At 40.1% G+C, this 70,939-nt stretch overlaps 5 protein-coding genes across 14 annotated transcripts; 2 read left to right on the top strand and 3 right to left on the bottom strand.

Annotated features, from left to right (window-relative positions):
- Nucleotides 1-12,045: 12,045 nt before the first annotated feature.
- LOC112566752 (frizzled-4-like) lies at nt 12,046-16,129 on the bottom strand. Its single transcript, XM_025243088.1, is given in 3 exon segments — nt 12,046-14,526; nt 14,529-14,672; nt 14,675-16,129. Coding segments are annotated over 3 exon segments (1,911 nt in total). The 5' UTR covers nt 15,603-16,129; the 3' UTR covers nt 12,046-13,687.
- A 4,377-nt stretch (nt 16,130-20,506) lies between these two features.
- Nucleotides 20,507-37,663, bottom strand: LOC112567261 (testis-expressed protein 11-like). 7 transcript variants are annotated; one of them, XR_003099780.1, is made up of 17 exons: nt 37,631-37,663; nt 37,064-37,166; nt 36,591-36,708; nt 36,183-36,334; nt 35,289-35,317; nt 34,713-34,799; nt 34,113-34,183; nt 33,725-33,841; nt 32,992-33,076; nt 32,056-32,190; nt 31,713-31,821; nt 30,877-30,979; nt 30,403-30,473; nt 28,755-28,848; nt 25,089-25,191; nt 22,379-22,535; nt 20,507-22,010 (listed from the first exon to the last, which is right to left on the bottom strand). XR_003099780.1 is itself a non-coding variant. In XM_025243885.1 (16 exons), the coding sequence occupies exons 3-15, from the start codon at nt 36,687-36,689 to the stop codon at nt 25,117-25,119; spliced, it is 1,227 nt and encodes a 408-aa protein (XP_025099670.1). In that variant the 5' UTR covers nt 36,690-36,708; nt 37,064-37,166; nt 37,631-37,663; the 3' UTR covers nt 20,507-22,010; nt 25,089-25,116. The 7 variants fall into 7 exon arrangements, 6 of the variants coding, with proteins under 6 accessions (XP_025099670.1, XP_025099669.1, XP_025099671.1 ...); XM_025243885.1 differs by lacking the exon at nt 22,379-22,535; XM_025243884.1 differs by lacking the exon at nt 20,507-22,010 and having other exon boundaries at nt 22,050-22,535.
- Nucleotides 37,664-37,667: 4 nt separating this feature from the next.
- Nucleotides 37,668-45,620, bottom strand: LOC112567262 (testis-expressed protein 11-like). 2 transcript variants are annotated; one of them, XM_025243889.1, is made up of 9 exons: nt 45,544-45,620; nt 45,086-45,219; nt 44,744-44,828; nt 44,389-44,468; nt 43,928-43,958; nt 43,622-43,671; nt 42,994-43,133; nt 42,202-42,282; nt 41,766-41,902 (listed from the first exon to the last, which is right to left on the bottom strand). In XM_025243889.1, the coding sequence occupies exons 1-8, from the start codon at nt 45,584-45,586 to the stop codon at nt 42,207-42,209; spliced, it is 639 nt and encodes a 212-aa protein (XP_025099674.1). In that variant the 5' UTR covers nt 45,587-45,620; the 3' UTR covers nt 41,766-41,902; nt 42,202-42,206. The 2 variants fall into 2 exon arrangements, with proteins under 2 accessions (XP_025099675.1, XP_025099674.1); XM_025243890.1 differs by lacking the exons at nt 43,622-43,671; nt 43,928-43,958; nt 44,389-44,468; ... (1 more) ...; nt 45,086-45,219; nt 45,544-45,620 and adding exons at nt 37,668-37,777; nt 38,612-38,763; nt 39,401-39,482; nt 40,044-40,125; nt 41,217-41,312 and having other exon boundaries at nt 41,762-41,902; nt 42,994-43,129.
- A 242-nt stretch (nt 45,621-45,862) lies between these two features.
- On the top strand, nt 45,863-49,221 carry LOC112565984. Of its 3 annotated transcripts, XM_025241896.1 has the most exons (6): nt 45,863-46,466; nt 46,697-46,842; nt 47,234-47,255; nt 47,439-47,481; nt 47,828-47,871; nt 49,200-49,221. In XM_025241896.1, exons 1-5 carry the CDS (start codon nt 46,211-46,213, stop codon nt 47,841-47,843), a joined length of 483 nt encoding a protein of 160 aa, XP_025097681.1. In that variant the 5' UTR covers nt 45,863-46,210; the 3' UTR covers nt 47,844-47,871; nt 49,200-49,221. The 3 variants fall into 3 exon arrangements, with proteins under 3 accessions (XP_025097681.1, XP_025097680.1, XP_025097679.1); XM_025241895.1 differs by lacking the exon at nt 49,200-49,221 and having other exon boundaries at nt 47,445-47,481; nt 47,731-47,865; XM_025241894.1 differs by lacking the exon at nt 49,200-49,221 and having other exon boundaries at nt 47,731-47,865.
- A 105-nt stretch (nt 49,222-49,326) lies between these two features.
- On the top strand, nt 49,327-61,627 carry LOC112565983 (forkhead box protein O-like). Its single transcript, XM_025241893.1, has 2 exons — nt 49,327-49,980; nt 52,940-61,627. Exons 1-2 carry the CDS (start codon nt 49,630-49,632, stop codon nt 54,389-54,391), a joined length of 1,803 nt encoding a protein of 600 aa, XP_025097678.1. The 5' UTR covers nt 49,327-49,629; the 3' UTR covers nt 54,392-61,627.
- Nucleotides 61,628-70,939: the final 9,312 nt, after the last annotated feature.

Genomic DNA, 70,939 nt, shown 5'->3' with positions numbered 1-70,939 from the left:
CATATCTAAAGTAAGTTGACTTGGACTTAGCTTAAACATTTATCTGGCTACAAACACATTTGGAATCTGATATGAACTTTTTGGTAAACCTTATAAGCCATAAAGTCTTTAACCTATCTTTACTGACGCACAAAATACATAACAAATCTTCTTAGGTTCTGTTTTGGGCAATAAAAGCATCAACCAATTGTTCTTTGGTCTTGTTTCTTGTTTCGAGTATCAAACGAGAGGTGCAGTATACGAGCAGCTTGTTTGTGTCTTCAGTGAGCGAACCTTAACCTTCCAGCAGCAAAGGTTGGACGTCATTGCGTTTGGTATTGCTCTAATAGACGACTGACAGTTATTCTGTACCTAAAGTTACAACCCATCAAAGAAAGAGTAAACTCATAATGCATTTTTTGGGTCATATTATTTTACATTATAAGTGGTTATAGAATGCACTAAAAGTAAGAGAGTCATTTTGGGAGAAATAAATCCTAGATGGCATCATTTTTAAAAACAAATCTTTCATCCATTTGAAACACACTCAAAAGAGACGACCAAAAATTCGATACCGCTTTAGAGATATCAGCCACTGAACCTTGCTAGCCTTACCTGACAGACCAGTAATCAAACCTACTTCACATGATCTGAATGTACAATTCAGCACGGGAGTTGCGTGCCATGCGTAGAACTTTCTTTCCTTTCCTCCTTTGGAAACTTCAACTATCTTCTCGGAACTTCACTTAATGACTTGGCTCCGATGGAGTAAATAAAGGAAGAGAAAGTGTACTTGGACTGTGGACTAGACTAGCAAGCTACCCAGCAGGCACGATGCGAACCTGCTAGCCAGGGCAGAGAAACACAGAGGCTGGGCTTGAACTCGAAGTGCCCACTCGGAAAAGGAAACTGTCAGCCAGATGACATTTATTGACGGCCTGCTTATGAATTGATTTACTTTGCTAATCTTGTGATTCTACATTATTTTCCAACACAGATATTTTGGTTCAGTTTGCATGTCCAAAGACTAGACAATGTCATGTGAATAAGGCATGTCCTGTGATCAGCTGTCACTTGATAAACGATTTTGCTGTTTTCCCTCTTTAATGTAATGATGAATTGTTATTACCTTGCCCAACACCTGCTCTTTCTTTGTTTTTGAAGAAGAACTGTTGGGGCGTTCATATTCTTTATTCTGAGGTAAAGCTCATAGAATGTAGTATTTCCCCAAATCTGAATAAATTTCATCATTACGTTCTTAGGATACACGCGTGTTAACATCTCCATGCACAGAAAGAGATCAAAACATTTACTTTGCAAAGACCTAAGCCAATGGGACTGCTTGGACCATATGTTAATTAGACGTTAAAACTTGACGTCACGATTTTGACCTTTGGTTCATTATAGGTGATGTAGTGTATTGTTTGCACTGAATCTTTTATTATTATTAATTGGCATGCAGAAGTTAACGATTTAATATATAATGAGAGAAACTCTTCCATCATTTCTTAGTTGTTTTTTTACCGAGTTACGTCCCTTGTAAACGTAAGCTTCATGCTTGCGGGCATCTTTGTTTTGAACTCAGAAGAAACAGGCTGCTGGATCTCAAACTTTTAAAAGTTTTCGACACTGTTTACAAAAACGATCTGGTCTTCTTCCTTCCACCTTTAATATACATTATTTTAAGATAATTTTTAAATCGGTTCTTTTTCATGCTGTAAGATCGGTATGTAAACTTCATAACCCGAATAAATATGAAATTCAATGTGATGTGAGAAGAATTATGAGGTCATTCTGGCTTGGGTCAAGTAAGACCAGCTGTGATCAAGTCCACTGGATACAGCGGGATAATTTTTTGATGAGAAAAGAGGGAAAGAAGGAACGATGGGAAGGACAATGTACAAGGAGCAGTTGCTGGAGGACTGGTAGTTCTAAGGAAGCGGCTAGAAGACGTTTAGCTTGCCATAGGTTTGTGTAGTATTGAGTTTTTATTATTCCATTGCTTCTCGTTCAAAGCTTCCTCGATGGATTGCTGAACCGAGACCTACGCAGAATTTGCAAAGCAGAAGCAAACCTCGACGATCTACAGGTAATCTAGAGGTAATCTACAGGAACATGCCACGAGTCCGCTTTACGGATCTCTCTATGGTAAAGCAGCATCGGAGACAACGAGAAACAGCAATGGAACAATTGAGAAATAGCGCGTGAAAATAACGACCGACGTTACATCACCATGGTTACAAGAGGATGCTGGAGATGGTGTTGATTGGCAAGTTCAGAGCATACACAGAACGACACGCTTTACTGCTGCAGTTGTGCGACGCCCTACCGTTGAACAGAAGGCTCTCGTCGTCTGCTCTCATCCTCCGCAGCTACAGTCTGTCAGTGACGTCAGCAGTAACCCTGTGCATCCCCGCCATCTTTAAAACGCCGCAGCTGGACGTCTTGCTTGGAAACGTTTTATGCTCTTATCTGGCACCAGGAGCAGACGGTTTGCACAGGCGTGTGAATGGAGGCAATGTGGAAAGCGCCAAACATTAGGCTTTCTGTTTTGTACCTCACCCTCCCTGCTCTACCCGAGAGTCATGTGCTCTGACGTACACAAAGTACCCGAGAATACTCGATTTTATTTTTGCCCTGTGACGAGTGTTTGTAAAGATGTTGACTGTATGTATACTAAAGAAGTGATTAGAAGAAAGAATTAGTTTTATGTTTATTTTGTTCGGTTTCTCGAAGCTGTGTGATGTTGACAGTATGGCTTAGCAATGTCCTCACTTTAAAGAGTCTGGTCATATGTTGTTGCTTCCTCTCACTCATCTCAGCGTTCACCTTGCCAATGCAGGTGGAGTAAGGGGAGGTAATGCCACAGACAAGAGGCAGCGAACATTGTCAAAAGAATGGACTCAAACAAGGGCATCTGCTGAACTGGAATGTTAGCTTTGCTTCCTGAATATTATTTTGAAGACAATAAGTCTCGGATTGCAATAAGTCTCTTCGAAGATGTCCAGCTCCTCTCTTTAACACCTTTCAAAGTGACAGCATACTTCTGTGTTTATTTTTACTTTTCTGGTGTTTTATATATTTGTTCACTTTATCTTTTTCTTCGTTTTTTATTTATTTTTTTTTTTGTTTTTGTTTTTTGCTGCGCAATGAGCATTCTTGCGAATGGATACCTGCGCATTACAAATAAACATCATCATCATCATCCTACAAGCGCAGAGAAAAAGACCTGTTCCAGTAAATCTGGAAAGTTCATTAATAATCAAAGTTACAAAAAATATTTTTGTTTAATATACTGGGCACTGTGAGTTTATCTTCCATCTCAAAATGCGATGTTCCTATAGTCAGCGATGTAAAGCTGTGTAGCAAACTCCATCGCACATTTACTAAAACAAAGGTAGATGGAACCCCATGAATGCGTCTGAGCAAATGATCCATTGCTGAAACCTGCGCAGTTAATCAAAGACCACAGGCCTGCGCTGCCGTTGCCCTCTCCCCACCCATGGCTGCCATGACCTGCTGCACCCTAAGGCCACCACACCACCTTCACTCGCGGGTCCCGGGCGTGTCAGTGTAGTTATTATCCAGGCTCGTAAAAGCCCTTGTTGCTGTCCCAGTCGCAGTTTGAGCCTCAGCCGTCTGTACACCGCTTCTCAGTCACAGGCAGGCCGGCGACACAAGGCACACCAGAAACCCACCCAACCGCATATCATCACACCCCACACCCAACCCTCCTCCCTCGCCCCCTGAAAACTGAATGGAAATCTTCAGCGCGAGGGCGCGAAACTCCAGCTGTTATCAGTATTGCAAATCAAGCGGTCGTTACCAGATTTGCCGGACGTAAAATCTGACAGACTTTTCAACGAATGTGCACGAACTCACCGCACCCCTCCTCTCCTCTCTCTTTCTTACTCTCACACAAACGTAAACATACAAACGGTTAGCCGACGTTCGGGTTAAAGGAACAAACGTTCAACGTTCAGGGGTCAGCTTACTGATGAACCCTGTGATTTTCCTTACAATGTATTCGCTCCTATAACCTTCTTTCTTTTTTCACCTATTGCTTCTCCTTCACCTATTCATCCTGTCGTCGTCATTATTATCATCTTCGATGATGTCAGTAAATTACTAGAGAAAATGTTAATAATTTTTCTTCTGTAAATGCGTAATCAGATGTAGACAATAGTTATCTAACTGCCTATCTTTGTGTCAGAATCTCTCTCTCCAATATTCATGAAATATCTCTGCAATCAGCTATTTAAAATACAAATACTAAAAGAGAAAGGTTTCTAAAAAGATAATAACCATCGACAGCATAATTATCAATAACTCGGGATAAATGGCTTGGATGTCTCATTTGTTAGAAGGCGTTAGGTGGCAAAACCCCACATAAATAACAATAAATTTCTGTTAAAAAAGACAGACATATTGTCCACAGCTTCACCATTGTGTTGTCACGCAGTGGTGTACTTGAATGCAACCACCACACTCGAGAATTCTTGTCTGTCAAACTTTACAGACGAGAGGGAGGGACGGCCCTACTTCAGCATGAGATTGTTCAATAGAGAATAAAGGCTGATTCTGGTATATGCACTTGGTTTGTGGCAGACATCCATCTACATGACCACAAACACAAGGATGTGTGTGGGTGGTGGTGGTGGTGTGGTGGTGGTGGTGGTGGTATTGACGAAAATTACAGCCGCCATCACGATTTCTCAACATATCTAAATTTTATATCTGCTTTTGAACTTATTGTTCTGTACACTATCTGTACATAGCCTTTATAAACCGAAGAAAAAGTTGTTTTGGGTTGAATGCAGGTGAAGCGAACATTTATTTGTACTTTGCGAGTACATACATACTGTATAATGTACCTCGACAACAACGTTTACTGACGTGTTGTTTAGCGTGGGGATGGATGGAGGAGAGGAATACAAAAGACACGATAAGAATGGTAGCGTGATGGCCAGGGCAGAAAAGAAAAAAAAAGAAGTTTGGTGACGGATAGTTTATAGCTGGATCCAAAAATACTTTCCCTGGATACCTGTTTGGTTTGAGCGTGCCGAGCAACAAAGCGTTATCGTTCCGTTCTGTTCCTTTTCTTTTCTCTCTCTCACACACAGTGAATGTGAGAGAGATTTAATGCATGTGTACATGCGTACGAGAATAAGGAGATATGGCGAGGAAAGAGTGAAACAAAGAGAGAGACAATGAATGAAAGGAGGGCGAGGAAGTAGTCAAGTACACTAACTCACCCATAAATTGTGAAGTAGGGCAGCGGTAACAACAGACTAAGAAGCGATATAACCGGGGTAAGTAGAAGATTCGGCGCCGTTTGGGTCTCTCTCTGTCTCCCCCCAACTGACAAACTCTTGAAAGCGTGCAGAGTCCACTGGAGGGAGGACAGGAAATCGCACACACCCCCTCCCACAAACACGCACACACACAGACTTCTTATTCCACCTAAGCTCCGAACAGGTATGCGTGAAATGAGCATGTATCGAATTGCAGGACTGCAAGTCCTTCACACAGACAATGCACGGGTACAGACAGCACGGCGATTAAACTCCCCACACACCTACCTACCTCCCCACACACCTACCCACCTACCTACCCACACCCTCAGCCTCGCTCTCAAAGCCTGATTGTGCACGCGTCCTTTCTCGAGTCTTCTTCTCCGTCTCCTACACTCCTACCATCACTACTCCTCGCTCAGCAAACAACTTTTCCTACAGGTATAGGAGAGAAGGAGTGAGGTCAGTGAAAATATATAAAGAGAACAGGAGTTTAAGCAAATGTAAAGGCCACAAACTATGAATAATTCAGAACTAGAGACACTAAATCGGAATAGCCTGTGCTGTGTGTTCTCTGGCAACGACACAAAACGTATGTAGTAGGCGGAGACGAGTAGAAATGTGCATGTTCAACCTGTCTGCCTCTACTCCGGCAAATACTACACCTAATTACACAATTTTCAAAACACCCTGAGAAGATACGTTTTAAAAATTTCACCTGTGAATTTCTCCGTTTCTTATTGATTGCTATACAATAGGCCAAAGGGTAAATAAAGTGCTGACAACAAAGTCAGTCTGGAAATTCTTTTCTTGTAAAAATTTGAAATCGTGTGGTTGTCTGTCTATTCCCTAATTTGCATGCTTCTGCGGAGGAAAAGCTTTGTAATTCAGTAAGCAACCTATGTAACAGAGGGATCTCGCTCCTACCGGTAAAAATGTATATTTGCTTGCTCTAGTGTTGGAGAGGGATAATGATTCAGGCTCTTCATCCAAGACGTCCTTACTCATCCGTTAATTAATTATCCGTTAGCAAAGTACGCGATTCGTACCTGTGATCAACGAGCGCCGCTAACAGTGTATTACGTCACGTTGGTACACCATTCACAACATCGCCAACCGTCAACACAATGCACAGCGACAGTTCGGATATTCGGACGTTGAAAGTCTTGCATTTCTAAAAATCTTCCTAACCTTGCACTTTGTTTTACTTTTCTTTGATGGCTTTTGTCGTCTGATTGCGGTGTGGCAGGCGCTTTCCTACACAACGATTAACCTCGAACCATGACTACCCCACATTCTGTCTGGGATTCCCATTTCCGAGCAGTCCACAGCTAAATATAAACCACCGAATCAATTCAGCCTCGTGTTCAGAATTCCAGGGCTCACACGGCCCAGTGACACGGAGCTTCCAGGATGTTTTTGCAACAAACGTTACGAAGGAAGCTGCCCCTCTCATCAGTTTCCTGTTTGAGGGAGGAGAGGGATATGGCGGAGGGTATTCCCCCCGAGCAGTTCTGGGAGTTTTTTTATGAGCTGAAGGAGGTAAGCAGTAACATTACAACCGTTTGTTGGGTTTTATTTCCTTCACACACATTTTGTTGAATCTCATATTGCCTACAGCTCAGCACATAGCAGTAGGAGTTTTCATAGTTTTCTGGGAGCTGCCAACACATGCCGGTGTTTCCCTTCTCCTACAGTCACGTGTCACATGTGAATCGCGCTTAAAAAAAAATAGAGGTTTTAGAGGGTTATTTTTACATTCGTGACTGTTAAAATGGGAGACAGCAGATCTTCCATGCGATTTGTAGATATACCAAACAAACAAAAAATCAGTGAAAAACGTTTTAAAGCGCACTATAATGAGTAAACGCTTAATAAACGATGTCCGTTTCCGTTTCCTTTTAAGTTTTTGTCAAACAAATGTAAAAATAGTTTGAAAGAAATAGACAATAGAAAACGGCGACTGACTGTGTAACACATTTCCTATCGCATTCAGTATTGACTCATTATTGATAAAACACTTGTTTCACTTGTAAGCTGGGTTTCTTATCACAAAAATGAAGAGTGACATAAGTTTTGGACCTTCAGTAAATACAACTCACAATCAACATAAACCTAGGAACTGTCGTGGGTATGTATGCTCACACATAGGCAGGCAGACTCGTTCACACCCGCGACAAAAACGACACTTTAGCCTACACGAAATACAGATTTAAACTGCTTTAACGGAAAATCAACACCCGTTTAAAATAAGCCACAAATAAGTGTGCATTGCAAAGAACTGTCCTCATGGTAAACGCACAACCAAATAGGATTTTTCGCCCTCAAAATTTTGTTTCAGTTAAAGTTGTCTTAGGGTTTCTGGAATCCTAGTTTAAGCAATTCCTAGAATTCACACCGATCAATTTAACAACAATGTTTAAATATAGAAGTATATATATTAAGTATGTCTTAAATTATTTCTGGTTTTATTTTGTGATTTTTTTGAAAGCACTAAACAAAAAAAAAAATCTTAAAATTATTACTTCCACCGGAATATAAAGACCTTATCCACCCGATAAATGCGCGTCATCAGCTACCCTCCTTCACACCCGGTCTCACCACCCTTACTCCAAATCCGGCTGAGTTTTTCATTGCTGGCATTCACACATGCGCTAATACAGCTTTCATGCACATGCTCAATCTCTCTCTCGCACACACTCACTTTTTCTGTTCTCTGGCTCATGGTGAGACCTGCGGGTCTTTAAGTGACAGGGCAATGTTAATTAGTAGAGTGCAGTTACGACAGAAAATGATAGGTTTCCGCTTTACAGTATCGCTTACGACGAGGAACGAACTCCGAGGAGCTCTGCCAATAACTCTCTTATTTTCATTGTTTGTGGTGAAACGAGCCACTGCATGCAGTCAACAGGTCAAGTGGCAGTTGAAGGAATAGATCACATAATGACGTAGTTTACGTGGTTACGTTGTCACGTAACTGCACGAACTGGTTACACAATAGTGCCCTGTCTCCTGTTGACAATGTGCGGTCATACCCATTTAGCAACATACCAAGAAACCGGGTACCAAACAATCCTATATTATAACCAATGGATGTGTACAACTTGAAATGCCGTGAGTGAAATAGTTCAGAAATTTTACCTGCCAATTACAAAAAAAATAAATAAATAAAAATAAAATTAAAAAAAAATAGGAATGATTAATAAGTTGTAAGTAAGCTTTGTCTGTTTGGAGTAAATGCACAAAACAGTCCGGTTGTATACCCGACAAGCATTCCGTGGGGGTGCAGACGCACCCGGAGTAATCCTGTTCACCTGGCAGCGCACAAGAGTAATTTGTCATTATTGAGTGATATGAATCACGCCGAGGGTCCGGTGCCATTGTGAGGAGGGGGCCAGGCTAAATCTTAACGTTTTGTTCTCCGTGGTAGAGTCAGTCATGCGTGCTGCACGGTCAGACCCCCCAACCCCCAACCCCACCCTCTCCGCCTCGCCGAACCCAGTGTCCCGCACCAGACAGTCCGGATCGAGAGGCAAAAGGCTTTTCGCAGGTAAATCCATTGCCGCTCTTGACTGACAAGGCTTCGCAAATGTGTTAGGGTCGCACAGGGACAGAACGGGGTGGCAAGCGTAACAAGCGATTCAGTTTACGACAGCCGAAATCAGGTTCAGGTGAGAAACGCACGACTGGACGGATTATGGAGCGTGCCGTTGTTATTGTTTTACGATTTTCCGCTGGATAATCTTAATTTGAATGTTAATAACTAGACATGTTTGCCATTCCAGTACTGTAACACAGAGCATTTGTTTTCTCTTTGATGCAACTTTGTTTCTCAACGGCCATGTAATCCGTTTCTTAGAACCAATAACACCAAACAATAGTTTGTTACTATGAAACTTTCGCCTCATTGCTCCTCGACTAATACTTGTCTTTCTCGGTAACCAACGCCAGAACCGAGCTTTTCACTCGGCATTCCGTTGTAAGGATTGGGTACCTTCATCGGGCAGGGGAAAAATGAGAGTCGCGAGAGAGCAGTACCATAAATCAGTGGAGAGTCGTCGTTGGGTTGAGGGTCGGAAGCCTGCAGGCGGTGCACAGTGGCGACACTCTGGCCCGGCAGAGTTCTCCCTCTCCGTTGCCGAGCTGTCAAGGCGGACTTGATAAATCTCCCCTTTTAACCCTGCAGATGAACACGACACCCCTTCTGCCTCGCTCCACATTACCTGCTTTTTTCGCTGTGCACGAAGAGCATCCACACCGGTTTCCACAGGGCGAACAGACTACTACGTGCTTCACGCTAAACAAACGATCTAAGGGGGGGACAGTCTGGGAGCGAAGAGTGAAGAGAGGGGGGCGCCCCCTCGTCCCGCCCGAGTTTGAATTAAAAAAAAAAAAACACAGTGGCGGTCAGGACGCCGAAATAGGGATACGAGGGCAGACACAAACACACACAGAGAAGGGAATTTGTACGGCTGTGTCGGAAAGGTGGAGAAGCAAACACGCCAGGCCTCCCGAAGGAAGGCAGAAATAAACACAGCAAAGAATAGCTTTTCTAGCCCCGTTCCTCCTTCGCCAATACCCCAGCGAGGTAGGCAGAAGACGCAAACGTACTCGAGAACTCACGTTTGAAAAACGAGAACTTGCTTGTTTCAGCGACCTGGGATAACAATACTAGTAGTAGCACCTGCGGTTCGTATAGGAAGTGGCCGGCTTAGCGGGCACCGAGTTACTTAGGACCCAGCTGAGGTCGGGAGGAAAAAGGGGCTGTGTGACGTGCCGCCACACGCGGCCGTGGGATTTCAGTCAGGTGTCGGGTCAGAGGAGAGTGGCAGGGAGATCCGTCTTGCCCTGTCTCCGACAAACAGCGTGTGGCACAGGTGGCACACTCGGTGCCGAGGCGAGTGGTGAACACCTCTCACCCAGACTAAAAACCGTGCAGCCTCGGTGTGGCAATGCTTTCCTCCCATTGATCATGGTCATCTTAATATTATATTCAATCCACACACACACATTCAATCCACACACACACCCTTGTCACTCCCTATCGACAAGTTTGAGAAAAGAAAGATGCAGTAAAAGCAAAGGTGCGGGGCAGTAAATGGACGAGTGGGGAGGAAGTAAGGTGCGTGCCATACTGTGTGGCCACATTAGCCAACAGAATTCCGTGTTTACACTGTGCTCAGCCTCCATGGCCTGGACTAGATGTGGGCAGGCATGCTGGGGCAGGAATATTTTGTTCCCCGAACCCCATTTGGTATTGTTGCTGTCCCTAGTGCGGCTGCTCCGGTGAAGACGGGAAGAGAAAAGGAGGCGCTCGCTGCACACGGACAACGATACCCATCGAAAGAGAAATACTCAAAATAACAAGCCCCGTTACTTATACTATCAACACTATTCTATCGTCTGTAAAGTAAAACTAAGCTGCAGCTGGCCCAAACCAGGTAAATAAATTATAATTATACCTTTACAATAACCTAATACTGTTGATGAGGCCGCTGATGTGGACTAGGTCATGTTCATGATTTAATTGTCGCCACAGCTGTTAGAGGCAATACAATGCCACAAACTAATTCCCACAGTAACACCTTGTAATACAGATTATACTCTAGTCTCGTATCACAGGGGCCGTGGACTTGCCCGCAACCCTTTTTTTTTTTAGCTGTATCCCGCTCAGCCCCGAGTACAGGCTGACCTTAGCGCCCGACCACAAATGACACGTGCGCAGTTGCTGAACCGTGGTGGCAGGCCATGTGTTACTGCGGAGGCACGCACAACAATGTAGCAGCTAGCTAGCTCACGGCAGCCGCCTACAGTCCTGCTGCAAAGTTGGTGGCTACTAAAGAAAAGAGGGATGTTTGCTGCTGGTACACCGAGAGAGACACAGCCTAAGAAAGACGAGAGAGAGAGACGCCTAGACCACAGCCGAGCACCCTCGTGCGTTTGGCACCATAAATCATTCCACTTTACCGGAGCAGAGCACAACACATCCACATCTGGGCCCTCTTCTCTTTTCTCTCACTGTACTGACTAGTAGTGTGGTGTAGTGCTCTGTTCCCATCTCGCACTGTGTAGAATTCTGACAGCCGCGTCCGGCAATCCTTTACCGTGGGGTGGATGCGTGGGGAGTCCGGGTAACGGGGGGGTTGGGACGAGGCAAGGCTGCGTTTTCTTAGTCTGCCGGAGCTGAAGGGTGGAGGAGATGGGAGGGGCTCGGGGGATATGATTACAGGTAATAAGTAGTCGGCAGAGATGCAGTGGCGGGGTGGCGTGCTGTCAGCTTGTCACTGCTGGAGATGTATGGCTGCCACATTCTACTTCTGCTTGGGGTGGAAAGGAGGAAGTGTGCAGACCCCGCTTTTAAAGGCCGGCATTCTTTTCTCTCCCTCCACACAGAGGCGAGAAGGTTCTTACATATCAAACACTCACAACCTTCGCCAAAACTCAAGTTCCTTCCTATCGGATAATACCAACATTCCATCATTCCTTTTTTTTAAGATTAGTTCGAAAATTCATTTCCAATACCCGTGTTACCGATTATTTTTACACGTGTACCCACAAAGGGATCAGTAACAATACTTCTGAAGTTTATTTATTGGGACTATTGTCGTCGGTTTGATGCTAAATCGTTACAAAGTCCAGTAAGTCTAGTGTCAACAGGTCAGCCGACGGACAGGACACCAAATCAGGTGCTGTGACACCGTTCTATGGTAACCGCAAGCGAATGCCTGCCTACTCACAAACCTTTCAAACAGCAGTACAAAAATTAACAGTCTGAACGCTCACTCAGTTTTGTTCAACATGACAAGAAAATAGTATTAGAGGTGTGAGGGAATACTGCAATCTTTGGGCACAACAGCATAACCTGATATACAAAAACATATCAACTATCAAATGACAACAGACACGCATATAGGTGGCCACAAAGCGCCCATGAAGAAACTACCCCGTACTGACAGTTTGAAACAACTGCACCGTCCACTCTTCTCTCTCTCTCACAGCAACACAACAATGAATTCAAAGAGAGAATGCAAATGAATACGATGCTTAAAGTGAACACTGTTTGAGATCTACATGTTTAGTACCTCAATCATGAAAATTCATTTCTGGATAAAATTTGTTCAAACCCATAACGAGGATAGCTTTTCAACTATGGGACTACCACATCAGTAAGCGTGCTTCTAGAGGTATGTGAAGTCATACATAAAAACCAACCTCAAACATTATTAATTCTGTCTAAATAACTTAAAGCTTCAAGTTCACGCTAACAAGTCTTAGCATTTAAAAAGATTTCACGAGTGTTCAGACTTTTCTAAATACATAGAACATTAAACATTTGTTAAGTTCATTTTCTTTCCAATAACATGTTGGTTTCAATCATTCATCAGACTCCATTCTCCTTCTTTTCTCCTCCCCCCCCCCTCCAACTTTCTCTCTCTCTCTCCACACACACACACAACTGAAATTATCGAACTTTTACCCGTAAGATGGGCTACTCTAATGGCCCCCCAGACATTGGTCCGAACGGCGACAAATGCAGTCATGTAACAACACATAAGCGAGTATTTATTTACCGTGCACAGGTAGACAGGTAAGTAGGTTGGTAGGTAGGCAGGAAGATAATGTTCATCTCTTTGGTCTGGTGGGAGCAAAGCTTTTGGGTTTTTTTTTGTTTTTTTTCGCACACGAACAGATGGCACAATGAATTCATAATCCCATTTCTTTCCCAGGTTCTGACACACAAACTCTAATAATTTGTCTTTGGCAAAGAGTTTGAAGAAAATCCAATTGTCTCAGGTAATTAGTATTGTCACAAGCTGAGAAACTTTGGAGTCCAGACACTGTCTCAAATCACAATTCTCCAAGAATACAAGAGAGATTGAGGGAGGAGAGAGAGAGAGAAGGAGGAAGGAGAGAGGGAGAGAGAGAGTGAAGGAGAGAGACAGGTGTAAAATGTGCAGCACACACCACACGTGGCCGATGGAGACACAAATCAAGGACAGATGGGAGGCCCAAGACACCAGGCGCCGGGGCAGTGCACAGCTCGCTGACAGGACACAAGTGACTCATAAAGCAAATGCCCATCAGGATCGGGCGTGCGCGATCGTGCAGGAGCGCCAGCGCTGTGTATCACATGGGTCGATAGATACTGGCATGGAGCACACAAGGAGAAACGAGTTTTCTAACAGAGGGACTGTCACAGGACTGAACTGTAAATTTTTGGGCACATCAATTCTTGTAGTCACTTGCCAAACAACATTCTATCCATCCACTCACAGCGATCAACATTCCTCAGACCTGTTCGCGTGCAGTGACTGTTACTTTTGTAACCTGCAATGTTTTCATTTTTTAAGACTTATTCAGCAGTTGTGCTGTTCAATGTTTACACAACAATGTAAGTACACACAATGTCGGTGTTACACATAAATTTCAATAATTAAAAAAAAAAACAATGAGAACGTCTCACGACGACCAAGAACTACGATGGTCTGTGTTGCTACAAGGTCTTGACACCGGCATTTCTTGGCTTCACACGATGGTCTCTGAGTCTGATTTTCCACGCTTGAGCTGGTTTTGTCCATGCGTATGGTCCTGCCTGTGTGATGCTGATGAGATTTGACCGGTACCTGCTGGTAATGATGAATGGGAACGCTATATTCAATTCCACTTTTCCTGCCCTCGGCAGGTGCCCGGCGAGTGCAGAGTTTTCGGATAAAGCCTCTCCACGAGGCCAAGGTTTTGGCTGACCAGATCCACATGCCACTGGTGATGCCCACCACCAAGGACATAAACAGTTTCAACATGAACACTTCGATGTTTGGCGTGTTGTGGTCACGCTTCATGTACCACGATTCTCTGTTGACGTACTCGTACAACAGACAGCCGATCAGGCACGTGGCAGGCACTGTGTACAGCACGGAAAATATACCGATCCGCACCATCAGCACTTCTAGTTTGTCTGTCTTCACCCCGTCGTTCCGCACTTGCTTGCGAATTCTGAAAAGTGCCAGGAAGCCTGCAGCCAAAAAGGAAATACCCAGCAAGAGGTAGACGATCAGTGGGGCCACAGCAAAGCCCATGAGGGTGTTTGTGTTTTGGTTGCCCACGTAACACACCCCCGTCAGTTCGTCTGCATCCACGTCTCTCATGACCAAAATGACGATGGTTTTTATCGCCGGCAACGCCCAAGCGGCTAGGTGAAAGTAAGAACTGTGAAGCTGGATTGCTTCGTGACCCCATTTCAGCCCCGCGGCCAAAACCAGGTGAAGGTCAACACTACCCACCACAAGGAGCTCGCAGTACCAAAGAAGTACAGAAGGAGGAACACGATGGCACAGTCCGTGTTTTCCAACCCTTCTTGAATTAAAATACTCTTACCGCTTTGGCTCTCCATGTCGCAGCGATGTCGTCTCGGCCGGCGATAAGCCGTACGATGTAGGCGATGCTGTAGATGTTGTAGCACATGGACAAGAAGATGATGGGACGCTCGGGATAGCGAAAGCGTTGAGAGTCGATAAGGAAGGTAAGAACAGTGAAAAGAGTGGACAGGAAGCACACACCTGCCCAAATGGCCATCCACACGTCTGCGAAACGCTTGTCTTCTTTCGAGAAGGCATCGTCATGCCCGCACAACAGGGCGCATCTCTCGGTGCGATTGATGTACACGTATTTCTCTGCATTTTGATAAGCTATACACTTCCTCAGGTGATGAATAGGGGGTAGTGCCCCTGGTGGTCGTTCCTCCCCAGGGTAAAGCGTAGTGTAGCCTTCCTTCGCAGGACGAGGTTTGTAAGGACGATGGGTATACGTATCCTCAACTCCTTCCCCAGGTCCATCCATGCACATGTGGTTCTGGTCATTGTGTGGCGGAAACTTGGAGCAGTTGAGGGCGGCTGGCCACGGGTATCCGAACTCATTCAGCACTGGTTGACAACGGCGACGAACGCTCTCGCACATGGGCCTGCACGGACCGATGGGGTCCATCACTTTCTCGGTACACATGGGGATGTAGACGGAGCAGAGGAAGAACTTCAGCTGGTTGGAGCAGCCGTACTGGATGAGCGGGGTGAAGGTCTGCAGCTGAAGCGAAGCATCCTGGTGGTCCCGGTGTCCCACGAGGTTGGGCATGCCCGTGACGTTGTAACCCAGACCCTTGCACATTTCGTAACGAATGGGCTCACACGATCGCACAGCCTCCGTGCCCAGGGTCCCCGGCACGTGCACCACCAGAGCCATGCTCAGAATAACCAGACTCCAAGGCTTTTGCCGATGCCGAAGCGCGGAAGCTGCACAGAAGCCGCCGTTATTGTTGTGGTGGGAGTCGAGATCCATGATGGCTCACCGTGCTGCACACTTGGTCTCGGCTACAACAAAGCCAAGTCCGTGTAGCTGAACAAAATAAGAAACTGCTGCAACTCGACCCCCGGCTGCCTGCAGTGTGTGGATGAGGCACACACAGGAAAGGGGCAAGAAGCACACACACACAACACGGCGGCACAGCACTGTACAGTACTCGGAAGGCAACCACCCAGCACACGGCAGGAGAGAAAGGGCTTGCGTGCCGTCCCGTCAGGAGTTGGGTACAATGAGTGCTGCACGACTAGCCATGGCGTTTGCTGCGGGACTGGCCCCACAACCACTCACTCCTCGCTGCTGCAGTCAGTTTCTGTCAGGACAGGACATCACCACAGAACTTCCCACGTTGCTATACACAACTTTACGCCGCACGTTACGCTCTTTGAGTACAGGCTCTGCCGCTGTGAACGGCTCAACTGGCGACTGAAGTACAACTGCCCTCGGCGGCAGAGAAAAACAGCTTAGTGCGCGCGCTGCCTGAAACACCCGGGGCCTCTGGCTGTTTCACACGCCTCTCCGCCAATCAGCGGCCGCGCTGCGTGATAAAGCCCCGCCTGTAGTCCTTCGCGGCAAGGAAGAAAGGCGGCATCAATCAGCCTCGTTAGACTGTCAATCACGGCCCCGAGGAAACGCAGACAGCGGGAGGCTGTCCCTTCGCACAAGACACCGCCTGGTCAAGCACTGCAGACTATGGGTGAGCACTGAGCACTCCCTTGTGCGAACAGTTGCTTCTATTCTGCCCTCCCTTCTCCCACCTCTCCCGGTTGCCTCTAGTACGCACCTAGAGGCTGAAGACAAACGATCCGAGCTCGGCACCAGACCGAAATGTGTCAGGAAATGGTTTAGTGAAGCGGGTGCTCCACGCAAACCCCTGACGAGAAAGTCGGAATGTGAAGTCCTGGTACTGTATCTTTATCTTTGCCATTGGGTTACTGAAAGTAATTAAAGAAATTATACCACCTAAGTCAACGGAAAGCCCACAGTCAGCACAAATACACGTTTGGGTTAAACGTGAGAAGTTGCTGTAATGAAAAACAATGTGAATACAAACCCGCTCATCTCACAAAAAGAACATTTCCCAAACTTAACTTAAATTTTCCTAGCTAATGAGATTTCCGTTTATTAATAATATATGTTATACAATAAAAGCATTGACATGGAAAAATAATGTTTCCACTATGTAATTTTTTTTTCTGTCTGTCCACCTTTCCTACATCACCAACTTCAACATTCACCCTCTTCCCCGACAAACATCCTATCATTCACTCACACTCGGATGCGCACTATTTGTTTCTTTTGTGTGTGTGTGTTTTAAGAGTTTCTTCTACTGTGTAATTATAGCTGGCAGTTTTTTTAAATGTAATAATCTAGTTGGTCAGAAGCTTCTTATGCTGTCTCTGATTTCTTTGTTTTAAAAAGACTAGGCATTACTAATAAAATACTTGCAGTATTTTTTTTTTTTCAAAAGTTTTCTACGTATCTGACGACGCCTTCGTTTTGCAAGCCGGTTAGTGAAGAACATGGCTGAAGACACTGGGCACAGCAAGGCGAAAAATATCAAGACTTAGTTTAGCCGCGTTTTCTCTTTGTCTACTCAAATAACAGCAAATATACATGACGGTTCGCACGGAAAAGAACTAGTGGACAGAAAGAAAAACGCATGCACGGCATACACACAGGCAAGCACGCACACACACCCTAAACCATCTACAATCCACTCAAAGAAAATGAAAGAAAAAGCAAAGTTTTTACACCATCGATCACAACATTATTCTGCTAGAAGAAATCGTTATATCAAATGTGCCATACATAAAAAAATCTAATTCAGTTTTCTAAAATGACATCAAAGGTTGGCTGTGAGTGTCGTATTTTATTTGGACGTGTGCTTGCTCATTGTTTTGAGTTTGACTAGCTTATATACATGTATAATTGTGCATGTGAGGGTATGAGTGCTGATCTCAATCTATGAGCACTCGGAAGAAATAAACAACTGAAGTACTTCAGAGCCACCTTCTCCAAAGACGGCAGCTCCACGACAAATATTCAGGTTGGCGACAGCAACAACGGCAATGCTAGACTGAACAAGACCTGGCGTAGCCATAACATCAAGTTTACTACGAATTACAATGTTTTCCAATCACTCGTAGTAACGGATGTGAAACGTGGACTAGCCAATACGTAGAGAAGAATAGAGGCATTCGAGAACGAATCCGAGGAGGCTGCATGGATCTTGTACAGACCACATAAAACCAATAACTTTGTACATGATCGCCACACTCGTAGAGCACCAGGCACCCCTACTTGTAACTAGTCTGGTTTGGCCATGTGACCCAGCACAACACTTTGTCAAAGACTTCCCTTCAAGGAACCTTGGGGAAGGTGGGGGAAGGCGGTCAACGCCGGTAGTCAGAGGAAGAACTGGCTGACGAACGAGAAGAGTGGACTACTTGTCCTGTACAATACCTGCTTACTAACCTCCAAGACAGGCATGAGTGGTGGGCTCTGTCAGCTGCCGTGTTACCTATGTGCCCACGACCTGTACCAGTCGAGGGACGAATGGAAAATGAACGCGGTGGTATGTGTGCTTGCGCATGTGTACGAAAGAGAAAGAGTATAAGCGCAAATATTTCACGAAATATCCAAGAAACTAAAGATATTTTATTTACCGTTTTAATCTTCTTTCGTTTAGGCATCTTCCCTATTTCATACATTTTACGAGCAACTGTTTATCGTTAAATTTCTGAAATCATTTCAGTGCAGATTGTTAATATGTTTTCTGATGTTTTGTCGTTTGAAGCTTGAACTGCGTACAATAATACTATTTCTAAAAATCTCGCTGATCTTTCGTTCTTGGGATAGAAGCCTACACACGTCACCGCACAGACGAGGCCAAAGCCCTCACAAAAGTATATGGATATGTGTAATCAATAGAGAGCGAGTATGTTAGAATTAGATTTAGAGTGGTTTCAGTGGCAATTGGAAACTGGAAAATACTGGGTTTTGTCTTCCTTTTTTTTTCTTCTTTTATCCAACCGGTCGGTGAAAAGACTTTGTGGAATCATAACGGTGTATTTACAGAAGCATCATCGCATCATTGACATGTAAAGCGCCAGACAGCCTTTGTCACACAACCACTTCCCCCGCCCACCTACAGCACCGGCACCATCCACCCTCACAATGTCGACAGAACTCCACCAGAAGGGAGTTTAACACAGACTGGCAAATGTGGTGAGCGTCCGGCAGCATAAAGATTGCTACTTGGCGAGGCGTGACCACGCATGGAGTGATACGACGCCGACAGCTCCCGAGAAACGGTCGGTTCTGCATGTTGCTAGCCAAACGGTCTCTGCCAGCATCGCGGGCTGATTGATTCTCGGCTGAAGTTGCTCGCCTCGGGAAATGGAGACGAGAATCGTAATTGTTATTAATTTCTGATTGATTTGAATCTTCCTGTTGCAGTGTTCCCGCCTCTTGTTTCTCCGTGGCCGGAGGCAATGGTGGCGTGCCAAGCTTTGCGTGGCATAGAAACAGGCAGTGTAATAACAGAAAGTGTTGCAAGGTGAAGTGAAGTTGCTTGAATTGTAGTAGGAGAGGCCAGCGTTGTTCAATCGACAGTGATTGTACGTCTTCCGCAGTCGGCGCTGCCCTCGTGTACTCCAGCGCGCGGTATCAAGAGGTCGGCTAATTAGCCCAGCAATGGGAGAAATATTGGTTCTCTCCATGATGGGCTTTGGAGCGTGCGCCTGGCACGCGATACAGAAAACTACCCTCGTTTGCAGAGGTCTTTTACTTTACTGATCTTCTCTGCTGATTATTCATCTGGGAGCTACTGTATGGGGTAATTATTTTATCACAGAAATCATACCTGGCGTTCGTTAAACGAGCGCTTGCTTGAGAAAGTGTGTATGTGCGCGTGCAAGCGTGCACTTGTGAACCAGCATGGATGGCGCATATCTGATTGCTCTTCGGTGTTTATAAATGCACTTCACGAGTCATGCAAAAGAAAGCGTGCACGGGCGAGAGATTGAGGGAGGAGAAGGGGAAGAAAGAGAAGAAATAAATAAACCATTTGCAAAATTGACTATTCAAAATGAGAAAATAGCTAGACTTCGGAGAATTTGAATCTCGGGTACATTAAATTTGCTACCCTGTAATTAGTGAAAGATACTCTCAGAAATATGAAGTCCTCCATACGATTAGGTTGCTAGACTTATTATAGTTTCTCATGACTAATACCTACATCAACAGCGGTACAGCAGGTTTATGTTTCGAATGAGATAGGGAAACTGATAAAACAAAAACTGCTCGTGGCACTTAGAGACTTGTTAAAGGCAGCTGCAGAGGCAACCGCAAGCCGCGAGGTGCTTGCATTGATACTCATCTCGATAAGCAAAAGCTTGAGTTTAATTGCTGTACTTAGGCACAAAGTGAGAGCTTTCGTCGTAGAGCAGCCTCGCGCTTTACACGTATATGCTTTCTTGGAAAAAAACTACTTCCGGACAATGGGCCAAGCTATCTGTGTTCATAAATAGTACAGAAGAAAAGTTGGTTGGGATAGGAGTGTTAAAGAAAGTTTAGATAGTGCCGGTGATTATTAATGAAGGTCTTTTAACCTGTGCAGTAGCCACTAGAGAATTCCCGGTGTGCGATTCTTGTGGCTGTTTAACAAATTCTGTGACTAGTGGGCATTAAAGAGAGATACACATACTATGTAAAGAAGGAAAACAAGCAATGCGCGTGCAACTTTATCACAACAAAAGATGTTATATCATCTAATATCGAAATTACTTAGTTCCGAATACAGTTTGAACACAGAGTAAGTGTCACGTTTCGGTTCCGTTATCTTTTCTTATGAAGACATCAAAGTAAAAGCATCTGAACTACAAAGTACTCCTTTCTGCTAAAGGCACACTCAGCTGCACCTGTTTTGCAAAACAGATGAACTACCTCTGCATCTCTGGCGCTAAGTCTATGACTATTATCGTGAAGACTTTTTATTACATTATTTTGTTTTCCATTGTTTCTCGAGGACCAAACATGATAATTGCATTCGTATTTTATGCAGCTGTTCACACGCAAGCACGCAACGAAGACATGACTAATAGTACTTGTTTGATGTTCTTAGCACCGCATTTGTTCAGTGAATGATGTCTATACAAAAAATAAGACCTTCATCAAAATTAGAATATATCCACATGTAAAAATTGAAAATAGATTCGTACACGTAAAAAAAAGAAAATCGATATTTGAGCAAAAACACGTTTTCCTCCGGTTTTGACACGCTTTCCTAAATATGGGTAAAGTACAACAGTGGTTAGCACTAAATATGGGTAAAGTACAATAGTGGTTAGCACTAAATATGGGTAAAGTACAATAGTGGTTAGCACTAAATATGGGTAAAGTACAACAGTGGTTAGCACTCAAGCGGATTCTACAACGTTTGTGGTTCAATTCCTCATATGTAACAAAAATAACATTTCAATATTTCAAGCTCCTTCTTATGATCCGCCATCCACCAAGTGCTTTCTAAAGAGAATTAGCGCATCCAAACGACTTTCCACATCACTTAACTGGAGACAGGCCTACATGCTAAAAATGACTGGTACAGTGTTGGTTCAAAACACAAAACACAGTGCAGTGTAGCAAACTATTTTAAAGGGGAAGCATGTCTTCACCTTTCACACTTATTACAACTACAACTGTCTCATTTGAGCGTATCAAATACCTACATGAAATAGTATTTCGAGAACTGTATATTGTCAAGGATTGGTTGAAAGAAATTTCTGCAGATAAGTTTCAGAGTCCCGTCGACGAAAATTCTTGGTCTTGACAAAATCAGATAGTTCTTCAGACTACTGATAGCAAAGCGAAGTTACTGTCGTTGAGCTCTTTACTGTAGCTTGACGCTGGGTGGTGACAGCTACAATCAGACGCTTAGACTTACCTTCATTCGCCGATGTCTCATTAATTAAACTGACGATGGTACACAGCTTTGATTTAAGAAAAAGTTCAGCGTACGCACGTTGCCACTATAAGCTGCTAGTGTCATAATGATGACTGACGGGACAGGGTCAGATGATCAGCTCTGATAGCAGCGCTTAGGTCCGCTTCACCGACCCCTAACGCCGAAGCTGGGTACTGTGTCTATGGAAGCCATGTCACGCACTGCCGCGTCTGCACACGCCCGCTTCTTTGCACCATGCGCTGACCCACTTGTTCAGGTCTGTTACATCCGGCTGCCGCCAAACAAGCAACGGCAAAGATGAAGAACACGTAGGGCTGAGTGCACGCATAGTGTAGGTCGCTTTTACGAACAGATACAAAACGACTTCACTTTCCAGTTCCTTATGCCTTATCTTTATTTCAAGCTTTTACTCAGCCCACCTGTAAGGGAAGGTAAACGAAAAAATCTACGTGAGCACTTGCATATGTACCCTAAGGTTAACACGTCATCATTTTCCCATGACCGCTAATACATGAGCGGACTTCTGTACACCCGAACTTTGACGTATTCTTTATCCTACCCACCCACATACACACATGCAAATCAATTATGCAACAGAAAAGGAAGAAATGTAATCGCCGCGCAAATGTACGTTATGTTCGTCTTCGAAAGTGGTTTTTTTTTTTTCTTTTGTGCAAAGGTTGGACGGAGATAGTTTGACGTACAGACAGACGAAAGGACGGATAGAGCGTGAGAGAAAAATCTGCACATGGCGGGGGGATATAGGGATACTGATCATTTTACATACTGCAAAAGCTCTGCCTGGAGAGAAAATGAAGTATAGCCATGCTGTGAAAATTCGGAAGGCCGGTCGACTAACCCTGGATGTAAATGTCAACTTTTACCGCTGCCAATCCAGGGGCAAAACCTGCTGAGGTTTGACCTTAACTCTTTTCTCTGCAGACCTAGAGCGTTAAAAAAAATATTAAAAAAAACAAAACAAAACAAAAAAACCTGCAGGCAGAACTTGAATAAAACAAATCCCACAAATCTCTCGTACTGTGTTTAGTTGTCAGTCTGTGGTTTCGTGTTTCGACACTTAAAATGAAACAATCTTTAAAACTGTGTGCATTGTCTGAACAATTCACTGCCTGAATACTATATAGTTCACTCGTCCTTTTTCCACCACCTCCGCCTTACAAAACACGATCTTCAGCACAAACATTAATTTTTAAAAAATGGTTCATGCTTGCACCGTGTTTTCAATTGTTGACAAGAAACATTGTGCATCAAACGTTAAAGACTAGTTGGCTAGAGGTGGTTAAAAGGTGTGAGAGGATGTGAGCTGTAGAGGGACAAGTAAAAAGCCCTGCTTAAACTGGGAAAATATAAGCGCCATATAGCCTCAGTACAAGAAGACGAGAAGGGAACAAGAGAGGAGAGAATAAGAGAGAGAGAATAAGTATGTAATGTAAAACGGTAAAAGAAAGATAGGCGCGCCTAAACGGAGAGGATTATCGGAGACTGCAACCTCCCGCGACGGGCTGAGGTGATAGCGGCATACCAGCACCATCAATCCCGCTTCTATCACCTGTGCCGCCCGCTTATCGTTCGTGCAAAACGTAACAGCAACTGACGCCGCTGGCACCCGCTTTATTCGACTATCGGTTCTGCAGCTGCCAAATGCTCTAGATATTTTATTCTGAAAAATACCTGCTTTTCAATACAAAAGAGTAATGCTGTTTCAGCACATAAGAAATTTTGTGTGCAACGTTTCAAAAATAAAATAAAAAAAATAAAATGATAAAGTGGATGGGAAAAAGTTTAAATGTTTAGTTTTTCAACAACCAATTTTTAAAAATCCCTTTGTTTATGTTAAATGTATACTTTGTTTCTACGGAGTTGGACTCTTACACAAAACGTTTTTTAAGTTTTACATCTGACTATGACCTCGATAACATCATGTTGTGATACTAAATATCTGCTCCATAATTCTGCTGTTCATTACACGATAAACTTTGACTGTCCAAAGCGATGCCAGATCTGGTATCCTTCATCATGCTCAAACCTTGTTTCATCACGTCTCTGTAATATTTCCAAATTGATGCTATAGCTGGAGACACAAAAGGATTAACTTAAACCTATCTTCGTAGACCATGGCTCAAATATTGCATTGCATATACAGTTCTCTTTTTACACCTGGACTGTCCTGTAATAAGGTAAGTCGATATCAAAGAGAACCCAGAAGTATGAAATTGATTTTTGTGAGCTGATTTCCAGCATAAGCAACATGCGCTGGCAGGAAGAAGTAATATAATTTCCGAAGTTCTGACGTGCGAAAGAAAATCATTATTGGCGACCGCAATCCAGTGCCACGTCTGTGGCCTTAATTTCATCAAACCATATCAATTTTAAAATAATGGCAACACCGAGACGAACAAGGCGGGTAGCGGAACAACAGCTAGTCAAAGGAGGATTTTACACAAGTTGCTCCCATTCACTTCAGACCGGAAGCTCATTATTTAACGGCTTACAATTGGCTGATGCATGGTTTTTCTGTTGTCCTTTGGGATGTGGAATCTGTGAATGAGTACGTTTCTGATTGCCTTGATCGGATAATTGGAAGGGAATGTGCTTCCACGGGGAAGAATATTGGTGAAAGGCAAAGAAGTATGAACGGGGATTTATGTGCACGGACAGCCGACAAGGAAGGAGATTCGGTGAAGTTATTCGTTTCTGTTGCACCATCTTTCTTCTTGACAGGCAAAAGCCCTCCTGGACATTTATCTTCATAATTAAGCCTGCTTCATTTTGTCATAGTGTTGCTAATCTTGTATAGTTTGTTTACCTAGACGTTTGTTGACTCCTATCTGCTGCTCTAGGTGTTTGCATCTATAAGCCGATGTGTGTGTGTGTTCCAGTAACGTTTCTTTGTAATGGATAGCAGTGTACAGGGGCTTAAGGGTTCCTGTCTTTGCTTGAGGTGTTTAGCCCCTTGTTTTCCAACTGCTTAGTTTACACAAGTAATAGATGTATACTTTGAATTAAATTTACGTTTAATGTCCAGCTGTTGCGGACACTAAGAATAACTAGCCATTTATTTTAAGGATCAGATGAGAATGTATATCACTTGAATCAATGTATATCTAAATGTATTTTAGTAGTATTGATAGTATTTAGTGCAATTTATACTTGTTTGGTTTGTCGATAATTATTACCTTTTTTTTCTGAAACACGTATTGCACGTTACCAAACTGGGCTCCGGGTGCATCCCACTACTTTTCGGCGACGATTACTTTTCTGATACAGGACAAGGGAGAGCACTCCCTCCTATTCAAGGAAGTATTTTGTACTTATAGCCTCCCCTAAAACTGATCGGCAAGAACGTTCTCTTTTAGATGAAGACATTTCATTTTCTTATTTTTAATTTGCTAATTATTTAATCAGTTTCAAACAATGGCAACAGACAACGCACAGAAATATATCTAATGAATGCGAACGACAACTTGGTAGCCTACGTTTAACCAAAAACCTAACGAGGCCGCTTCACTTCATGGTAACATCCATTGCAGATTTTTGTTTGTCCAGGTTGTCCAAGATCTCAGAGTAAACAGACATCATCTGTAATTTAAAAAAGTGTAATAATTTTTAACTAGCCAGGAAATTCATCAGAAAAAAATGGGAATTATTTTGCATGACTTATATCTCGTTTAGTAAACATATTTTACGCAAGTACTCATAGATTCTTTAGATAAAACACACAGATTCTTCATTTTCTTTACCCCTTGATCAAAACGTTTTATTTTGTTCGAAAGAGCAATATCATCCACTAGCTTGCATGATTTCATGCAAGATACAAAACAAAACAAAATCAGGTAACAGCATTAAAAAATATGTCAGTGCTGCTGGCGGTGGTTGCCAAGATAGCGGAGAGCAGAGGACTGGAAGCTCGCGAGGCTTCAGTGGGAGAGGGAAAATAGGTGTCTGCGCGTCAACGGCATCGAATATATCAAGGTTTATTCGTTATGACAGGCAACACAGCAGCAAAGGTATTTGCCTAACACATGGAAAAAATTTCATCGTCTGGCAGATTTGGATATTTTACTACAATATTCAGAACAAAGCTATTACACTCAATCGAAATACACGAAGAGAGTATTTTGTTCGGACCTTATGCAGTGACAGTAAAGAACCAACATGAACAACTGTTCTCCAGTTCGACGATTGTTAAGTTGATTGGTGTTAAGTTCAAAACTGACAAAGGGGCTCACGTTACTGTCATTTCAACACATTTCACGAAGTTGTTACCTCGTCTCAAATCCCTATAGACCAAGTATCGGAGAAGTACTGAAGTCCTGAGATTCTTCGTAGTGTAACCGTTCCCTGAAAATCTGCTTAGCAGAGCAGCAGTAGTCAGGGGTTACAGTACTGTTGGCAGTTTTGGCAAATGCAGCCCCAAGAAGTTGATCACGCCCAGCATCCACCTCAATGCGGTCGGATCTGGCATGGTGATTAACACTGTTTCTCGCTTCAACCTTTCCTTGTCTGGCGAAATCCATTTCTCTCTAGTTTGATGGCTCAGAAATTTAATCTCATGTTGCCTGAGCTAACCTTTCTCGCTTTCATGATGATATCATGGTCTTGCTCATTTTCATTGTACACGAGTATATCATCAAAACAGCAAATTATGCTGGACTTCAAGATAGTTTAAGGAAAGTTTTCATTATTCTCTGGAAGATATCTAGACCGAGGACTTGGCATTTGGTAGCCTCTTAAAAAGGTATTTCTTATTCTCCGCTGCTATAACGGGGTAGGGTTTAGCCATATAGGACTTACCACGTGGCCACGCGTTGGACTGGTCGGTTTTCTGAAAGAGTGGAGAACCAACAACTTCGACAAAGCAGCAAAAAACAGCAAGCGATGCAAAGGCAAGCAGCGGTACAAGAACTATTTTGACAAGCGTGCCAGGCAACATTGAATTGCATAAGTCAAACGGTGAGTCAGCGGGAAAGTCCGGCAGTCGTTCAGCGACAGTGATTATATTGTTATACATTGTGCAAACGTCAAAAGGTAAGTTTCGACGACGTAACAGACGCCATCTTAGTGGTCCAGAAATTTTAGGCTTGAGCAATGCAATACAATCCTAATCCCAGATCAGTTTAAAAATTACTTTTCCAGGTAAGTTCCAATGTTCCTGTGAACAGCGAAACACATAATAATGCGAATCAGCGAGCCAGTTCCAGTATTCAGGTCAGGCCCAAGGGCAATGCCAGCACTCTTAGTCAATGTCCAGACTCTAGTGATGATAGGCCCACTACAGATGTCAAAGACAGCGTTAGTCTAGTTAGCCAACAGGAATATATAATGCCAGTAGCAGTACAGCGCAGAGAATGTCTCGCTGCAGTTGATTTATCACCATGCTCGCTTGATATAAAGACTGATATCAAGACTCTTCGGAGAATCGAACATTGATCAGTAAAGTGTCTCCCCCACCTGCAGGATAATCTCAATAGAAGAGAGATGTAGTGATTGGCAAGCTATTGCGCCTTTTGATTCGCGGAAACGATCTGGGGCTTTTGTGGTGCGTCTATTTGCCTGATACAGCTTGTTTGGAACATTAAACGGTGTCAGAGTGTTTGACGGTTGAATGCAGCATGTTAAAACTGTTTTAAATGGATCTTCTACTTTCAGCCATAACATTTCCATCGTTTAATGTGAAATCTTAACTTTTCTTGTAAAAGCAGATTTATGAAGTCCATTCCTCTGATTCTGAACGTCGTTAAATGCATAAACCCCTGTGCGGCCCTAGCTGTGAAGTACAGAATCTTTCCCATTTAGGATAAGCAAAAGTTTGAGCCAAGATTATTTGAGACTTCGTGACGCCTACTCAGATTTTAATCTTTGGCAGCCCACATCTTCGAAGTCTTGAGCATGTGCCTGGCTTTGCACTCTGCTCTGCATCTCAAACTTCCTGCTGTCATAGCTGTAGAGGGATCTCGCCTCGAAAAAGTTGTCTCTTCACCTCAGTTTTGTAATGCTTTTAGGAGCTGACTCTTGTTTATCAGCTCTAACGATTGCTAAAAGGAAACTGCTTTCATTATGCAAGTTTCTTCCGTTCTCAACCCACCACTATCCGGCTCGATGCAGCTGCAAAAGAAATAGCTAAATAAATAAATGAAAAAGAAAAGAAGTACTGGCTCTTTTTTATCATTTCCTTATCCGAGATGTAGCTCTGATGCTTGACAACCATGATGTTGCTGTTTGATGCAGAAGTCAAGCAGTATGATATGTTTTTTCTGGCTTATCAAATCTTCATTTCAGATGAAAGAGTGAGATTGACAACTGCCTTGTATGTACATCAGCGGAGGAACGAGTGGGTCTGACATGCATCCAAAAGGAAACTATACTTGGAAACATGGCTCTCAAAGTCCTTACTTCAGGGTCATTCGAAATGGCACTGACGAGGTAGGAAAGTGTTAATTTATTTAGTAGTGTCCCATTGACGGTCGCTTGGTAATATGCTTCCCGAGCGTGTCGTCAACATAGTTTAGCTTTTTTGTTTTTTTCTTGATATTAATTTTTGTGTTTCTTTGTGGAGATTTACCATTTGTTTACGCTCGCTTCTGGACTTACTGCATTTTAACTTGCATGATCGCTCCTATTTAAAAAAAAATAAAAATTGTTTTAAGCTTACTTATGCTTTCTTTGCGCCATCATTCTGCCATGAAACAAAAAGAGAAGTAATATTTCAACCAAACCAGGGCAAGAGCACTCCGGCATTCGTGTCTGCTTTCGATGCATAGATGTACCTTTCCATGAAAAGGCAATTCAGGCACTTTTTATATACAGAAACTTCTAACAATGCCCTGCTCAAATCAAAGCTATGTGACATTTTCACGCTCACTTTTTTGTAACACCTTTACCGCCAAGATAGTTTTGTTGTCTCTCGATTCTTAAGCATTGAAATAATAGCAGATAAAGCCCCTCAAACAACGCCGGGCTAATGTCAAAATATTTCAGTCCCTCATTACTTCTAAAAAAGAAATAGCTGTACGATTTCTTTCTTTCTAGGTAACAATGTTTTCTGGGAAGGTATCAATAATTAATATGCAATACATTTATCTGACCATGTGGGCATTCCTGGTTTCAAGCTATGACAATTATTTAAAGTATCAAAATTATACCTGTCCTTCATAGTCGAGTCTGAGAGAACCCAGATGAGTCAGGAAACGCATACTCAAGACACACCACTGTTCTGCCTGTCTGTACTGGTCACTGCTGTAAAAAAGAGAAGGTATTCAAAGCTATAAAGGGCAAAAATGAAGAAAAAAGGTTAGAGTTCATTAGAATATTAATGTAATGATATAAAACTACACTACCAGGAGTCGATGGTTGGAGTAAAGCATCGTAGACCATATTACTCAGAATATTGTGGTTTTACGGTAAGACCTATCAAAGTCATGTCACACAATAATTGTCATCAGGACTATTTGTATTCCTGGACGTTACAAATCACTTGTAAGTCTTGTTCAAAGTGTTTATTATTGTTCAATAATTTTCCACAAACAACTTCGTATCAGTCAAGTTCTTCTTTACAATTAGGATGCTTAAAAATTCTTCAGTTAGGGATGTTGGCGATATGATGGATTAAAAAACAATACCGTAACTTTTTGTTCTTTTTCCTCTCTCTTCTCTCTTTTTCTTTTCTTCTTCTTTTTTTTTTTTTTTTTTTTTGCCATCAATTTTTTTTCCATTGCACAGATACACAACACATAACATACAGTATTTTAAATATAGAACAGACAACATATGCACATAACGTAATAGTCATTTAAGAGTACTTCCATCAGCCAAGCACGCCGTCCAAAAACAATGTATACACAATCTCTTATCAGTTCTTGTTCTAGTCCTAGAGTTTTGTGAAATATATCCCCACTTGTGCTCTTCTCTTCATTTAAAGCTGCTTTTTATACCTCGCAACACAACATTTTTACACAAGGTCATGTGACCTGTCATTTTTTAAAAACATTAAACAACATTCATTACGACATGAGAGTGAAACATTCATTATAGCATTCATCGTAATCTTTTTCAAGCTGTCAGTCATAGTGCACGACAGAAACAGTCCTTGCAGTCAAGTATTATGTTTGAAAATTACAGATTTTAAACAACAAAATACACTTAAACAAGTATATATATTCTTTTCACATCTCATAAGAATCAAGCACAGAAATCATAGCAGATGTCTTGGATCCTTGTGCCATAGGCTAACTGCATAACAATAATAATGTATCTAATATAAAGACTGTAGGTAATCACAGTCATTTATATATATATATAATTCATTATTTATGTCTAGATAACAAGTTTTTTTTAATAGGGTAGCCATTGTCTTGTGATTTGTTTTCCTGTATTTCTATACATGCATTAATTTTTTCATTTTAAATCTTTATTGTAAATTCAGAAGAAAGGTTGTAGCTGGAGTTGGTTTTATTAAATCTGCAATATTAGATGTATGCTTTTGCAAGCAGTAAAATGAAGTCGAATACAACATCTGTCTCAAAGTTATTATTGCGTCCAAATAGGACAAGATGTTTATTGATAGTTATCTCTGGAGAATTTTTACATTTGTTATACAGTTTTGTAAGTTTCTCTAAAATTCCTTAACATATTTACAGTTCCAAAATATATGCTGTATATTTTCTTTTTCACCTCTGCAAAGGTCAGACATCGTCCTCATCAGAATCTTAAAAAAAATTTTTAATCTTAATCTGAAGCTGCAGGTCAGAAAAAGCTGTAATTTTCAAATATATCTTTATACTATTCACTGACCAGTAGTGTCTGATGCCAGTATTCCAGGCCTTTGTCATAAGCCATATCGTCTCCATCTGAGGATACTCACCCTGACACACACACAGATATCGTATTGACAGACGGGATTGCACGCATGGCTGTTCATTCGCACACATGTAACACATTTATGCACATGTGCACAAAGAAAACAGAATAACACTAGATAATGTGTAAAATAAAACTAAAATTGTATAAATATAAAGCAGGAATCATCTAAATTTCTCTTAAGTGTAAGATCTCATACGTTACGATTTAAAATCTCGAGACAACATATTCTTGCCTTTACCTCGTGAAGGAGGCAAACGGGGGTAGTAAGACAGCAGAAGAAAGAGAAAAGAGACAAAGAGGAAATGAGAAATAGTGAGCGCTTTTGGTGAGGAGATAATTTTTCATTATGAATGATACGTTGCATGATATGCAAATCATCGCCTTTTTCGCTCATTTCAACAGTACCTCTGCACGCTTTTCGATCATGTCAGCTGCTTCCCTGAAGTAGGTGAACGCCTCATCTTCACTGTAGGAAAGACTGATCTGAATGAGGCTGTGGATGTCCTTGCTGTCACCAAAGCAAACGCCTTTCAAATTGTTAATGGACATGTTTTTTGTCAATATTTCTATTTTTCTGAAAAAATTGCTATAATCGCAATCTTGATGCGGATACATTTTATGTAGCAAATTTACTTGATAAATTCTTCTGCTCTGATTGGATATGCTAACTCTGAGAAAAACTCTCGGAAAGTCGTACAAAAAAAAAAAAAAAAAAAAAAAAAAAACGCCTTTAAGGACAACTGCTTTACCTTCCTTGGTTCATAAAATCACTCTGTTTTTAATTTACAGAAGCATTTCGGATTCGTGTGTCCGGATCTAAATTCCTCTTAGCTGTTGACTATACCTGATGATGACGATGAGGATGAAGATGACGATGACGATTACTTATATAGCGCCTTTCCAAAGATTTTTATCATACATAGAGAAAATCATCAAAATTCATGCACTCGCATTTGCACATGACAGACACACTCACTTCTACAACACACACTCATACAGACACACATTATACACCCTCATGGGAAAGAGAGAATCACAGTGAAGTCTTTGTTCTAGTGGTAAACTAAGAAGTTTTAGTGTCAGAAAAGGAGAAAAGTCTATAACAAATTCAGTCAAACCGTGGCTTTAAAAAATACACACATCTGTGTATTAGGGTGGTATAGTCATTTGCTCTCAAAGTATAGCAAAGCAAAACATTGTTGCAAGTTTAAAAAAATTTAAATGAATATAAATACACTCACCTGCACTGACCGAAGTCTGGATGCTGAGCTGTAAGGTGCAGGTGTACAGCCATCTTCAGGGCGCGAATGGCCAACCGGAAATGTCCTACAGGACGCTCCATCGCCAGGGCTGTTAAGAGAGAAGCAAGATACTGACTTAACCAGTGGAAACGTGTAGTTGATGAGCCCTATACTTCATTTTTATATTTAAGTAAATGCATTAGCAAAGCTCACGATAATATTCAAATGTAAAATTTTATTATGTGTAGTGTCATATTGATCTGGCAGCTATGTTTTATTGTATGCAAAATCGAAAAAAGTATTTTATAAACCTATTTTATATTTAAAAGCAATTTCTGCTTACCTGCAAGTGACTCAAATATTCTTGGCTCAGAGTTTGGAATTACTAGAGCTCTCTCCAGCACAGACTCTGCTCGGGGGTCAAAAAGCTTGACGAGAGCCTCAAACTCGTAAAGCAGAAGCAACACTTGTGATTCACCTAAATACATGTATTCATATATCTGTTCCTATTTCTAAACATCTTTATTAATAATTTAAGGATCAATTTTTTAATATATAATATAGAAGACATCCGTGAAAACAAAAATGGGTGGGCGAAAAAACAAAAGGAAAGAAAAGCAGACACCAGAGATAAGAATGTAAACTTTCTGCCGATTTAGAGACAAGAAAACAACGAAACGAGACACTAACTTTAAAAAATAAATTACAGTCGTTTTTCTCTTCAAGTGTATCACTTGATACCTAGCAGGGCTTCTGCTAAGGCTAAATTCTTTGGGGTCCCAGGGACCCCTTCTTCAGATTTTTAAGGGGTCCCTGTTCTTCGCCCAACTTTGAATGGGACCCCATCGACGAAAATTGAAGGGGTCCTCCGAACTTTTAATGCGTACTGTACGCAATTTTTTGCGTAAGCAGAAGCCCTGCCTAGGAAGATAAGGGAGGACTTTTACAGACATCATCGAGTTTGGATGTTAACGAAAGAAGCTTTACGTAAATGTCTAGTGCATAAATTAAAAAAAAATCATGCGACGAAGTAGATTAGGTCAAAATAGAAAATGTCTAATGAAACACCAAAAGAACTATTCAGAAAAAACTAAGGTTTTCACCGAAACACATTATTACACGTGTGACCACCTCACAAAACTACAGCTTACATATTCTTCCAAAAAATTGTTTCTGGCAAAAAAAAAACCACCACCACCAACCAGCCCACCACCACCACCCATCACCACCACCAACCAGCCCACCACCACCACCAACAACAACAACAGCAAAAAACTACCGTTTCTCCAGGTGGCTTCCAGTGAAACACTGTCGACAGAATTGCTTTCCGAAATATGAGCTAGGGCTTCTTCTAGCAGGCGCTTCTTAAAAAAAAAACATATGAAATTTCATGTGAATGAACGACTCGGCTCGGATTCTTTCCAGTCAATCGAGCAAGCAGTATGGAGGATATATCACTAAAAAACATCAGAAAATATCACTAAATTCTTAGTTCTAGAGCAAAAGATAGGTGACAATACATGAAGCTCTTATTGTCTATTTGATTTATTTCATAAAAAACATTTTTAGAAACATTGTTTGAAATATTTTAAAACAATTAAATGATAAGTGTTACAAGAAAAATACTTTACATACTGAGATATTAATATTATCTATCTGCTAACATCCTGACATTCACATTAATACAGCGTTAGTATGAATTATTGATAACTCGAGATTTCTCACGTTTGAAACGAAAATAACATGGCTAAAGTTTACATACGTGCAAGGGAAGCTAATTTATTCAACTGTGAATAAGAAATTAAGTTACCCGAGGAGAATGAAGCAAAAGCAGAACAAGGAGGAAGGGAGTGAGCGAGCGAGAGAGAGGTGGGGTGCTTGTTAGTCTTTTGTTCCGTGACATCTATGCTCTGTCTGTTTCAGCTCTGTCGACCGTCAGTCTTCAATAGCTTATAATCAGTTCCCCTGTAATCTGAACAATGCCACAAGAATTCAGAATTCAGTATAAAGACCATATCTTGGCGAGAGTCCGTGGATCGTGCCATCTGTATGCAAGCAGCAGTAGCCATCAGCAGACACGCTTTCTTGTGATCCAGAGTCTGCTTGTCAGTTTTGCATAACGGCATTAGCTGTCAATATAAAGAGTATTTGCGAAATTTTTCACATGTTATTTCTCCTCATTTTGTGCAGATGTATGGTTGTAGAATATATATTATCTTATCCCGATTTAAAGTAATCTGATCATCTCTATAACAAAATATTTCTTCTCACAGAATGTACAAAATGCATGCAGTTTCAGATCTTGTAATCTTTTTTTCGTCTCATGTGCTTTAGAAATATTAGATGACGGGTTACGTTTTTCAGCCAATAGTATGCATTTAAGCAGAGAGCAGCACTTACATTGTAACATACCAAAAAGAGGTCTTTCATGATACTTAGGTCTTTGTCATTCTTTAGTGCAAAATTCCAAGCTGGAACGAAACATGTTTGTTCAACATGAAACTATTGTTTTCAAACAAAAGCTTCTCAATGCTTCACGTACTCGATAGCACTTGAAAAAATGCACATCATTCATAAACTAGGAGAGAACTGTGTGATCCTAACTTGAAATGAGATTAGATATTCGTATTATAAGTCGTTTACGATTTATATGGATTAGATATGGAATATAACAAAGAATGCATAGATCTTACACAGATTATGCGACTCTAAAAAAAGGTTTTCAAACGGAATAGACTAAATTACATAAGAGGCAAGATCGTTATAGCAGTGGTGTCCACCAAAACTACTCGTTAAACTCTCTCATACACACACACACGCATGCACATTAAACTTTCAGATTATAGACGCCTACCACGTAGATTATGATAATGAAGATGATTAAACTTCAGAACAATAAGACCTTTCACTAAAGGATTAATCTGTTTTTTTTTTAATTATTTCGTAGCAAAACTGTTGCTTCGTAAAAATTAAGCAAACATGTCTTACACTTCTACATACCAACTTTCATGAACCATGCTGCCTCAGTTTCTAAGGTTTCTTTGCCCATATCCTCTGATCCTCTTAGCGCCAACAGAGAACTGTGGGCTATCATACACATTATTTCGTTCATCTCTTTCTGTTTTATGTTTCAACGAAATTTTTTCTACACATAATCAATTTTTTGAGACGATGAAATTTTGAACCACTTTTGATGAAATACGCGCTTCAACAAACAGCTGATAATATCAGCAAGTCGTCATACAGACAGCAAGACAAATGGATGAACGTACGGATGGATGGATGGATAGATAGACTGCATGATGAGTCACAGCCTATTAATAGTGCTTCTCATGCCGTACTGATCTTTCAAAATTAAAAAAAAAAAATTCTGTTGTAGATATGACACATTCTATGATTTCTTCCCCTTTCTGTCCTAATTCCCCACATGTGGGTAAGTACATAGACATTGTAACTGTTAATATCCATCACTTTCAACGTTGTGCATTCATGCGAGGGGAAGGCGGTAATCTTGTGAGCGCGCGTGCGTGTGTGTGTGTGTGCGTTTAGGGACTGATGACAAGACTAATTACGTACCAATTCGAAAATAAGAAAGCAGGTCAGTCCTGGACAAAAAAAAAAGAAAAATTAGTATACGTCCAGTATAGAACGGTTCATAATCTTGTAAACAAGACAGTATGTGCTGTTGTAAATCTACTTAAAAGCAATTTGTTTACTGACATAAAATACCGATCTTTATGTATACGGTAGTCTCTTAACTTGATCGCTAGACTCCCAGGTCCAAAACCGCGTGGTTTAAGACCCTTATGAAGAAGTGCCCATGCATTAACTACAGAGTACATTACATAAAATAGCGTGTTGAATTCAAATTAGGACACTTCATTCACTCCCAGCATCTCTCTCTATCTTTCTCTCTCCTTTTTCCTTACTGTGAGATGTTTTCAAATGAATGAGTGCGAGACTCATAACCCTACAATAAACTTGACACTAAAAGAAAACAAAATCTGAAGACTAATTAAAAACATTTTCGACCAGATCTTAGGTCCATCCCTAAGCCAGGACATATCTCTGGAAATGCTTATCTTTCTACAGATCTCTTGCCAGGACTATGAGGGTCGTTGAATCTGCCGTTTGGGAAAAGTGTGCACCTTTTGATGTGAACCAGCTTTTTTTTATTGGTAATGAAGTGTTGACGTAATAAAAATCAACCACGCGTAAAAAAATTTCATTTGTCTTAACTTCATATTCAAAATGGATTATGTTTATTTTTATGTGTTATTTCAAAAATGTCTGAAACACAACGTCATTATGAAATTGACAGGCCTACAAGGATATTGTCGTGATAGCGTTTTTTAAATTTCTTAAAAATATATTTCAAGCTCCTTAGCTTAAAACTGAGTAAGTTGCGGGCCCAATGAATACACGTATACCTAGTAATAAAACTAATAACATTAAGCATTTGTCACTGACCTTTCATCTGCCTCCATACAGGCTTCTGCTGTGCCGCAGCTGGTGAGCGTAAGTCTAATAAGGCAACGTGCTGCCTTGAGCGTTTGTCGCCTATCACTGTTCGTCTCCATGAGACTCTTCAAGACAATCTTCGCCAGCGATACATGCTTATGCTGGATTACAAAATTGTTAAAACTCTCTCTTTATTGTTTTGGCTAAATAAATAGTATAAAAAAACATAATGACTTTTCATAGACATCTACAGAAAAGTGCCTACCGTAGTTAGAATACAGTACCGCTGCAAAATAATGGATCGGAAACTTTTGTGACCTGCAGTGTCAGTCTTTAATCCGTAATGACTATTTCATTATTAAACATAATCTGCAGGCGGAGAACAAACTACCTAATGCCAACGCCAGTTCAAAGTACCTCGAGAGCCATTTGAGCAGCGAGAGACAATAGACTTTGGGAATGATCCTCACTGCCTGCTTCACAGTCCCTTGGTTCTTCCTGCTGTATGTTGATCATTGCTTGCAGAGGCTCCTAGCTGGTACAAAAGTTAGCATGTACCATGCTACAGAATGACTTATTGGCTATTTACTTCGATTTCTATCTTGCTTTAAACTATCCGAACGACAGTAACATATTCGTTATTAGCTCTCTGCCAGTTTGTTTTCTTGATTTTTTTGTCTACATATTTATCACATTTACTCCTTCAATCACCCGCGTGCTCTTACTCACTCAATTTCTTTAAACTCACACTGTACACTTTTGGGGCAACATATGAAATTGTACAAATTAGCGGTTTCTAGTTATGCAACAATCAGCAGTTTTTCAATATTTTTCGTCAATTTTTTTTCTTATTTCCTAGTAGCACCTAACTAATATTTTATAAGCTGTACCTGCTTCCATGTCGGCTTCCATGAGAGCTAGCTTATAAAACAGAAAGTTTGTGTGCGCAGACGCCCGGTCGACAGACTGCGCATCATTCAAAGCTTCTTTGGCCTGCAATACATATAGTTCCACTTGGCCATCTTCCCACTTTCATCGACGCTTTTAATTCTATACTAAAACCTTTGATTTTGTGTGACTGCAGTTTTTTTGTTCTTATTGTGGAGTTTGTATGATTGTAATATGATTTGGCACTATACAGCTAGTCTATACACTTTGAAGGCATATGCAGATATGCTTTCGCCAGCAACCTCAGACCTTATCTACAAATTTATCGCAGCATGCGTGTGATTATAAAGGATATTGACAGTCGTCTTTTAGGGGGACAATTTTTACATACCTCAATCACGGTAGGTGCATTAGTTTACTGTGTGTCAATGCTGTTCCCTCTGATCGAGGGAAGCGTTACTGCTGTCGTTCAAGTGGTTAGCAAATGACAACTCTTTTCTTAGAACTTTCCTGTCGTTACGCTATTCTAAGTCAAATTACAGTTTCAGTTTCAGATGAGGTAAGCTTACCTGTGGAAGCTGCTGCAGCTCCATGTGACAGCTAGCTCTGTTTCTGTGTAGTTTGACTAAGTTAGACTGAACCAAGTCTTCTCCGCTGGTGTTGTGCAGACTGAGCGAGTAGTTATACCAGTCAAGAGCGTCCGCGTATCTGCCCTTCTAAACAATAATGTTTGAAAGTCATCTTATAACTTAAAAAACTTATTCCACATGCTCAGATTCTGATATTAGCCACAACACAAAGCTAAGAAAGCATTCAAATATACCTCGTATGCTTGGGCTGCTTGGTCCCAGTATAAGATATGAAACTTTTTTCTTGTGGGGGCGTCCAGCGCTTCTTTCGAGGTGTGTGCTGGTCATCAAGGACACACACACACACGTGCGCACGTCACACTTTTTACAATTATTGAATTCTGTCCACATGACTTACGGAAAATGCATTAATGCTTTTATCTACTGTCCTTATCTCTCTGTTATCTATAATGATGGTTGAATCAGAGTGAGATGTCATAAAGTATTTTTAATTGTTATAAACTGTCCAGATCTGCTGTCTCCTTCAGAATTTTGCAACACATGTAAATTATCTATAGTCAAGATATTATGTCCACTTGGCACATGTTGGTACTGAGCATGAAAGACACGACAAGAGTCAAATCTTCATGAAATAAAATGACACTAACTGAACATATTTCCAAAAACGGTCGGATGGAAGTGAGTGTAATCGTATTTATATTTTAATTATGTTTTAGGCTTTGCTGGAAAATTTGAATTCATGCAGTTAGTTCTTAGCAGCCTTGAAATAAATTTAGTATCAACCGACAACTTTGGCAATGAAACAGAAACAATATAGTGTATATAACTATGATCAGTAATGCAGCTTACTGTTAGTTTAGAAGATTGCTACACCCCGCACAATTTTGATATTGTTTAAACATAATAAGTGCGTAGCTTCAAAAGCAATGTTGATCGTAAGTACGGAAGAAGTTCAAATACCAGCTATGATGCTGTCTCTAGCGAACAATTTGGCGTCGTTAACACTGAACCTTAAAATGAGCATGAGATAAGCTACTTTCAAGTGTCCGTACTCCGGACTGTTCTGATATCGCAGAAGAGCAGTTTCAGAGAAGGGACACCCCTCCAAGTCTCTGCAAAAGAACAACAACAGCAATAAAACTAACCTTGTAGACGCATCGAAATTTGTAAAGTCTGCAAAATTTTATTAAGACCTATTGAGAAAATTAAGGGCTATCCAAGAAAAGCTGTCAGACCTTATGAATCAGTAAATCAATACGCAAATTAAACATTACGCGAAAGCCTAAAACTCTTGCTCAAATTAACAGCAGACATGTTCCTCTTATCCATGTGAGAAAATTGTAGTACAGATAAAATTTTACAAAGCTGACATGGTAGAAACAATGTTAGGTCTGAAAATGCTTTCGATCATAAGAGCCTGCTCTTGAGATTCTCGCCTAAGGTTGTGCTAAGGGTGATCCCAAACTGCCTGTTCCCCATGGCTGAGGAGCCATGGCTAGTTGAAAAGCAGGTCGGTTTCGAAGCGCTTGTCACTTTCGACCGAGTTTGGGGTGAGGCCACATAATTTCTAGGTTTCCGCTCACTTATTTTATTATTTGCAAACAACACTCCAATTCAAATATATGTGTAGTAATTTTGCTGCATATATACAGATGGACGCTGACATCGTGTCTTCCTGCAGTAAAGTCAAGCGAGAAAGCACAAACTGATGTCGCAGACCAAATTTTCTTTTGAAACAATACTACTTACGCACTGTATTGCTGAAGTAGAAGGAGAAGGTTATGACAGATGTCTATGCTGCACTCACTATGTTGAAGTAGTTCATTTACACCTGTGATATTTCAGACAGATATCTTAGTATAGCACCAGGGGTAGGTGCGTAAGTGTTGGAAGCTCCTTTTCTGTTCATAAAAGTGCTTCATGCCTATCATTAACACTGGTGAAAGAGTGGATTGGTTGTCTTTTTAATAAACTGAAAATATTTCACTCAAAACTTGAGTAACAGTGTGCTGCTATTTATTGTAATATCCTGTGTATTAAAGCCTTCTGAACAAAACTCGTTGTACAAATATAAATGAACCCCCCCCCCAAAAAAAAAAAAGCCTGTTACGATAACTTCTTATAACAATACTGATGAGTATCCATGCAATTTAAAACTTTTCTTGGTACTAAGGATCTTATAAATGTTCTTTTAAAAAGCATTCTGAAACATATGACTTGTCTTTACTACTATTGTTAATAATAGAATAAGCAGACGGAAATGAAGTCACAAGATGTTTAATTGGACTTCCTTATGTTTGCTAAGAGAACATTTTTTAGCACCAATAGCATCTGGAAATCAAAGAATAATTAACAATACATTCATCGGTCAGCTGGACAACGTTCATCTCACCAGCTTTGATAACTGATTGGTCCTTCTTAGACTCAAGAAGAATGTGTATCCATAAGAACAGTCCTGCAGGATGCTGAAACTCCTGTCAGATATAATACCGACAGAAATTTTTCTCAATCATATGGTCAATGAAATGATTTTTTTATGAATGACGGATTCAATTCACAGTATTTTTATTCTTCTGTTGACCAAACTATAGCAGGGTTAAAAGTTGTCTGACCTCACTGATAACAAGAACCTTCTAAGGGCCTTTTAAAGAACTGCTAACCTATTATAAAAAAAAAAGACTATTCAAGGACATTTTTATAACATGCAAACAACTAACTGCAAATCATCTGTCACTCATATTTTACTTTTTATTACAGATTTATATATTAAACAAGGCAGATATAACCCTAGGGCACAGCTGGTTTTTATTTTATCGGGACTGCATATAGGTTTCAGATGTAGGTTTCAGCTCTATGGTACTTCTCATTCTTCCCATATCTTTGTGTTTTCATGCGCGTTTTCAGCGATGATAGCACTACTCAAAGATACACTGCAAACTCCACATAGCATTTTTGTCCTACAATATCCAGTCTTTGTAAATTATTAATTTTTAATGTATTTTTTAGTTTTGTTAACCATCTATGTTTGAAACTGCACATTTCAGCTTTCCAGACATGATGACGTCGTTTATTGCCTTAAAACTTGCATAAAATTTTCACGAGATTTTAAAGTTAAAAGATGATCGCCTATCCCCGTTGTCCTTGCACTCAAATCAAACTTGTTCTATATGAATGTGTTCCTTGGGAAATCTAATCTTGTCAAATCTAGACACCACACCGCTTTTTTTTTCTTGATGTGGAAAGTTCATAAAATGTGGGGAACTCTTAAAGTAAAAAAAAAAGAATCTAACTGAATATTTTGACAATACATATAATATATTTAATGATATGATATATATATATAGTTAGATGGGCAAAGGAAGCAGACATGGAGGTGTAATCTGTTTGGCCTCAGGCAAACGATAGAATCAGTATGAGGAAATCTTACTTCACTTCGGCATTGATCATGTCATTCTCTAACTGCGCTGTGTAGTAAATCGAAACCAAAGATGAAATCACAAAGCAGAAAGAAGTGTAAGTAAAGATTTTTATATGATTAATATTTTTTCATTGTTTGAGTTCTCACGGTGTTCGCCAAAGTGACAGCGCTGAGAGCCTTTTCCAGATAGCCTGTGTCTTTCCCGTCTAAGTAGGCAGTTGCCAGTAATCTCAGGGTTTTAGCCTGAAACACGCACAGCTAAAGTCAACTAATGTCAATTAGTGATTGTTCACATTCACATTTCCATTTAATTACCTTAAACATTAAGTACAGAGATTTAAACGTAGAAAAACAAACGTTGACTGCTTATCAAAGTGCAGATATAGGAAAACACATAGGAATAAAAATATTTGAAAAACTTTAAAATTTTGATTGCTGTAATTCCTGTCAGCTAAAGTTTTGTCTTAGTCTGGGTTTCAGGTGCAAAACAATTTCTTGTACTTTTAGCAAATCAGATAAACATGAAGAGACCCCTTTTGTTAAGAGTAAGATTTTTTTTTATGGTTTTAGTCAAGGCTTAAAATTCAAAAGCTCACAGAGACATTAGTATACCACAAACATTAAAAATCATATACTAAGTAAAAATAAAGGATAACAATATTTTAATAGTAAATGAATGAAAAGATGTATGCCTTGGCCCTGTTGGACATTCCCGAAGTTTTTCCCAGGTCATAGCTCTCTCTTAACCAGAAGATGCAGTGCAGATAATCGTTCTTTTCATAAGCGCTTACTCCAAAGTTGTAACACAAGTATCCAAGATACATTGCCTGTGACTAAATAAAATTTAGGGTCTTTATTAGCTCAAATTCGGTCTAAACGAAAATATAAAAGGTACAACAGTGAAATGAATTATAGAAATCGGGACTGTTTTTATCTGATTGCTTACGTTTTTGCTTTATTCGATATAAATAAAATTTAAGAGCATGTAGATCTTTAAAAAAATGGATTTATCCATAGCTTTAAAATTGATTTATTTGTAGCCAAAGTAATGTGGAATGAAAATAGAACCGAACAGGGGTAACAAGACACTACGCTATAAAAATGTTACGTAGCAGCCTTTACCAGAACTGACCTCTTTTAGGTGCCCGAAAAGAAGATCTTTGGCTCTGTAGACACACTGCATAGCTTCTTCCTGCCTATCCTGTCCACAGTACTGAAATACCGATCACTTGCATTCATTTTTCTTAATATTACTAAAAGCAATACCAAACAGGTTACTCAAATATCAACAGACCACTCTTCCCATATCTGTATGACTGTATCACACTCTAATATATATCTATGCATGCCATTACATACATAACAGTCCCATCATAGAAAACGCAGTGTTAAAAACAAGCACAAAACTGCAATATAGCAGAAAGATAACAGTTTTGCATAAGCGTTTTGGCTCACATGTGCCACAAACATGAAACTAAAAAAAGAGGAAAGTTCCAGCAAAGTGATTCCAGTCTCAAAATATTTCATTAAAGGTCAAATTACAAGTGTTCCAAAAACTGTATATGTTGCGATTGCCACCACCACCACCACCTCCACCACTAATATTACCACTGATACTACTACAACTACAAATTAAAGTCAAAGAAGAAAGCCAGAAACAGATAATTTGGTGGATCTTAGCTGTAGTGACTGCATATATTCTAATGCCATTTACCTTTCAATATGAGAACACACTGAGCTCTGTTTTGAGACCATTATCATTATTATTTTGTGAGAGTATATTTTATCTTTGTAAAGTGCTTAGATCTAGCCTTTGATAGTGAGATAAAGTGCTATATAAATTCACTTTATTATTAAAAGAAGAATAAAATACTAACATGCACATCTAATAGCAGAATCTGCTGGTATATAGCTTAACACTCACCACCTCTGCCCAGTAGGTAAGAATCTTAAAGCAATCTCTTCCAGAGAAGGCTTATCCTGTGTTGTACCAGACTGATTGTCCATATTTGGAGAATCTCTGTTTGCCCTCTCTACTAGCCCACTTTTCAAGGTCTGGGTCATCTGTTGGAAGTTGAATTCTGCTTTCAAAAATGATGAAGGGCTTATTGTGTTACATTACTTCCATGTCTGCTATAATTAGCTTTTTTGTTTACTTGATAGTTGATTTCAAATATTTATTACTAAGATTTAGTTAAAACTGACATAAGTTTCGCAATGTAAACAAGCCCTGATGAATAAATGTGATGTAGTGTCACAGCTTGTGCACGTTGTTTGCATGAGGCCAAACTCTTTTTGTATGTGTAATGTTGAAAATATCTTAAACACTTGATGAAAGATGTTTTAGGCTTTGACGTATGCCCCAAAAATTCTCCAAGACAAATGACCTTTTAGGTTTTTTTTCTACTAACATGTGACATGGAAAATGGATCAATTCTAAATATTTCATCAGCAATACTTTTTTATTTTACAGTAATCCTCTACTTAAATATAGTTTTTTTCATTCTTTCTTTCACCCAAAATATTTATGACAAGGAAAGAGTATATCCTACCTGATTCAACATGATAAGTATACTTTCTGCCTTGTCAAATTGTTTACAGTCTGCACACAAAAAGACACAAAACTTACATTCCAGGATTTGCAAACTAGCAACACCCTGTATTTCAACAGACGTATTGTTTTGACCTTTTATGACCTTCCTCTCCGTCTTTTTTGTTGTTGTTATTGTTGTTGTTATCTTACTCTTCTACCACCAACCGACATTCTTTTGAGCTCTCAATCTATTAGCAAGCAAACTAATTAATCAGTGAAACGAATCTTGTTTTAATAAAGGAAAACAAAGTTAAATAAGACATACCGATCCAGGCTCGAGATGTTTTCAAACCCATCTGCGACAAGTAAACATTAACCACTTGTTATGTACATCTTCTAATATGTCTGAGAGATTTTCTCTTTAGTACCATTAAGATACCAAACACAAATAAGGGCTTATAATTCTGAGAGGTCTTTGACTAAATGTATTTACTAACAATAGGAAACAAAGAACAGCTAGTTCCCTACAATTATTATAAATATACCTATCCATATAATAAGTTTAAACTTGTTTTTAAGTTCTTAAAGAAAGCTTTTAAGTTCTTAAAGAAAGTTTTTAAGTATTATCAGCAAATCAATTTATATAAGGGAGCTGGTAAGTCACATATTTATAGTTTACACTACAAGAGTTAGAATCGTTAATGGTGCAAACAAACATTCTTTTACAAGCAAAACAAAACTGAATTGAATGCTGTCTTGAACAAGATTGAAACAACTTTGTTATACCAAAATCAGTTTGCGGAGTGCTGTTTCGTCCCTTGAAGAACTACAGGAAAAAATCGATATCTTGAAAGCCACGTGCCTCACTGAAAAACAAATCCCCAAAATACCAAACCATTTTGTTTACGTGGCCTTTACATGTACACGATTATGTGTTTTAGAGTGTGTCAAAAAAGGTGCGCACATGCACACGCACGCACGCACACATATATATGAGAGAAGAGTGAAAGAATGAAAAGCATCACACTGATTGCCTATTTTATATTGTATGTCTATTACTTTCACAATTATTATTATTATATTGAGTGAGTACTACTGGCTATGCAAATTAGCATGAAAACCCAATACACAGAACGCCTACATTTGGCGATGGTAGCATTCGGCACGGTTCCTTTTGTTTTGAGTAAAACCGTCTTGTTCCACAGCAAGACAGCTGAGTTCTCGAGCTGCACAAGACACACAGAAATACGTCGATAGAACCAAACAGATCACTTTTCCAACTATTCCTTGCTCTCACGATCCTCTCTCTTTCTGACCTTTCTTTCTCTCTCTCTCTCACTCACACGCACAACCTATAGGTTGTTGAAATACTGGGGACAGTAATGATATATATGCTTGCGTGGTCATTCGTATAGTGAGTACATGTGCTAGCATGTCTGAGTGTTGCACCTGGTCATTAGATACTGTTGTTGCATATCCTTACTGAGGGCATCATGGCACTACTGTCATCACAGATGCTGATATCAAAATCGGAGACTCTCTGTAATGTCTTCTCCAATAACTCTTCAAAATTTACAAGACAGTGGCTCCCATCCTTACACAGATCGGTCACTAATGCTGAAAATGAGTGGAAGAGAGCTCAAAGCACGAAAGACTGCAAAAACGAACCGACGGTTAACCATGCAACAAACACAAGCAGCAGCTAACAAATGCATATATTACTTTTTCTCCGTACCGGTGTCATCAGAAAGTAAGAATCATGGCATGCTACATCAATGAATTTCATTTATAAATTATCATATTAGCACTTTTCTATGTAATGAAATTTTGCCATTTAATAACAGTGGCTACTATCTCAGAATCTTCCTCAAGCTGCAAAAGGGTGATGGATTTTGGCTCAGTTGGAAAAAAATCAGTTCATGCTCAGATTTTCCTTGTTACCTTGGAGCTGGGCTGCAGTGTCGCTCAAAACTGTAGCCACCATTTCGATGATCCTAAAATCCGAAGCATGGATAAAATTAGAAGAGAGAGAGCCTGGAATATTCAGCTCTTACAATTCCAAGCAATCTTCAAAATGTAGACAATTATACATACATAATTATGTACAGATTTTCTAGGTCTGTGGAAAGGTATAGTTCATTTATCTTTCTCGACTACTATTTTAAATTTTATTTCTTTCTTAAATTGGATTTGAAACAGTGCACATAGCAAATTTAACTTCTGTCTTATCTAATAATCTAAAACTCACAAATTTCGAAGCAAATTTGTTTGATAATTTAAGCCACCTCTTATTTCAACGTTGTCAGCGTTGTCCAAAACGTTGTCGTGACCGCTACCCGCTTGGAGGCGAGGTACGTCTGCTTTTGAGGCAAGATTGGGAGCCTGCGCATGCGCCAGTCGTCTGCACGCGCGCGTAGTTTCAAAACATCAGAGCGGGATCTGAAATCGCACGGCAAACTTGCATCGCAAAATTGTGGCGTAATTTCATTTCAGTATCAGTAATGCGGATACTTTTAACGATTTTGAACAGAGAAAGCACATCTTGGCTGAAGTTTGATCGCTTAAATAGTCCTTCATACTGAGAATATAATTGTAATATTGATTTGGAATGAATTCAGAAGACAGAATCTCCGACGGTGATTTACACATCGTGCCGAGTTTAGGGAGTGTTCTACAGCATTCTGGCAACAGCATAGGCCTTGGCAACAAAAACAACACATCTCTGTATGGAATGAATTCGTGGCCTTCACCAGTTACGGACGGTTGTTTGTTGACAAACAGCCATGATCGTTCGACACATTCAGATTTAAATAACTCAAATGAAGCAGACATTGACGAACTCGACGATATGCTCTGCCGTTTTGGTGAGTTCCAGGATTGGAGGGAGAATGTGTGTATAACAGTAAGCACATAGAAAGATAATGTTATTAACTTGTGTTACTTTATCTGAAAGTTGATAAAAAGATATTCAATTAGTACGATATACGACACCTTGAAAAAAATTCGCACTATTAAAATTAATTTGTTAAAAGTTACGGCATAAGACTAAGGAAGTTTTAGAAAAATTACTTTGCTTTTATGCTTAATCCTTTAGATACATTCTTCCGCGAGAAACTCAACACAGAGCTGCAATCCCATCAGGAATTTATGCATGGGTTGTTGTCAGAGCAACAGATTCACCTTCGGCAGATTTTACGTTTTAATTTAAACGTTTTGCCATCATATGAGACAGGCCAACAGGTTGGTTTTGACAGCAGACAGCAAATGTTTGTTGCACATTATAAACAGTCTGAGATGCAATACATGCCTGTCATAAAAGATAAATACTTCCAAGAAGAAAAAAAAAAAAGAAAACTGTGATTGTCATTGTTTTCATTAAGCAAGTTTATTGAATCATCTTTTTCCTTACAAGATATACCAAGCTTAGAAAATCATATTTAAACAGTTTCTGAATTAGAAAAATTTGCATGAATAATTTGTTTGCATGGTTTTTGCATTTGTATTAGCTTTTCATTGCAATAACATGTGGCATAATTTTGATGAAGCGTGAGTGTGAGTAGGTGTTCCCATTTGTTTGTGACAAAGTTAAGAGTACATGTTAAAAATAATGTAGCCTATTATTCCTTTGCAGGTGAATAACAGAAATCAAGAAGGTATCTAAAGTATTGTTCAGTATGTTTTACAAGGTCTATAGTACCAGGTCTAATAAAGTTGACTGATCAGTTGTTAAAATATACTTTTTATTACACCTTACAGTAAAGTCTCACTTTTACAATATAAATTATATGAGTATAGGATTGCGTTGTATGAAAACATTTCCATTTTTTATTTTTAAGTTTCAGATATGACAAAAAATTATGTGGACCTTGAAGAAGCAGAGTAAGTGAATAGTACATCTTATTCAGGGGCAATAACAAAGTATAACATTTCGCTCTTTAAAAAAAGTGGATGTGTTATTTCCCTTGGGCCTTAGAGTTAGGTGTTTGCTCTTAACAAATGAAATTAATTTTCATTTTACAATATCATTCTCTTTCAATGTATTTTATCATCATATGCTACCATAAATTTTTTATTTATATATTGGTCCAATTTCCAGAGGTATGAATTTTTTTTATTGACTACTGCCAGAATGCCTTATTCATATGACCCTGGGGCCACATCTTCAGATATACATGTACACAGAAAGCAAGGACTACTCACAGAACTTCTTTCCTTGTCCTGTCAGGTATCAGCACTTCTGAGTGAAGTGAGATTTTCTTAATTTTCCAGGTATGTTTATAGTTTTGATTGTAAAAGACAAAGTATATTTCTTTTCTTTTAACATTGATTGATAATAATAATCATATCAACATCATCATCATTAGGGGTTTTGGTGGCTGTCCTATCAGCAGTTTATGCTCCAAATATTTTGAGCAATTTTTCTTAAATTACTGGGCTTTTTTAAAAATACACAACTTCAAACAATGTGACTATGCTGTTACTCTGGATATAAAATGTGATGTGCTTTTGCATTCTAAACATCCACCCCATTTTAAAAAAAAACATTTTCTTTAAGTCAGGGTTGGCGCTATCATAAATCCTGAAGCATCTTAAGTACTGTCTTTTGAACTCTGATTCTATTATTTGTAATATTATTGCTCTAATATGACCTGCATGTAAATCTAGACTTCTTTTTGAAAGGCTGTAGATCATGGAAAATTCAGTTGCGAAAAGGTAATATCAATTATGGTTGTTCAGTGTATGAACATCATACAGCACAAAGGACTATCTATTTTCAGGTTGGAAGGGTGATGGTTAGGACATTTTAGGCTTTGTGGAAATCTTTTGTATAATTAATTGTATATTATATAGTCATGGGTTTCATAATGAAGTTTTGGTTGACAGACCAAACATACAATGGTGGCCCCATAAAAATATAACTGAACTGAAAAACAGCACAGTTATACATCTTTGTGGTATGCTGGTATAAACAGGCGAACGATTATGCAGCCTAGGATCGAGCAATAAAGCTATACCAACTGTGTGTAAGTAAAGTATGATAACTGCATAGCAATAAAATCCCTTAAAGATATATCTCTGACAACTAATCTCCCTTGATAAGCAATGCATAACTGTTCATTAATTTAACACTAATCACTATAAATGGGCGGCTGCTATGTTCATATGACAACTACATGTACTTGGAGAGGTAATGCAAGCTTGGCTGGACAAAACAAAACTGAAAGTTATTAAATCTAGTCAGTGTTAAACAGGACAACATTATTGCCGGTGTGGTTATGAAACAAATGACGAGTTTGAAAATAGTTACTACTGACACAGTGCGAAAATATATATTTTACAACAGAAGTGGAGAAAATATTGGATTTATTTCATAACCATCTGTCCAGACCTTTATGCAAAAAGAAATCGCTTCCAAAAATATATGAAAACTCCCACACAAACAGAAACATTTGTTGTAAAGTAGCTGCTATTGTGCGCTATAAATGAATATATTTATCAGCTGTGATTCTGGATATCGGTGTTCCTGTATATGCTTTTGGACAAAATGTCCGTTTTTACGATCGTCTTTTTCCCTTCGTGAACATGATCCCTGAAAGAGCCCCAACACCAGAGCGGAAGTTTTGATTCAGTGTTGCGCAGAGGAGTTGTGCGCATTTGCGCACGCCAGAGGCACATGAATGCAAATCACCCGTGACAACAAGTACGTCATCAGGTGCTCCCTTGCTCACAGCTCGCAAGATGGCTGTACGGTATGCAGAGCCAGCGATTGAGGGGAAGTCGTTACTTGGCCAGCATGGCCTCACGTGTGACAGTTTACTATGGAACAGCCTAGCTGCCGCCGCCTCAGTCTGACTTGCTCAGCGTTGCCGTTGGAGTACCGTGTAGTGCGCTCTCTCTTGCTGTGATTCATTGCTGTGCTGTGCCGTGGGTTTCTTCGTTTTCATATTGCTGCGCAGTCAGGGACTACCCCCTCCCCTTCTTTCCTGTGGAGTAGTGCAGAGAAGTTTGTGAGCGGAAAACGTCAAGATGGACGCGTCTGATGTAGATCACAACTTCGAACCCCAGACCAGGGCGCGGTCGAATACCTGGCCTTTGCGCCCTAGTCGTGAACTTGATCCCCAGAGCAGTCCTGCCTCGGAGGATTCGAACGCCGATGGACAGATCAAGGCGGAAAAAGACCCTCTCGGACTAACTGCAAAGAAGAGTGGGTCAAGGAGAAATGCGTGGGGTAACCTTTCTTACGCTGACCTTATAACGAAGGCTATTCAGAGCTCTTCTGAAAAACGATTGACTTTGTCGCAAATTTACGACTGGATGGTGCAAAATGTCCCATACTTCAAAGACAAGGGGGACAGCACTAGTTCGGCTGGCTGGAAGGTGAGTGTTTTTCTGTTTGTTTCTGTGCCATGGGTGTGCTTGGCAGGCTGCCCCATATTTTCATTTTCAGCCTCGTTGTGCGCGCATCACCCTTCCCCCCAACTTTTGTGGACCATAACTCGTTGAAGCTAGGTTTTTGGGTGATTGTTGTTTATTTGCGTCCGGTCATCGTTCTACTCGTTCCGCAGCTCAGGTTCTGTACTAAAGTCTTCTCGTAAGGACGAGTAATGTGAGGCTAAAGTCTATGTTAACCTTCATGTACTTGTCCACAATTCACTAGCGGGGGAATCGACTGCACCTGCTAATCTTAGAACTGGCGAGCTGCCAGCGATCGGCTGATCTGTTTTGGGTACTGTAACTGTTAAGACGACAAGACCATCGCCTCGCTCTTTTTGACAGGCGCATTCAAGCATCACATTTGTTTTAATGGCACGTCATTAGTCAAAGATGATGGGATTGAACTGCTGCTAAATAGGAGCAGCTGGTCAAAGGGATAATGCTCACAGGGTAACATTGTTAGCCTTGACCAAATGTAGTTTTGGGTCAGAGAGATTTAATGTCCGCCTGGTGGAGACAGTCACATGGCCTCACAGTTCATTCAAAGTAGTACCTTTCAGTACGTTACCGTTCGGGAGAAACTGCACTCAGTGCATGAGATACATGCAGTTTGAAATGCACAACTGATGTTGCAATAATGAATAAGAGCTGATTATTTTAAGTTCGCTATACTTACTGATGAGATGGTGTCTTTGTTATAAAGTGGCTGTAGCGTTTGTGTGGAAGAAAGGTACACTTAACTAAACAAAACGGTGTTTTGAAAGAGCAGCATTAGGATAGTGGTCCAGACATAAATTTGGGTTCTCACAAAGTGTTGCAGTTATTCTATTTCACTGTTCACTTTGAGGAAATTTTTTTTTAATTTGATCATAATAATAAATGTAAAAGCACTATTAAAAGTAAAGCAGCCAAGTTTAGTGCTTAGTGAACTGCTGATGGTATTTGTCATAAGACAAGAAGTATTCATATCCTCATTGTGCATTAGATTTTGTGAGAATTCCAAGTAGTTTGATCGGAACAGTCATATGAACTAAAAGAACCACTCTGCATAAATTAATATAGATCATACTAAACAGCTATTTATAATTTAGCTGTAGTACGATATTATAACTGACTTAAACTACAAATAATTTTTTAATACTGCTGTATGTATTGGTTTAAGAAGTATAGTTCACTCCCTTTTCTCTCCCCCACCCACTCTTTAAAAAAAGACCCCTAAATTCTGCAAGAGAAAATCTGTGGCTTTAGAATGAAATTGGAATCATTCACAAAACCTGACATCACATGAATTAATAATATGAAGCTAAATGAGATGTCAGAAAGCATGATTGAAATTAAGCAGGAAATGTATTTTTCTATTCTCAGTTGGAGAGAATAAAAGATCTGACATAAAATTGTAATTCATGCTGTACCATTGTTGCTACCTGATATTTTTCTTGTTTGTGGCAGTTTTTAAATTTTTATTTTTACCAGTAACTGATGGTGAAAACAGTGGATTAACTCTTACAGCTCAGTGCTTCTTACTCATTTGCCAAGTAGATGTTATTCACCAATACATGTTAAAGTAAATTGTAAATACTCCAGTAAGTCGTTAAAGAAAAAGTCCCACACAGTATGTAAATATAAATGTTTATATACTTTTCATATTTCTTTTTTCTTATTATTAACTCGTTATTGTAACAAGTGTCCAGTAGTACTTCAAGCTTGAAAATTGAAGCACAAATCCTTATCCTATTTTCACATTGGATTTTAACTGCAGATGAGCAAGATCCTTTGAACTATAAAGAGTTGTCGATAACATAATTTCAGTGTAAAAGGTAACAAGTTGTTCAGCTGTTGTTCATTGATCTTTTATTGATAAATATTGGCCTCAACAATGCCACAGTATCATCAGATCTGAAAGGATAGGTGGCTTGTTGGAAGGCTTAGAGGACTTATTGCACATAACATTTCTAATTTGAAACACTTTTAGGCCCTTAATCTGTTTAGGAAATCAGTTTTATACAAACAGTGCACAACACAATTTTAGAAATTGTGTAAGTTGTTGTAAATGAGATAAAGCTGGTTAAGTCAGACTTGTTCCAGTCAAAACAATTTTTTTTATGTGTTTGTGGAAAACATCTAAATGGCAATTTTTGAAAAGCATTTGCAAATTTGTGGGGTTTTTTTTAGGACAGTTTTAAATTTTAGAACATGTACAGCTGTCCCCTGTCTTTATCTGACCAACCAGATGTAGCAGTTTTATGTTCATGGGAAGTAAATGAGGGGAAATAGAAGTTCATATTGTTATGTTTATGTCTTGTTTATTATTTAACATATTAAGACTTCATAATATATGACTATATATGTATATGCATATACAATTATGCACATACACACACATATATATATTATGGTCAGTGGTTTTGTGAAACTTGTCACTTGTTACATTTTTAACATTATTTTTAGCTACAGCCACCATCCCATAAGCTATAGCCATTATTTACAAAATAAAAGCATGTGAACTTTAGGGGCAATAGTTACCCTCCCCCTTCTCCATCCTCCGTAAAGAATTTTAGGGGAGACTTTTTAATAAAACTAATTCATTTTGTCCATGTGGTGGCTGATGGGGCAGTAGCTGACCACACAAGATAAATGTTTGTCTTTAGGTTCATAGATGTGCATGAGGGTCTGATCTGCATCAGCGATGCAGGAAAGCCCATCCAGTTACGTAAATTGTTTCTCTCTTGTTTTCTGTTGTTTTTTTTCCTTATAGTTTGGTTTTGTTCTTAAAAGTCCCTTGGAGAACAGCAAGTTTGGTATCATTTTATATTCTCCGTGAAGCATAGTATAGTAGCATTCTTATGGTAGATGCTTGAATAAATGACACTTATTGTAATTGACATTCTGTCTTGTTTTGCAGAACTCCATCCGGCACAACCTTTCCCTTCACAGTCGCTTTATGCGAATACAAAATGAGGGAACTGGAAAGAGCTCCTGGTGGGTCATCAATCCAGATGCTAAACCTGGAAAGGCACCACGTCGCAGAGCTGGCAGTATGGAGACAAAGAGTTATGAGAAGAGGAGGGGCCGTCTCACCAAAAAAAAAAATGAAGCCCTACAAAATGGAGGTAGTCCCCTTACAGGCAGTTCTGAGGATTTTATAGACACTCTTGCATTTGGTGACTTCAGACAACGTTCTAGTTCTAATGCCAGCAGCTGTGGCCATCTCTCACCTATTCATGCTGGAGTTGAGTCTGATCTCCATGACAACCAGGTTCCCCCTATGTCTACAATACCATGGGATGATGAAGTAGAAGATTCGCAGGGAATGTACTCTGGGTCAGACAACTACTCAGAGCTCGTGGGTTCTCTTGTGGTGGGCATGAAACTGACCACACAGGATAACATAGATATGGAAAACGGAATATCAGAAGACCCCTATACTAATGGGCCATCCCAGGAGTTCGCCCAGTCAGCAAACTATATGAGTATGAGCGAGCAGATGAGTGATGCTGGTCCATACACGCATCTTCCTGCACCTCCTCCTTACCCTGATTGCAACCCTAATTCCCATCAGCTGACCAACATGGAGTGTGCAGCCTTTCCTAATGAGAGCTACACTAATCTGAATTGTGGGATGAATGGATTCCGCCAGTCAGACTTGCAACGTATTAGTAGTGCAACACAGCTCTCTGTCAACACCCAGCAGGGCCAGCTTACCTCCCCAGACCAATCACAGCAGGGTAGCCCCAACCCTCAAACATTCACCCCTCAGCGCCTCAGCCCTCAGATGCAGCGTACAACCTCTCAGTCCAGCATGTCACCTCTGAACTGTCAACTCTCCCCACAGCAGACAAGGGCAGTTGCCTCACCTGTCCAGCGTTCCAGCCCTTCTTTGCAGCAGCAAGCTGCCATGCAACAAGCAGTGACCAATGCTTCCATCCTGAGGGAAGCTTTGACAAGGGGGTCATATGGCCAGCCCCCTACTACCACCACACCCTTCCCCTTGGGCACAGCTGTCACAAGCAGTATCAATGCTAACATACTGAACATGGGACCCAGCTCTCACCATCACATGCAGCAACATAGCCCTCAGCACCAGCAGCTGCGTATCTCCCCATCTACTACTAACTCATACATTTTAGGGACAGGAAGTGGAACTGGTTGTGGTTTAGTGGCCAATGGCCCAAGCACAAACTGCTGCAACAACAACAGCATTGTTGGTGGTAGCCATGTTCCCTTAGACATTGACATGGAATCCCTGATTGCAGTGGACTATGACATGGATCAGGTGATAAAACAAGAGCTTTCACTGGAGGGCAGCCTTGACTTTGACTTTGCATCTGCTGCAGGCCAGAGTATTGTACATTGAATAAACATGAACTTAACTTGACAGGTTTATGTTGCTGTGTTGGATAAAGACAGAAGCAGCTTTATGAAAGACCTTTGCTAATTCTTAAAGCTTGTGATGAAGTAATGATGTACTTTGTAGGAAAGGACAGTGGTGATCATACTTTTCATTCATCTGATTCTTTGAATTTGCAGACAGTTTTCCAAACATTGGTCTCATTTAATATGTTGTTCTTGTGCATTGTGGGTTCTACGTGCTTTCTGTGGAAATATAATTGGTGCACTTCTTAAAAGTGCATTAGTGACATAACATAAACATAGTATCATATTTGTTTCATATGGAAACTGATCACCTTTTGGAACTGGAACATTCATAAATATATGAATGTATATGTACAAATAATGAATAATAGGGCAGCGTCATTTTTGCAAATTTCTCACTTCTTAAGTTTTTATTAGTAATTTTTTTAATATGTTACTTTTGTTTTTTGTTTGTTTTGTTGGTTTTTATTTTTATTTTTTTTTTTTTTTGTGGGGGGCAGGGTTTATTTGTACCATGTCAGGCAAGTGTACTTGCATGTGTGCATGATCATCATAGGTAAGTGTTCTGCTGATGTGCCAGCCTGCTTTTCTGAAGATGTCACACAAGTCACAAAATGTGAGTTACAACTGCAAATTTGTAAATTTGTCATCTGTAAAACTTTTGATCACATTCTTCACTAATGCCTAATGATTGTGAAAGCTTACTACTGTTCACAGTGTCCTTCACAGAAAATATCAAATCTATTCTAAATACTTTTTGAAGAATATAGTGATTGTGATGTTTGTGAATTTGAATGCTCTTCAGTGTTTATTTTTCTATTACTATTCTTATTATATAGTTTAGCATTTAGCTATAATTATTATGCTTGTAGTTGTGCTTTTGATAACAGCTGTTTATCTAGAAAACATTTATTCAGTTGTTTTATTTTCTCCAAATGACATTCATGAGTTATCAGGTTGTGAAAACAGTCTTGATTTTTAGGAAACAAAATGGAACAGGTAGGGAAAGTTGAGACAGTGAAGCAAAATTGCTGCATGTCTTTGGGAGGTATAATGATTTTGGCTGGTGGAGGTGTACGGAAACATCATGTCATCAGAGAGAATTATTCTAATAGAATACAGAAAAGTATAACATCTTGCATTTTTGTGCATTGCCAGCATTATCATTTTCAGAAGTATATAACCACTTTGACTGTTAGATCGAGCTAAACTTTTAGTCTCTTTTCCAAGGGAAAAAATAAGTCATTTTCTTATTTCACCTTTTGTTAATATAAAGCCTCTAATGTGATTCAGTTATTTGTGAACCTCCTGAGGAATCCACTTCTGCTTTTTACACCAGCTAAAGTAAATATAACACCACCCAAAGTTTTTGTATAATTTTTTTTTAAGTTCAATTGTGTTACAACTTACATAATTGCTGAGGTTTTTTATGTTAGTAGTTACATCATGTATATACCTGTTGATTTCATATCTTGTGTATCTGGCTGATAAATCATCTTGTCATTTTCAATGAAATTTATCAGCCTTTAGTATTTTAAAATGCCGGTGCAACTGCAAGTTGATTTGCCTGATTATGTAGTAAAGGTTTAGAAATGTTGCATTGTTCTAAAGACTTACATAGGGATCTGTACATAAGACACGTAAGTTTCATATGCCCTTTGTATCAAGGGATTGAATCTTTTGAATTAACATGTTTGTTGCTCGCTTGGAGGAAGAAATTTTTAAAATCACACGAAGTGCATTGTCTTGAAGTAGAGGAACATGTTGGGATTTTTTTTTCCAAAAGTCTAAACAAAACTTGTTATACTTAAGGACTGGATCATATTTTTGTGTTTTGTGTTTACAAAATACAAGCAGCTTTTTTTTTTTTTTCAAAAAATGAGGATATAAGTTTTAAGTACATCAAGGATATTGCTTCTGAAAGAAATAGTTGACCAGCAAATAATATAAAATAAAATTAGTACAATTTTGCGCTTTTATGAAAGTCATGATAATTTTAATTTAGTTTTCAGTGACTTCACATGATAAGTGTGTTGCCATTGCCCATTTACTAGAATATGATGAAATAGGAGTAGATTGAGCAATATTTTTAAGGGAAAAAAATCACTGTCATGTGTGTTGCAACACACCATAGATGTAAATTTCTTCCATGGGTTCTCTTTGCTTTTGCCTATCTGCACATGTGTATATATGGATGTGTGTGTGGAGGGGGGAATGAGTGGATGGGAAAGAGAGAAGTGACCTGTTAGCTGATTTGTTGTAAAAAAAAAAGGCATGTGATCAGAAGCTGAAGACTAAAATTTGTTGATGGGATTTTGAACGTATGAGGAAAGTCTTTGATATTGTTTTGTTTGACTGTGATAAATGTAGAATAAAATTATTAACTGTTTTTGACTAAACTAATCGAGAAATTTGGATTTTAATTGTGTTGGATAACCAGATATAGATTACAAGTTACAATGTTATGGTACTTGATTTTCTAAATTTGAGATGGTGGAGTGATTTGGGGTACTGATACCATCATAACTGTTGTTACCTCTAGCTAGTTGTTTATTATCAAATCAGCCACTTTCTTTCAAAATGCTTGCCTCTTCACTCAATGGTGTCATTTTTATATTCTATTAACCCTGTCATTGGTTTAGTGTCATTAACAAAATAGGTGAATTAACCTGTTCTCATAACCATGAAATCGGAATACTTGTTCTTAAAAAAACATGTTCACGTGTTAACCTGTTTACAGGCCAATAAACTAAGTTACCATTTAACTCATATACTCGTTGAACTCATTATATTAGCCTGCTGAGCAGCTGTCTTGTCATTTATTTACTAGTTTTATATGTATAATTTCACTTGGTGAAAAGATGGATTAATAGTTAAACAAAAGTTAATGTGGTATATTAAATAAGAATGGACATGGCAGTTAATAAGAGATTTAGAGAGTTTCACGCAAAGAAATTTAACTTAACATAATGATAATCGTAGCAGTTCTGCTTTATTGTCTTAATTTGTACTTGAAACAAGCTAGGTTGCATGTTTTGATTTCTTAAAATTTTTATTTGTATGGAAAGTCTGAATACCTAGTGACACTTGAGTCTGTAGATGAGCAATTTCTTAAATTGTAACAGAATTGTAGCTTCAAAGGAGAGGTTTGGTGATTAGTCCCTTTAGTAATATTTTTTTAATGTCTCAATTTGGGTAAAGTCTTGTTCAGTATCGAAATGTCAGCTTGATCATGAAAATGCTTTTGTAAAACATTAGACATCCACTTTGGGTAAAAGTGTACATTTGTGTCATTGTAATAGCATCGTATGACAGCACTTTGAAATCGTTAGGTTTTATTAAATTATTAAATTTTATTAAATTTTGTTAAGGTTCTAAAGTCTTTAGTTCAACTTCATCAGAAGGCTTAAATAGATTAACAGATTTATTCTGGTAATATTGTAGACCTTGTAGTGCAAAGATTGGTAGTAAAATGGTTCAGAATGAGTCCTGAAACAATGTCTTCATTGTTGAGATTGCAAGTATGACTTCACAGGATTAGTGTTAGGGTAAATCTTGTTGACTTTATATTGTCTTTGGTGCCTTATGTCACAACAAACTAACATTAATTAATCATACCAAAAAGATCTCTCATACCTCAGAGTTTAATTTGGAATGGTTGTAAATGTCTCTGTTGAACTCCAGATTATTTTCCAGTCCTGGATACCATTGTTTCTGGGTCCTTTAAAAATGTTAGGAATTGTTTTTATGCCTTTACTGGCCAGAGTTAACCCACATGTATCTATGTACATTTGAGATGAAGTGTATATAGTAGTAGGATGTCTGTGGTAGATTGCCAGTGGTTTGAATGTCTGATACATAGCAGTGAGGGTCATGTTTGCTGAGAGGAAGAGCTTGTGCATGTGCAGAAATATGGAAAGGCAGTTTTCTTGTTTGTTACTTTGGTGATAGTTTCTGAAGGCTGCACAAAAAAGAAACAGATTTTTAGATCTCCGTCGTCACTAGCGTTTATAATCAGTCCTGTAACATTAAAATATATTTAGGTTAGCTACATAAAAGTATTCTTTTGTTTTTTGTTATAGAATTGTCAAAATAAGATTTTTTTATCTGCTCCAAGTATGCTTTACACTTGTGTTTGCAAAAATTTCTTGTTATATGTAGAGAGTAGATTTAGACTTTAGAGGCTGATGCATGTCATCTTTTGCATGAAACTGAAAAGTAATCGGAGCGCACAAAGGTCATGTTTCCTTGTGTACCTCGTATGTAACCATCAATCATGGGTGACTGTTGCGACCTATTCACAGTTCTGCCTTGATTTTTTGATACAATCCCTTGGCATGCATTTTAAGTTCACCTTTTTTTTTTTTTTTTGTTCTTTTGTCTTGTAGGCAGTTTTTAATAGCCTTTTGAATATGAACATTTTAAACCATAAGAACATTCAGAAGGAGCAGCATTTAGATCACTATTTCTTTCATAATGGCTGAGGGTGCAGGGTAAGTGAAGTTGCTGTGCAAGTCTTGATGGGTGATCTTTCTGGAAGGCAGGTGGTGGTGATGGAGATTTTTCTGGGCTTAAAGCATTGTACATGTGTTGAGGCAGATTTTCTGAAAATGGTTCAGTGGCGCATCCTGCTACAAAGAGTTCTGCCAGTGTGTGGAGGTGCCATGTCTCACTTCAATACATGCTGCTTGACTGTAAACTAGGAATCTTTTTTTGAGACATGATATGTATTTCAGATAAAGTTTCTGTTGATATTACTGTTATTTTACACCAGCCTGCCACTATATCATTCTGTGATCTGTTTCCAGTTTTGCAGAATGTTTCATGATGAGCTGTGTGTATATATATAAACATAAACATATAAGGATAGGGAAGTTCTGCATGCTCACTTGATTGCTTTGAAGCAGATGTCTTGGCGCTTACCTCTCCATTGGGTTCCTTGGCACTCACTTGTTATCACTCATCTAGTGGTATGCTTGTTGAGGAAGCACTTTATAGTTTTAGAAAAATTATTTGGCTGCCTGAGTAGTCTGTCTTCATAAATTGATGCAAAGCATTAGGTTCTGGGTCTATTCATCATTTTACCAGAAATTTAACTCATTTTCCTTAAAATCCGGACTTAAAGGTTGGATACTTATAGTGTGTGTGAGAGACCATTTTATGTGCTATATCTAAGTGTTTAAATTTTTATAGCATCGGATTGGAAGAATTTTTTTTTTTTTTTTATAAATTTCTGGTACTCGGCTTGCCTACCATGAACTCCTCTTGTAGCTAATTGGTCGAATTGTCCAGTGAGGCTATGTGCCGATCTTCAACCGTTCCCTGACAACCGTTCAACGGTTCGCTCGCTCGCTCACTCACCCGCGTGCTGAGTGTGCCCCCTGCTTGCAGTGCCGCAATGTCAGGTGATTTGGCAGGCTGTTCTTACATTTGGCTTTGGTTGCATTTCCTCTCCACCAAAGTCCTTTCCACCGCCTTCAGTGAAGGGGAGTGCGTCTGTGTGTGATGCAAATGTAAAAAGAACACGCTGCTCAGTCGCTTGTGAAGTATATGTTACATGAAAGATGTGTGCAAGGGTAACTGAGCACACTAGAAACTAATACACGTACGTCGTAAAGCAATGCAAGGAAGGATCAAATTCAGTAACTTTTTGTTTTTCACGGCAAGAATTTTCAACTATATTATGGCCTTTTTTTTTTCCAAGTGCTTCAGAATGCCCTTCTCGTACTCGCACACCCACACCCCTCGCCCACAACCAGTTTTCCATGATCGCGTGTTATTGAATGTTGAAAGTGATGCAAGAACTCGAGTTTGTCATCGTCGTCGTTGTCTTGATCAGCTTTATGTGTTTGGTATTGACTGGTGCCTTTGTTCATGCCGTTACTGTGTGGCTTGATGAGCGTGTTGTTATTTCGTTTTAACTGTACTTGTTTATGGCTGCCTTTTGTTTTATCATATCAGCCCGTTTGTTGCCTACACAGCTAACAAGTACCAGCATTCCACAGAGCAAAACATTTTTGGGGAATCGGGGGGAGTGTACAAAAGCAGAACCGGTCACCTTAACTTTATTTTTGTCTTAATAGGTAGCTCTAGTGAGATAGACAGGTTACTATGAGCGATCACGGAGAAAAGATCAACGTGTTCCCTGCTGCGCCAGTCGCCATTCTTTGATTGTAGATAAATGTCAGTTTTAGGGGGGGCTAGGGTGCACAAAGCGCCGCTGGATGTGTAATCCTAGCAGTCAGCTATTATATTTTTATTATAAGCATTTTAGTTGACTGCTACTCATTCCCCATCCAGCTAGCCTGTCCTTTGTTCGCCACGGGGAAAAAGATGCCATTAAACCTCTTTTTTTTTTTCAATATGATGGTTCAAATTCAGACGTAGCTTGATCAGATCCTGGTAGATTCTCCTTGCCTTAATTTTGGAGAGAGGAAATAATGGGAGCTGTTGTAAGCGAGATCTGCTTCGAATGCACAAAAACAGTTTGTGCCATTGTCGAATTTTTTCTTGCTTCATGGTTTTATTTTATTTTTACATTTTTCTGGATTTTAAAGGTCATGTGCATAGAATGTTTTTTTTTTTTTTTTTTAAATAGTACAGTTTTGCGTCACTGCAAATGGCTTAGGTTTCTTTATAAGTTTTGTTCAAACCCAGGATGTTAAAAAATACAGAAACATGCCTTGTCGAGTTTTGGTGGCTTAGTATAAACATTAACATTTTTAAGTGCGGAATTGGTACACATACATGCCGCGTATATATGTGAATTCATATATACACTCACAGTTATATACACACATATTACCAAATGGCCGAAAGCTAGACATGTGATGAAATATTTTGTATCTTACTAATGTTGATTTTTTTTTTTTAATGATCGGCATGCCCGCAACATGACACTTGTTGGATTGCATTTCTCACTGTAATAGTGCAGTGACCACCATAATGATTTCATGTGCAGTCGCTCATCAAAGTTCCTTCGGCAGCATGTTGCTGCCCACGCTATGCTTATTTACTCGCTGTACAATTGTCTGTACATGTTGTGGTGAAAACTGCGTAAGAAACAAGCAGCTGTACATGTGACTACTGTGAATGTACACTGCACAAGTGTACATGTTTTAGTGGATTTCCGATACATCATTGTCTCTGTGTGTCTACTGCTTAGGCCTCTCGTATATGCGGATCTAGCAGAAATAAAAACATTGTGGACAAATTATTTTGCTGATATTATGTGTGTGCACGTGTGTATGAGCATGGATGGATGGGTTTGTGTGCGAGCGCGTGCAGGAAAACTAAGCACGTGATGTTGGACAAGCGTACACAAGAAAATAGCAAAGTTGACCTCTGACATTTCAGTTGCAATATAAAGCAAACATAGGTCACAATGAGCCCACGGCAATATTACGGACGCCAAGATTTGAATTAATAATCTTTTCGTAATTACGAAAAAAAAAAATGACAACTTGCGCGGTTTGAATGAAGACCTGTCGAGGTTATCGACATATTTCTTTTTAAAAAAGAGACTTTTCACACACTAAACTGGTTTTATATTTGTAAGAAATGAGAATTTTTTTTTAATTTCGGGGAAAAGCTCAATCACATTTGAAGCAGCTGAAGAATCTGTCTTCTAGAAAATTTATTACCACTCCCGTCTTGAGTTCAGCGGTTTAATAGATTCGCATTCCTTCCTTATAGCGAAAAAAAAATAGACAAAAAGAACTTCGGAGATGTTGATATGAAGCAAAACTCATCTCGAATTGAACTGGGTGTGGTCAAGAGGTCGCATGAAGACGTCTTACCGGCTTCTACCCGTCCTCCAGCCTTTGCTGTAAGTAATCATCAGCTTACTGTCATCTGTATAATACACGCTTTCAATTCATGGATGTAAGGCTTATAGGGTAACCTGCACCCACAACAAACCTCGGGTATCGCTGGCGGGCCAAAGTCTGTCCCTGTCTGTTAGAACTATGCCGACAGATCCATTTCACAATGTTCACCATTGTTCACAATGGGCGTTGGCATATCTGTAGGCCTCTCATGGTTTTGTAGGTTACAGTTACACAGTCGTCACACCTGTCTGTTTTCATTGTTCAGCAAAGGTTCGTACTTTATATGTAAGTCTACGTGTTCCTGTTCTTTCTGGCCACAACAATAACAGCCATTGTTGCTGACAATCTTCACAAAGTTTCTGTCAGTCTAATAAAGAGAATGAATGGTCTGCAACTATTTGTCAACCTGAACTGTCAGGTACACAGCAATGTCGGCGATCATTTTTTGTATGAGTAGACATGTTCGAAGAAAGCTACGCGTTTCAACAGCTGACATCAAACCGGAAGTGGTCTACCCTCGGTTTTATGTTAAAGGTCATATGCATGCATAATTCTCCAAACAAGTCCGCAGTCAGCCGACTAGAGCATACAGGAGAGCATGATAGTGTAGTGGTTAAAACACTTCACTTCTCACACTGCAGTAGAAACTCAGGGTTCAGATCTCCTCTTGGAACACTCCTCCCCCCTCTCATAGTGGAAAATCATTTTAAGGAGGAAGCTCTTTCCTACTAAATAAACCAACTAGATACATACGTGTCTGTCCCCGCACTGGAATGAGGGTCGTATCTGGGCAGCGGGTCGGACATTCCCCACCTGTTCTACACCGTTTATTGATCTCTCTTATTTATTGATACAAGGTAGAAGAAGTTCCCTCATGGGACCTGTAACCACAGGGTCTACCGAATGTGTTCCATTTCCTTGCAACACATCAGATTACAAATTGATGTCCCTGCCTCCAATCAGATATTTTTTAATCAAGCTGGAATGACCGCGATCTGCCCATCAGAAAGTTTCGACTGTCGATCACATACATTCATTCTTTGTTCGACTTTACTGGCCACAAAATAAGTATTATTTGGATGCCTTGTATCTCGAAGTTGAGAAGATTAAGTTTGTCAAGTTTAAGTTGTAAAGAGCACTGATCCCATGAGAACAGTTCAGGCGCTGGGGGAGTGTTTAAAAGTCAGTTAAGGAGGTGAGTGAAAGCGGGGAGCGACAAGAGGAGTATTTCAAGCAGAGGGAGCAGTATGCGTTGGATGAAGAGGGCAGGGGAGTTGGAGGGTGAGGCAGGAAGAAAGGCAATTAGGAGCACATTGACGGAGAACATTTACAGCAAAGACAGTCCTGTTTGTCAGTGATGCGGTCGGTGATACACTAGTGAAGGAAGCAGGAGGGTGACATGTCACCAAGCCCGGAGCACCAGAGGGGCAGCAGCGTTGAAAGATGACAACAGGAGTCTGACAACAGGGCAGGAAAAAAAAAGTGAGTTAAAATAACAAAACATAATAATGATTATCATAATAATAATAAAGCGTGTGATTTACGTAGCTCAGAATCACGCTCATGAAGGAGCATGTTCTCATTGCTTCGAGGCAAGAACGAGACATGACAGTGTACGAACGACGGAAGGATAGACAACCATGCAAACAAGATATAAAAGACAAAGTCATAAAAGACTCAAAGAGGAGTCAGGGAATAAACAGTAAGGATTGAGAGTTTCATGAATCTGCAGAGGAAGACGAACAGGTGGACTAGCCAATGGACGAAAAAAAAAAGGAAAGAAAGAAGATAGACTAGCATTTTGTGGATTGTTGTTAGGAGTATGCTCTGAAAACATTGTATTAATGCGTGTACTGCCTGAATATCATGCCATTCAATGGATTTTCCTTAAGGTCAATCTCCCAGGTCTCCGGATGACGTCTGGTCTGTCGTTCCAAGACAGCAGTCACGTGACTTTGTAATCTCCAGGGCGGAGGGAAGTTTCATCTGAACTTGCTCTCGTGATGAAAATATTGACTTCTTGGCAGCTTTTGTATTGTCACGAACTGTTCAAGGTTTGTCCTAAACATATTTTCTTATGCCTTAGATGAAAAACAGGATGCCATGAAGCATATAGGTGATGGAAAAATTTTTAAGAAAACAAACTAGTTGAGCTTTGTTTGCTTTTATATAAAATACTTCAGCTGAACTTTTAAGATTAAAAAACATCCAGTTGTTACAAATCAGCTTTAAAGGGCTTGTCAACCACTTCATAAGTTTAAGCTCCCCACTTTACACTCTTAACGATGAAAGCTCACAGCAGCATGTTATTTGTGTAAAATAAACTACGAATTAGTAACACACTGAATAAAGGTCTGGGACAAACGGGTGAGAGTTCCAGGAACAAACAAAAAAGTTTAGTGCTATTTTCATTCTTGCGAGTATATATATATCTTGTCTTATAAACATGAGACTGGGGGACTTGAGATAAAAGAACCTGTATATAGCTGTCCTATAACAGGGACACTGGTAGATAACGGGTCAAATTAATGGGGTACAGTGAAGGGGTTAAAATGAACGATGTGATGACAGTCGTATGCCATACTCAGACAGCAATCGCTGTTCTTGACTGTAGTGTCGATGATAGAATGTAATGCGATCTTCACTGTATTACACAGCTGATGATGCGACTAATGTTGAGGTTCAGAAAGAGGACTCCGCTTATCAGCTAAGGACAGGCGATGACATATACGTCTTCCATGAAAAAACATGGCGTCTACCTTGTGATAATACTCGGTCTGCCACTAACCTAAGCTTCAACGCCATACTTATCCGTCGCAGCTGTTTCTATCGTTGTCTAGAATGTGGCAGTAGATATTAAAGGGTCCTTCAAACCACAGTGATCTTGTAGTAAATGGGTTCCTGCTTTTACTATTGTCTGGGTCACAGTAACTCTCTGTCGATGAGGGTCTTCCCTTCTCCACCTCCCCTCCATAAAAATTTCGATTGCCAACTGTTCCTTTATTTTGTCGGTAATGCCTGCTGTTTCTCCTTAAGTTTATTGTCTGTAAACTTTTGTCTTGACTCACGATTCACGCGATAAATAATAACACAAGGATTACTTTTAAAATTATTGCTGGTAAGTGAATATGAAAAAAAAGGGTTTGACATGGATGTTTGGGCCTTGTTTGATCTTTTGTAAAAATTACGATATTATAAACATTAATAATCGTGCGCGCATCCAAAGGGATTAAAATAAAGCTGCTGAAGCGAAAACTCGGTCCGCAAAGCATAATTTGTGAAAAGAGTGCTTTCATCCGGATCAGTCACAACAGCAGCAGCAGCAGCAGCCATATCGCATCCACGGGTCACAGGTCACGTCGATAAAGTAAGTTCATACGGCCAGCTTGTCTACGACCTTTTTCTCCTCCAGGCTGTCGAGCTTATTAAAACTTTCACCACCCCACCTTACACCTCCCTTCTTGTTAATCATCTTGAAAGAATAACTTCGGACACTGGTTTCATTCGGGTCCATCTCGCTATCTCAGATAACACACCCCGGGTATTGCTGTGTTGGCTTTGTTTGGTACTGACATATATCTGTGAGACTGATAATTACAGATAAGGGTGTCCGTATATCCTATAGAGCAGGCCGTGAGACTGTAAGGAGTGTACCGTAGGTTCTTGTACGGCGCAGACGGTGTACAAAGTACAAAACAAACAACAAAATATAAAACAAAAAGCATATTATGAACAGAGACCTGGAAACGATGTGATAATTTATTAAGTATGAGAGATATACAGTCCGACAAGCCTGATTGTCAGCGCTAATCTCTCTGAGCAGATGAGACGGTCAATGTCTCAATCATCGGGTTAATTGCAGGAGAGGTTCAAATGCGAGAAATCTGATTGGCTAATCTCTGTGGATCCCAACCTCTCTGACTCTCTTACATCCGTTGATCTTATCGACCTCGCTATTTTGGTCTCGTCTTCAGAAACACTAATCAGACACCTGTGGTAAATCAGTGAACTCTGAGTGGGTGTGGTGGTGGTGGTGGTGGTGGTGGTGGTGGTGGTGGTGGTGGTGGTGTTGGTGGTGGTGTGTGTGAGAGAGAGACAGAGATAGAGATTTGTATCGTGAAATAACAGACAACCGATCCATCGACCAATATCATCCGTTAGTTTGCGGCTAAGATAAATATCAGGTATTCATAAACTAACAGCGAATATAAACAGTCGCATACATCATAAAATGTCAGCTTGACTATTATTGTTATGTCAGACATTATTGTTTTATTATACGATTCACTACCGTAATTGCTTTTCGTGTATCTGTTATTCGTTCTTTGAAGTGAGTGACTCAGAGTTGTAGACGGCTGAAACCATTTTCATCAAACTCCGCTGGGTTGGTCGCTGTGACAATGTTTTAAAACCCTCCTTTTAGTTTAATGTCGACTCTCCGGGGTTTAAACTACTGGAGCCGGCTATTTACTGTGTATTTATGAAAGCTATTGTACTAATGAGTGGTGATCAAAGGTCGCATAGCAACTGTAGTGTAGCCAAACCCAGAGTCCGTGTGTTAAACCTTTTTCACGAAATATTTCTGACACGAAGCCCTTGGACCACCCATGTTATAAAAGGCATTTCTATTCAGTATTTTTTAGAATGTGAAGGTTAAAATTTATTTGTTCTGTCTTTAAAAGCTCACTTGACATGGTGGACATGACCGTAGGAAGAGATTTGTGACAACGTGTGTCCTCGCGACCCAGGCTAAAAAAAAGTGACATAACTTGTTATAACTACAAAGCTGGAGATGGCCAAGAGGCTTAAACACTTGGTTGTGAGAGGCAAAATATGCCCTGAACTGTACCTGACCTGTGTCGACTGACCACCGAGTTACCTTACAACACCTTCAATGAATAGTTTTCTGTGCGGTCAGTGTTTGAGATGTCCATAATCCTCCTCACGCAATCAGTGGTTTACAGAAAGTATGTTAGTATAATTATCAGCGATTTAATTATTGAAATTTTAATACTTTTTCTTATAGATGTTTTCAAATATTTGCTTTAAATAAAATATATATCATTGTTTGAAGCGTATTTTCACATAGTCACATCCAAGCAAATCTTTCCTCTTGTCGTTCCCTTCGTCACACGGCGAGTCGACGACCAGCTGTCGAGGCAAGCGTGATTATGGCCACGTACAGCCTGATGTAGAAGACCAGACTACCATCCTCATTTCCGGTAGGAGTCTACAATCCTGTAGGAAGTCCTCAATGTCTGTTCTGCACAGTAGGTGTAGGTGGTGCCCTGAGGCAGAAAATGATGGTAGCTGTCGGATATCTAGGGTAGTATGTCCAGAGCCTTGATGATGGTTTTCATCTCTGTGAGACTGACCTTCTTTAAGCCAGTCTTTAATCCAAACTTTTGCCATTCACTAACCCCAGCTCCTGCATTTTCATGGCATCCGTGGCAAGGCCCTTCTAAGTTCGTATTCATGTTGCAGGGTGATACTTTTCTTTAAGAATGGCAAGCGCCAATGGTTTTGTTACTTACATCCCTGTGTTCTTCCTTGGTTGTGAAATCGAGAGTTGTGGTACAGATGGCAAAGCGGTTTCCTGTCTCTTCCGCAGAGAAGAATCGTTATTTGCGACCTGGGTCTGTACTTCTGCAGACAGTTCGTGTGTTTTCTCCGCAGCGCCTGCCTTGCTGTCACGAAGCTTGATCTTTTAAGTCTTCCCCAAGATAGTTGTCTTTGTCTGATACTCATTGGGTGTTCTGTGCTGTGCTTGGTGGCTTGTACTGGTGCTATGAATTCTCTCTCCTGATAAAATAAGGAAGGAGATTGCTGTTTTCTGCTGGTGATCTCATGGTGCGAGTGATTTTTTTCTGTGCCTGGTTCTGTTCAGGCTGCTGTCATCCAAGAACTTGATCCATCCTGAAAAAATGGTCTTACATTTCCTTGGAAGACGGTTTTCTGGGAGATTTTTTAATTACTACCTACCCCTAGTAAATGTCAAGCCATAATTTTTATTAGTATCTGATCTTGTCTTTGGCGTGAATAATATGTTGCTTCCATAGCTCGTAGGTTCCACAGGTAGGATTTGGACCTTGATACTGCTTCGTTGGAGTTTCTTTCTCATCTTTTCCCCAGGCAGACCACAATGGTCTTGCGATTCTGGAAAGAGTCCTCAATAACCCCAAAAGTTGCATGATCTTCTGTATCTTCCGAATCTCACGAAGCCTGCGTGCCTGAGTCGATGAAAGCCCTTACTTCCATGCTCCACTGCATGCTCTATGGTCTTTCATACGCAGATAGGAAATTGGCTGTGGAAGCATGATATTGGCTCTTAAAGTCTTCAGACATGAGGAAGCTGCTGTATGTGACCTGTATCGTGCCAGCATCTTATCATGGGGGAAGCAGTAGTAGATGATGATGATGACCCGAGTTGTTGCCTTTATTTCAATCTACTCACTGTCTTTAAAGTATCTAATAATTTTGCTGTCGCGTTGTTTTTTTTTTTTTGTTTTTTTTTGCTTAAGTACAGTTATAATTGCGTGTTCGATCCGTAGCCTAAAAAAGCTTCTGCATTCCAGTAGATGATAGTTATATGGGCTTATCTTTAGTTGCTTTCCTTTTTTTTTTTTTTGTCCTCTGGCTTCATAAGATGAACTGAAAGGACCTCCAGTCGCTGAGGATAGACTTCTTGAGGCGCGGTGCACACCATTTCTGTAATAAGCTAAATGCCAGCATGGCTTGTGGCCCAACACCTCCGTCTTTACTTCTCCAGGTTTCTTTCAGGGTTACCTGAACTCACGGCCCATACCTCTTGCTTTGTGAATACGTGAGGCGGCTGGGTGAACCTGTTTGTCCAGAAACCTTTATGGTGGACTGTCATTGGACACAGTATTCCGCCCCTGCCACCCCGTTCTGTCTGTTTGTCCGCTTACTCGTCAGGGGAAGTTCCGCCTTATTTTGTAGATTAATTGTGTAAATGGAGTTCATCGACTGTGGGGGAAAGATCACTGACCTCTCTCTGAAGAGAGTGACGGAAGCAAACATGCCGAACTCTAGACACAGTGGACCACTTAGGCTCTAACCCTCGCAGTTACTCGGCTATGGAACATCTTACCTTACTCACCTACATAAGCACCACAACCAACATTACTATACTGGTCTAGGTTTTTTTGTGCGGGGTATTGGGGTAAGGAATATCCTTTCTCTTCTTTACCCCTGCTCACAAGACTTGGTCAATGGAGGCAGGCAAAGCTATAGGTTTCCCTGTCATTCACAAACAAAAATAAAAAATAAGTGAAAACTTTGCTGGCTCAACTCCGCATCAGATGGCGAGGGAATCAAATTAATTCGGTTTCTCCTTGAATAGGAATGAGGCATAGATTGTCTCGTGAGCTGACTGTTAATGAAAGTGAAAGGAAAGATCCTGAGCTTGCATATTGCAAGAGATTGCAACTTTTTGCAGACTAGTGAAGCTTCGTGTCTATTTATACCAGTACAGAAAGTTGAAAAAGGCTTTTTGTGATGTCTGGGTAATCGAGATATCGAGCGCCATGACACATTTTTCTGGTACTGGTGCCAGGAAGGTAAAAGCAGCAGTGATCTAATGAAGCTTGTGAACTTTTACTTTTCTGTGTGTGAAGTGGAAGGAATATGAACTTGCATTCTTTGATCCTGGGGTTTAAAAGACTTTTCAAGAAGTAAACCTTACGCATGAAGTGAGTGGCAGAAAGTATGTAAAGGGTATGGGCGCTTCCGCACACGCACAGCGCATGCGCACACACGCACACCCGCGCCATGCACCCGCAATAACTACCTCAGAGGCTCTCGCTGCTCCTAGTGCCAGCTCCAAGCATCAGGTGGGTGTCAGGCGAGTGGCAGAGCTTAAATGGCCTACAGCCTCTGACATTTGCTCAAAAATAGAAAAACGTCTGGACTGACACGAAAGGAAGTCAGCCTCAGTGGGTAGCAGCCAACCCCGCGCACACAATAAGAGGCTTTGGCCGTCTCCCCTTCCCTCCCACACCTTCCCCCCTACTTACCTCCGCTTTCTTGTCAAGCTATTGATCGAGACAAGAGGAGCAAAAGTCATGAAGGAAGGAATTTTCAGCACACCCCTCTCCTTGGCAACAGACCCCCTGTCATTTTAACGTACCCCGCCCCCTTTTTTTTATTTTCTTTTTCCTTCCCCGTCGCACCCGTATGTCTGTTCCCTTCTTTCTTTACCGGAACGCTTTCTTCCTGGTTAACGACAATGACTGATGGGTTTGGGAGAGGAGGCCGTGATCCCTCCCAGTCGTGAGCAGGATCCAACAGGATACCACATGCCACGAAAAGAGACAGGCAGCTGAATAGCTGCAAAGCCATCCGCCAGCAGAAGTAAAAAAATAAAAATTCCCATTCTATCCCCCGCCCACCCCACAAAGAAATTTCCAAAACCAGCCAGGAAGGTCGCTGTAATATATGATTTTCTCATTTGTCATTTTTTTATCATAAAGACATCATCTGTCCTACGAAATATCTCCAGTATCCATACAAAAGAGAACAAAAAAGTATTTCTCCTGTGACTATACATGTATTACAATACCGATTGAAATATCAGTATCAATACATACAATTGGTGCATGCATGTGTCGGTATGTGTCTGCCTGCGTGTGTGTGTTTTGCATGAACACATACATTTCACTGTCCGTTTTCAGATTGTG

Source organism: Pomacea canaliculata, linkage group LG6 (assembly GCF_003073045.1).
Source record: "Pomacea canaliculata isolate SZHN2017 linkage group LG6, ASM307304v1, whole genome shotgun sequence".
NCBI classification, from domain to species: domain Eukaryota; kingdom Metazoa; phylum Mollusca; class Gastropoda; order Architaenioglossa; family Ampullariidae; genus Pomacea; species Pomacea canaliculata.
The sequence above is the reverse complement of the archived record's forward strand: the minus strand, read 5'-3'. Positions and strand labels throughout refer to the sequence as shown.

Coding starts and splice junctions, on each gene's coding strand:
- LOC112567261 (XM_025243885.1), bottom strand. CDS start 36,689: ATGATCAACATACAGCAGGAAGAACCAAGGGACTGTGAAGCAGGCAGT. Junction 36,335..36,590: donor CTGCTCAAATGGCTCTCGAG/GTACTTTGAACT, acceptor TTTGTAATCCAG/CATAAGCATGTATCGCTGGC. Junction 30,474..30,876: donor TGATCGAAAAGCGTGCAGAG/GTACTGTTGAAA, acceptor TGTGTGTGTCAG/GGTGAGTATCCTCAGATGGA.
- LOC112567262 (XM_025243889.1), bottom strand. CDS start 45,586: ATGGTGGCTACAGTTTTGAGCGACACTGCAGCCCAGCTCCAAG. Junction 44,469..44,743: donor GAATGCTACCATCGCCAAAT/GTAGGCGTTCTG, acceptor TTTGTTTTTCAG/TGAGGCACGTGGCTTTCAAG. Junction 43,672..43,927: donor AACATCTCGAGCCTGGATCG/GTATGTCTTATT, acceptor TTTTGTGTGCAG/ACTGTAAACAATTTGACAAG.
- LOC112565984 (XM_025241894.1), top strand. CDS start 46,211: ATGAATTCAGAAGACAGAATCTCCGACGGTGATTTACACATCGTGCCG. Junction 46,467..46,696: donor CGATATGCTCTGCCGTTTTG/GTGAGTTCCAGG, acceptor TTAATCCTTTAG/ATACATTCTTCCGCGAGAAA. Junction 47,256..47,438: donor GAATAACAGAAATCAAGAAG/GTATCTAAAGTA, acceptor TTTATTTTTAAG/TTTCAGATATGACAAAAAAT.
- LOC112565983 (XM_025241893.1), top strand. CDS start 49,630: ATGGACGCGTCTGATGTAGATCACAACTTCGAACCCCAGACCAGGGCG. Junction 49,981..52,939: donor CTAGTTCGGCTGGCTGGAAG/GTGAGTGTTTTT, acceptor CTTGTTTTGCAG/AACTCCATCCGGCACAACCT.